The following is a 72089-nucleotide window of genomic DNA, read 5'->3' as shown; positions in this document are numbered from 1 at the left end:
TACCAAACCAAACATTTCCAACTCAAGCCATATCATATAACTAGATCAAACCCCAAAATTTATACCAACATAAGTGACCATATAATTCAATCCATAAACGAGCTTATACATGCCATATTTACATTATTTACATAAGATCCAAAAGTATCGAATATCATCTGGATAGTGTGATAGCAAATCTCCGACCTCGTCTAAAATCGAGCTAACTTTTGAAATCTATAGAACATAAGAAAAGAATGAAGTAAGCATTAATCTTAAAGCCCATATAATGTAAAGTTAAACTTATCAATTTAACATAAAGCATTAAAGCAATTAAAACCAACTCATTTGTCCACAAAGCCTGTTCACATATATGACCTTCGTTCGTACGTCATTATAACCTATATTACCATTTCAGAATAATCCAACCAAATTTTCTTTCTTGCCAAATGCATAAGCATATAAAATCATCCATACCATGTAATTCACATAACATTATAGCAATTCATTTCTATTCGTATAAACTGTAATTCATTCATATAACCAGTAGTTCATCCATATAAATAATAATTCATCCATATAAACACATATCTTATTCATATGATCATTAACAGTAATTATGCCCGTTGAACTTCGTAGAATATTGATAGATACTCGGGTGATACACACTAAGTGTATTTATCGGTAATCCGTCAATCCATTATCCTTTTCGCTCTTTCGAGCCATGAACGATAAACTCCTCCTGAGCTGATAAATAGTAGGCTCTATTGAGCTGAAACGGTAAGCTTTGATGAGCTGAATAGTAAGCACATACGAGCTAAAATGGTAAGCTCTAATGAGCTGAAAACGATAGGCTCTTACGAGCTAAAATATCGGTAAGCTCATATGAGCTGTGGTGAGTCCTCAACAAATGTAGGAGCTCGACCAAATTGGTAACCTAGTGACATGTCACTCGTATCTAACAACTTCCTACAGTCCAAACGGGACTCGGTAACTATTCAAATTCATCATTTAAGCATTCAATGATCAATAATTCAATTTCTCAAATCACATATATATAATCTATTCAATTAAGTACATACATTTAAATACTCAATTCGCATACATTCTCAAATCACATATATATAATCGATTTAAACATTTAAATACTCAATTCGCATACTTTCTCAAATCATATACATATAATCAATTCAATTAAATACATACATTTAATTATTCAATTCACATACTTTCTCAAATCACATACATATAATCGATTTAATTAAATACATACATTTAATTACTCAATTCGCATACTTTCTCAAATCACATACATATAATCAATTCAATTAAATACATACATTTAAATACTATTGCAATTTTTTAATAGTTCGATTCTAGCTATACGGACTTACCTCGTATTTGCTTAGATACTTTCGTCTACCTGTCTAACTTTTGTTTCCCCTGATCAAGTTCCGATATTTGCTTATCCTGATCTATATAATATCAATTCAATATTGTCAGTAATTATTCAATTCAATTTAGCCCAATTCACAAATATTTGGCAAATTACACATTTGTCCCTATACTTTTAACTACTATGCAATTTAGTCCTTTTCACATAAAATGGTACTTTTACACAATTAAACCAAAACCCGTTATAGCAGAATTTCACTTAACCTCATAGCAGCCCATATTTTCATTTTATTCACATTTCAAACCACCATTTTTCTATCTTTTACAAATTAATCCTTTTTTTACATTTTTGTCAAAAATCACTTTATAAAACTTGTATATCTATTAACAACCATCAATATTTTACCATTAAACATCTAAACAACCAAATATTCAACAATGGCTTAACTCAAAATCATCAATAATTTCAGAAATTAAAGCATGGGCTAGCTAGATTGAGCTGCAACGAGCTCAAAAACGTAAAAATCATTAAAAACGGAATAAAAATTGTACCTTAATTGAGGATCTAAGCTTGGTTGAATGTAAAAGCCCTAACTTTGGCTTTCTAAGCTTCAAAATATCGATGGAGTAAAAGATGAACACTCCAAATTTTGTTTTGTTTTTTCTTTAATTCTAATATTAATAACCATTTTACCAAATTAACCTTTATTATAAACCATAAAAATAATTTCCACTAAGCCCATATGTAACACCCCTTATCCGGGACCATCACCGGAATCGAGTACGAGATGTTATCCAACTTAACTTACCAATTCAGAGCATAAAAATTTGCCTTTAAAATTAAATTCATTGTTCACAACAAAACTTCCACCTGCGCGACTGTTACTAATTTAATTATATCTTGAGTTACGAAACTCAAAATTTAAATACGTAAATTTCCCCTGAAACTAGACACATATACCTTCTTATCATAAAATTTTTATAATTTTTGGTTTATCCAATTAGTACAGTTTATTCATTAAAGTATCCCATGTTTCACTACTTGACAGTTCTAACCTCTTGGCACTAAAAATCAATTATCTCATTGTACAGAATTCATATAAGGTTATCATTTATTTCTTTTGAAAATAGACTCACTAAGGAATCTATACATATAAATTATGACCTATAATTCTTTTTGTGAAATTTATAATGATTTTCTAAAGTCAGAACAGGGGACTTCAAAAACCATTCTGACCCTGTCACACTAAAGTTCAAATATCTCAGAATATAAAATTCCTTTGCCTATAACGTTTCTTTCATGTAAAAATAGACTTGATAAGATTTAATTCTATATATCATTCACTCTCTAATTCCATTTCTATTATTTATGGTGATTTTTCACATTCACGTCACTGCTGCTGTCAAAGAAACTGCTTCTTTGTATTAACTACCATTTACTCATATATAACACCAAAACATAATCTTTACTAACCATTTCAATAGCTAATCTTAGCCATATCATATGAACATACTCAAAATGATTAAGACTCTATACATGCCATAGTTTTAAACATTCTGAAAAACACATAATACCGAGATGGTTATGATAGTGTGATACGAGCTCCGACGATCCCAAATTCGAGCAAGCTTAAATCACTATAAAACAAAGGAAAGGAGAAAATGTGTAAGCTACAAATAGCTTTGTAAGTTACATGTAAACAATAATTACTCATTTAATAATTAACACTTTTAACATATAACTAATCAAAACATTTCTTAGCAATTTCAATCACTTACACATGCACAATCTTACCAATTCACTTGCATATACATTTTCACACTTAACATTTATCATATATGCTCAATTCTTTCAATTGTACCTGCATGCACACTTCATTTCATATTCACTTTAACTTATTATTAATCCCGTTGAACACTCGGAATATACACAGATACGTAGAGATTTAGCACATAAGTGCCACACTGATATGTAGCCGAAGCTACCACTGAAATGTAGCTGAAGCTACCACTAATCAATAACACTGGAAATGTCCACGGGCCTGCTCACACAAGCTGTCAGGTGTCTGCAACACATGCTAGATCACCCAGCACCCGGGACTCATTGTAACACTGTAACACTGATCTCTAGTGACATGTCACTTGTATCCACTTCTATTCCTAAGTTCAACCGGGGATTTACACTTAACACTTTATTTCAACACTTTATCACTTGAATAATTCATGAACAATTTTCCTTCCACATTCAATATTAATTCACATATCAAATATAATTCACAATTTATAAAAATATAACTATTATTTACACATAACTTACCTCGGATGCAAAACGACTATTTTTGTAAATTAGTCGATAACCTTCTCTTTTCCTCGATCACTTCCACTATTTCTTCTTTCTTGATAATTGAGCTTAGAAAAATCAAGAACCCTAGCTATGGTGACATGAATTTTTTTGGCAGTAACCGTCTGATTTTGAAGAAGATGGACACTTATTTTCACTTTATTTTGTCTTTTTCTCAATTTGGACAAAAATGCCCTTGGCCCATTACTTAGATATTTTTTCTAGAATTACCCTTTTGTGTCCATATCACTAATTTATGGTCTAATTTCCACATAAACACTTCCAATTTCATGCAATAATTCAATTAAGTCATTTAATCACTAATTAGACACACTTTGTATTTTTCTCAATTTAGTCCTAAAAATTCAATTAGGCACTAAATCATTAAATTTTCCTATCCATATTTTCACACAATATTTCAATCAATCAGAAATTAATAAAACTTTATAAAATTAAACTATTTCACTTCGGATTTGTGGTTACGAAACCACTATTTCGATTAGGCCCTATTTCGGGCTATCACACCATATTTGTCCACCCATGCAACTAATGGTATATTTACCATGCAAGGACTTATATAATTAATTCCATAATCATTTAAACCATTTTACTACTAATAGAACTCATATTTTATGTGTTATACGATTTAGTCCTTTTTACCAAATTAACCATTTAATCGGTAAAATTTCTTTACGAAATTTTTACACGATATTGCTTTCATACTGTAAAACTTATTAAAATAATAAAATAAATATTTTGACTCAATTAAGTGGTCCCGAAACCACTGTTCTGATCAGACTCAGAAACGGGTTGTTACATTAGCAACCTTTACAGCAACAGCCCTAGGATTCTTGAGAGATTCAGATTCATTAAAACCTATTTGACCCATTGAGTTTTCTTCCATCTCAGATACTGTGTGAGTAATTTCCACTTATTCTAATAAAGAAAACTTGTTTGATGAACCCACCAATAAACCTTTCTTTTTCCTATTTCTTGTTGAATCATTTGATTTCTAAGGGGAACAAGCCTTACCTCTCACACTACTAGGCTCAATAACTATAGCATCATTATGCTCCCCATTAGAAGTTAACACATTTACTTCTTTTCCATTCTTAGAAACCCATTTCTTTACAAATAAGATTTATCCTCATGTCCAAAAGTTGAGAATCTAAACCATCTTTGGGGCATCTAAGATACATCATCTAGAATATCACAAGTAGAACCATCCTTTAATTTGGCATCAATAGAAGTAGGAATAAGTCATGATACTATCCATATAAAGAAGCAAACCAAGAGCACTTGCAATATAACTCAGTCCTAGTTTCATATAAAGCTCTAATGGAACATAACAGAGATAAACCCAAATATGTAAACTACACATATCAAAATCAAATCTCTTCATGCTTGGTTCTTTCTTTTTTACAATAAAAAGGTTTATTATAGATGTACCAAGGTCTTTGGTTTAAAACCCAATACCTAGTTGCATCACTAGTAAATTGCACCACATAAAGATTAGGGTCTACAAGCTTGATATCAACTTCACCAGATGATGGTCACTAAACTAACTATAAATACGACTAAGGCAAGTGCACCTATTGAACAATAGTATAGTTATGGTGAGTAGGGAATATCGTATCCACGAGGACTAAAAGTACTAGTAATTACCGTTTTTCTATTATTTAGTCGACAAATTGGAGTGATTGTTTTTAATCTAAAATTACTAAACTAATCTAACTAAGAATGCAACAGAGAATGAAATAGGAAAATAATCGAAGATAACCAATGAGATAGACAATACTCAGGAAAGAATCCACCTAGATTTCACCTATTATTATGAATCTAAATTAAACGATTTATTCACTTGTGTCTTGATCCGTAGAAATCCCTAAATTATGTTAATATCTCTTTTGAGAATAAGAGCAACTGACTCTAGGTTGATTAATTGAAACCTTTTTCTAATTAAAACACATATTGTCGCATTAACTAAATCTATAGATTCCCCTATTAGATTTGACTCTAATTCGGTAGATTTATGTCGTCCTATTTCTAGGATTGCATGCAACTCTATTCAATAATGCTAAATCTACTCTTAAACATGGACTTTTGCTCCACTGAAATAAGCACATTAAACTTGAATTAATATCTTAGAAATATTAAAACAAGAAATAAGCATACATAATTGAGAACAAGAATCAAGTATTTATTGCATAAATCAGAAATCAAATAATAGGATTCATCATAGGTTTCATCTTGTAATGACCCAAAATTCGCGGGCATCGAAAAAGTATAATATCGGGCCTCCGTCTTAGTAATTTGAGTTCAGAAATAATTATTAGAAATATTTACGAGGCTAGTTGTGTGTTTAAGTAGGTTTTGGATAGGTGAATTTAGTTTAATTATGAGTAATTAGTAAAAAGGATTAAATTGAATAAAGAGTGAAAGTCTAATTATAGATTAAAAGAAAGTGAAAAGGGCTAAAATGGCAATTAAGCCATTTATATGAAATGAGGCGGCATAAACGCTTAAAATCTAAGATTTTAATTAAGATATATATAATTATTATATGTATATAATTATTATAATTATTTATTTAAATGGTAATTTATATTAATTATATTATTTTATTATGGAATAAGTTAAAATTAAGACAAATGTTTGGTGATAGGATGGTACAAGTGTAATAAGATATATATATACACTTGTATTATAATTATTATTTACTTAAAATTTAAGTAAAAGATATTAATTAATTAATTAATTAATTAATTAATTATATCATGAGATTTTTATTTGGTAAACAAATTAAATAATGACAATTGTAATAAAACTATTGGCACAAATGTAAAAATATAAGTGTGACCAAATGTAAAATGAATATTGATATTAAATAGATATTAATATAATATAAAGTAAATGAAATAAAAGGAAATAAAAACAAAGCAAAAGAAAAGAAAGAAACAGAATAGAAGTGACGAAACAGAGAAGAAACAGGGGAGAAAGAAAGAAAGAAGAAAATAGGGAAAATAGGGTTTTTGAGGCTTGAAATTTAATTTGGTAAGTCAATTTAGTCATTTTCTCTTAATTCTAATGTTTTAGAAGTTTTAAAACAAAGTTTTGATGGAATTAAATTGATATTTAGAAAGTTAATAGATTTTTGAATAGGGTTTATGTTGAATAAATGATGGAATTGAGGGTTTATTTGATAGAAATTTTGATTGGAATTGATAAGGGGATTAAATTGTAAAAGAAACTATAAATTTTATGTTTTAGGGACTAAAATTGAGGTAAATTCGAAATTAGGAAAATATGCTGAAATTTTGATAGTTAAATTTGAGTTTGGATGGAATTTGAATAGAAATAGAGTGTGAATTGAGTTAGGAAAGTAAGTGAATTTAGTTAGGATTAAATTGAGAATAAGGAAGAAATTGAATAGAAATTCAATTATTTATCATAATTAGTGCTGAAATTAATAGTATAAATTATTATTTTCGTAGCTAACAAAAAACCCGAGGCATCAGCATCAAAGGGAAAGGAGAAGATTATCGAGGAGTAAACTCGAGAAAATCACGGTTTGTATTACTATAATTCAAGTTATTTATTATTAAATGTTAAATTTTAAATTATGTGTTTAGTAAATGAAATGTGAGGTAAGTATTAATATTAGTATTAGTATTATTATTATTATTAGTGGGAATTAAATTGAATAGACGATATGAATAAATATTTGAATTGTTTGTTGATTGAAATTGGGAAATGAATTTGAATCGAATTGTGAATGGTATTAAATTGTATGGAAATGTATTGAGTTGTGAAAATGTATGAAATTGTGGATTAATTATTGATTGAAAGGTGGGAAAATGATTGAATTGAAAATGTGAGAAATTGTGATTGAATTGAGGTTATATGTGATTTAAATACCCTATTAACTAGTGAGGCTGAGTCGGATATAGTTGGCATGCCATAGGATTGGAAGAGTTCAGGGATACTTCGACCTCGAGTCGATGAGACACTGGGTGTCACTATATTTCTTCGGATAGTTTCGACGAGGTACTGGGTACCAACTTACTTCGGCTTGACCGATGAGACACTGGGTGTCAACTATTGCTTCGAACTATCCGATGAGGCACTGGGTGCCATTCTGGTGTGTTTGGTTGGATCCGTGTATCCGCCAAAGTCCGAGTTTTGTTAATAGGGTAAATGATGAAATGATAAACCGAATGAGTTGGTCAAACAAACTATTGAAATGATAGGAAAAAGTTAAATTGTGAATTGAAATGTGAAATGAGATTGAGAAATGAATCTAAGGTTCATGATTTGTTCAAACTCAAATTGTGGATATATGATATTGGTTGATGAATTGCTATTGTTGAGATATTGAATTTAAATTGTATATACGAATTATGCATTACATGTTTATTATTGTTATAATTTGAATTATGGTAATACCACTGAGTATAAAATACTCAGCGTACGGTTGTTTCCGTGTGCAGGTTGGTAGAAGTCAAAAATTCTGGTTCAGCACCCAAATCAATCCCGACTTCAGTACAACTTTGGTGATGTATCTTTCCTTTTGGATAATGTGGCATGTACATAGGATGTGTATAAAGATTATTATGTTTAATATAAATGGTTAAAAATGTTAGTATTATAAGTTTAAGATTTATAATGAATGAAGTTTACCTAATTTGATTTATTTATTGTTTTGTTAAATTTAAATTAATATCATGTAGATTGAGTTTGATTAGAAGTATTTAGAATAGAAAATGAGAATGTGAAATGAATTGGTTGATTGGTTATATTTGAAAATGATATGGTTTTAAATTGCAGGGGGTTTGATGTAAAAATAAGCAGAAATGCTGCCGAAATTTTTCTAAAAATGAATGAAATCAATTAGTAAAATTTATAACAATTTATGAATTATTTTAATAGGTTGGTTATTTATTTAAGAATTATTTTTAAATTGCTTGGTATGTCCGGTAATGCCTCGTAACCCTGTTCCGGCGACGGTTTGGGGTTAGGGGGTGTTACACATCTTCATTAGGTATATTGGGAATTTAGTTCATAATCCTGAATAAAAACATCTCAAAGTCAGAATAACCAAAAAGACATAAAGAAACTTAATAAAATTCGAAAGAAATTAAATGGATATCTTCAATCTTGAGGAAGATCCGCTTCCGAGTTGATTTCGATGGCGTTCTTCGAGTGTTTTCTTCGATATTCTCTGAGTCCCTCCTTAGGTCTTCTTCTAATTGGTATTTATAGACTTTAGAATGTTCAGAAAGCCTAAAAATTGAGTTTTTCTGCCTATTTGGGAAGCAGGGTGCGATATCGACACGGGTTGGCACATGGGCATGTGGCCAGCTCATGTGGCTCACATGAGTGTGTGGCCAGCCCGTGTGGATTCTAGAAATAGCTCTATTTGTCCAATTTTGGCTCGTTTTTCGCTCATTTTGCTCCCAAATGCTCTCCTAAGTATAGAAACATGAATTTAAAGGATTAGGAGCATTAAATTCACTAATTTACATAATTAGTCATCCAAAAACGCATTAAGAATGAGAATAAAATATGTTTACTTTTACAACTTATCACCAGATTTTCTCTGAAGTAGATTCAAAGTCCTTTGAAGATAACTAAAATTTGGTGTTTCATCCAAAAATTGCACCACCAATGAATGCTGCCAACATCATCAAAAACCTCATATGGAGGTTCAACAGTAACCACGCCATTTGAGACTTGTGGAAAGAATTGGAGAGACTGATCAGCGCTAAACAGCTTCTAGTCTATGGAGGGTTGCAATCCCCCCTTTGTCATCAAAACTTCTTTTGTCACTGTCATTGCAAATCCAAAGAATGAAAACAGTAAAAGATTCTAAATCAAATCAATAACAAAATTGAAAACAATCAAGAGTACTGAAAAGAATCCACCAAAAACAAAAGAGAAACACAATAAATCTTTCAAACCCTAATAGACATGCTATTAGGCACCAAGAGAATTTCTAAACGAGCAAAAAAAGTTTGCAATGAGCATGGATAGAACATGCAACATTCAAATCTTCAATCCAACTTTCTTTTTTACAAGAATGACATATCATTTATTAATCAATTTTTCGATGTTAGAACTCTTAATTTGGAGCTCAATACCAAATCCTTTACAACTTAGAAATACATATAATTCTACCAATGAAAATTAAAATGATCAAGAACCGATAAGAGTGAGCTCTAATATAGGCAAGTATTTCCTCGTACTTGATTGCTAAACATATAAACATTGATTGAAGATTAATTAATGATAATTTTATGAGAAGTAAATTTTACGTTGAATACATAATTTTTTGCTTTAAATAACTTATTAATTGCAGGTCCTTTTTTTCTTTTTAATATCACTTTTAAGTAATATGTCTCTAGGAACTGATCAACACTAAACATTAAAGTCTGTCACTATTTCATCAGCAGCAACACACATGCATTGCTAAATACAAAGTAAGAATATATTGATGCTAATTAATAAGATCGACCCACTCGGATCTGCCCTACTCCACCACACAACACCCATTAATGCTGTTGTTAAAGCAAAAGATTGTCTCCACTCTCTACTTTTAAACTATTAATATATCTCTCTTCTTTTTTCTGCTAACATACTAATGCAGATGCCTTATAGTTGTATTTTGGTTTCAGTGGACCAAACTTTGAAGATCAATCTTAACTATTTCTGGTAGGCCCCATGTGATGGAATATGGCGATTCCAAATCTCAATTAAAGAGTGGAAAAGAAAGATTCCCTTCTTCATCTATGTTAACAAGCTTCGACTTTTTAGTGGTTTCTAGGATTTGATTATATGTATATGATTCTGCTTCTGTTATTTTTATGAGAAAGACAATTTAAGTGCTGAAAATCATGCAGCAACTTTATTAACCGTGTTCAATGGCTACCCTTCTTTTCTGGGTGGAGGGTTAGGTAGGAGCAATACAATCAAAGGAACCCTTGCAGATCTATTAATCGTTTGTCTGAAATTTATACATCATGGCATCGACAAGACATCCCCAAGGCAAAAGAGCTTTGGATAACTAGCCATATATTTCAACACTAAATACAAATGCTAGACTTTATCGATTTAGCTGTCCTTGTTGTGGAAAAGATGCCCGTAATGAAATGGAATATATATAAAAAAATTTACTCTTAATATTCTCCTTGTTAAGTGTAGTACTGTAGTGTTGATTATGTTGGGAAGAAACCGAACAACCGAAACAAAGCGAAAGCACAACCGGTGTTCTTTCTCTCCTTATAACTCCTGTAAAAATTATGGCAAGCACAATAGCACAAGATATGTTCTCTAGCAACCTTAATCAACCACAAATCAACTAATGCAACCACAACAAAAATAAATAGAGACACCAATATTTTTACGTGGAAAACCCCTCTAAATTAAGGGTAAAAACCACGGGACTTTAGAGTCCGATAAAGAGCTCCACTATCATCAAATGTTCAACTACAAGATCACAATATCAAGCCTACAACAAGCATTCAACTCCGACAAGGCTAACAACATGTAATCTTTAGCAAAAGAGAGAAAAATGAGAGAACATCACCAAAAACGTAGCTGCTGAAAAATGGGTATTTCCGACGCTACAAGACTCGGATGAAAAATCCGACCGTACAAAGTCAAGAACACCTTATCACCTAGCTGCTGTCCAAAAATCAGCTCAATCGAACCACGGATGGACCTTCGATCGAGAAGTTGATCACTGCTGCACCAAGCTTGAAAAACTGATTTTTTTTCTTTCTCTCTTTCTCTCTGTTTTTCTTTAGCTCTCTCTCTGCCGAAAAATTTCTGCCCATTCCCTGTTAATAAGCCAAAAAAAATTGGCTTTTGACAAAAAAACAAAAGAAAAAAGGAAGGCAAAACATTTGTGCCAGAAAATATGGGTTTCCCACATAGTGGGACCCATACCCAACAAATCTCCCCCTCCAACTATGTGGGGAATGCCTCCATACCGGAGGTCAAACAACATGCTTCAAATTTTCCTCTTGGTAAGGCCTTCGTCAACATATCAGCACCATTATCATTAGTGTGTATCTTCTCAAGCTCTAACAGCTTAGCTTCAAGAACATCTCGTATCCAATGGTACCTCACATCAATATGCTTAGATCTAGCATGAAAAGTTGAGTTCTTACCAAGATAAATAGCACTCTGGCTATCACAGTACAGGACATACTTCTCCTGAGTAAAACCAAGCTCATGCACAAACTTCTTCATCCAAAGCATCTCCTTACACGCTTCGGTTGCTGCAATGAACTCTGATTCGGTGGTGGACAATGCAACACACTTTTGCAGTCTCGATTGCCATGCCACAGCTCCCCCTGCATAAGTGATTAAGTAACCTGAAGTAGATCTCCTCGAGTCAATGTCTCCAGCCATGTCTGAATCTGTATACCCAACAAGAACAGGTTTCTCATTGCCGAAACAAAGTTTCATGTTGGAAGTGCCACGAAGATATCTCATAATCCACTTCACTGCATTCCAATGCTCTCTGCCTGGATTAGAAAGAAACCGACTAACTGTACCAACGGCATAAGCCAAGTCTGGTCTCGTGCAAACCATTGCGTACATCAAACTACCCACGGCTGAAGAGTAAGGAATTTTCTGCATCTCTTCCTTCTCCTTTTCTGTGGAAGGACTATGCTTAACACTCAATCTAAAGTGCATAGCAAAGGGAGTATTCACCGCTTTAGCTTTGTCCATACTAAACCTTTGAAGTACTTTCTCAATGTACCTCTCTTGTGATAACCATAATTTCTTGGCCTTTCTATCACGTGTCAGTCTTATGCCAAGAATTTGCTTTGCTGGCCCCAAATCCTTCATTGCAAAGGATTTACTCAACTCTTGTTTCAACTTCTCAATTCTAGAAGCATTCTGACCAACAATAAGCATATCATCAACATAGAGCAAAAGAATAATAAAATCATCACCAGAGAATCTCTTAACAAACACACAATGATCAGAAGTAGTCTTCTTGTAGCCTTGCTCCCCCATAACAGACTCAAACTTCTTGTACCATTGCCTTGGAGCTTGCTTCAAACCATACAAGCTCTTCTTCAATCTGCACACATAGTCCTCTTTCCCTTGTGCAACAAAACCCTCTGGCTGCTCCATGTAAAGCTCTTCTTCCAAGTCACCATGAAGAAAAGCAGTTTTCACATCCATTTGTTCAACCTCTAGGTCATAACAAGCTGCCAAACTCAGTATAGTTCTGATAGAGGACATCTTCACAACCGGAGAAAATATTTCTTCAAAATCAACCCCCTTTTTCTGAGTATAACCCTTGACGACCAATCTAGCTTTGTATCGTGGAGATGAAGACTTCTCTTCTTGCTTCAACCTGTAAACCCACCGATTCTTCAAAGCTCTTTTGCCCTTAGGCAGTTTCACCAATTCAAAAGTATGGTTCTCATGCAAGGATTGAAGTTCGTCTTTCATCGCTTCAACCCACTGATCTTTGCATTCACTCTCCATAGCCTCTTCATAACATTCAGGTTCTCCCCCGTCAGTCAAAAGAACATATTCATCAGGAGAATACCTGACAGAAGATCGTCGGTCTCTGGAAGACCTTCGAAGTGGAACTGCTGGTGGAGCTATAGGTGCTTGTTGTTGATCATTCACAACATCATCCATGGGAGTATCAAAGTCACCTATAGTCTGATGGTCACCACTAACATCACCATGCACAACATCCTGGATAGGATCTGGTGAAGAGTCTAGGGGAACCGGATTCACATCGATCAAGTCACCACTACCTTGTGAATCCACTTTCTCCGTCTTATCAATGTCATCAATGGTCTGATCCTCAATGAAGACAACATCTCTGCTTCTCACGAGTTTCTTCTGAACTGGATCATAGAGTCTATAACCAAACTCACCATCTAGACCATAACCAATAAAAATGCATTGTCGAGCCTTGGCATCCAACTTGGATCTTTCATCCTTTGGAACATGAACAAATGCTTTACAACCGAACACACGTAGGTGATCATATGACACGTCTTTACCAAACCAAACTCTATCTGGCACATCACCTTTCAAAGGAACACTAGGAGACAGATTTATCACATGTGTCACTGTATTCAAAGCTTCAGCCCAAAACGATCTTGGTAACTTTGCATCTGACAACAAACATCTGACTCTCTCAATCAATGTTCGGTTCATTCTTTCAGCTAACCCATTTAACTGTGGAGTCTTTGGTGGTGTTCTCTGATGTCTGATTCCCTGTCGCAGACAATACTCATGAAACGACCCTGTGTACTCGCCACCATTATCAGTACGAATGCACTTCAACTTCTTCCCAGTTTCCCTTTCAACTGATGCTTGAAACTGTTTAAACACCTCAAAGACTTGATTTTTAGACTTCAAAGTGTAAACCCATAGCTTTCTTGAACAATCATCAATGAAAGTCACAAAGTAAAGTGCACCACCATGTGATCTTACTTTTATCGGACCACAAACATCTGAATGGACCAACTCTAGCAACTCTGATTTCCTATGAGGAGGATGGCTTCTAAATGAAACTCTTTTCTGCTTTCCTGCTAGACAATGAGCACAATTCTTCAGTGTAGCATTCTTTAAACCCGAAAGTTGATTCTTCTTCGCTAAACAGCTAAGCCCCTTCTCACTCATGTGACTGAGTCGTTTATGCCACAACTCAGTTGAGTTGTCATTCAGTGTCACATTCACCGTCTCTCGAGAAGTCAAAGCTTGCATCAAGTACAAATTTGAGCTCTTCTTTCCTCGAGCCACAACCAAGGAGCCTTTAGTCAGCTTCCACTGCCCTTCACTGAAAGTGTTACAGAATCCCTCATCATCAAGTTTTCCTGCAGAAATCAAATTCAAACGGACATCCGGTGCATGTCTGACATCCTTGAGAGTTAACTTTGTTCCATTGTTACTTACTAAGCTAACATCTCCCATACCAATAACCGAAACCAAACCATCATTACCCATCTTCAATACCCCAAAATCACCAGGAGTATAAGATGTGAAGAATTCCTTCCTCGACGTGACATGAAGTGATGCACCAGTATCAATCACCCAACTAGTCTCGTCGCATGCTAGGTTGACCAAATTCTGATCACAAATAACTAACAAATCTTCACGAGTAACAGTAGTAACACGCTCGGATTTTTCATCGTCATTCCGGTCGTGTTTATCACCACCACTTTTGTTCTCTTTCTTCCACTTGAAGCAATATTTCTTGATATGGCCTTTCTTACCACAATGATGACACTCAAGATTCTTGTATCTCGATCTTGACTTGCTTCGGCTTTTATCTCTACCCTTTCCATCTTTGTCTCTGTTTCTCCCCCTGTTCTCGATAACCAACACCTCGGACTGTGATGTAGAACCCTGAGATCTTCTTCTAACCTCTTCATTCAACACACCACTCTTAGCCAAATCCAAAGTAATAATACCCTGTGGGGCAGAATTAATGAGTGAGACTCGAAAGGTCTCCCAAGAGTCTGGTAGAGTAGCAAGCAACCAAAGTCCTAAAATCTCGTCATCAAATTTGACACCCATACCAAGCAACTGATTCATCATACTCTAAAATTCACTAACATGGTCAGCTATAGACATTCCTTCTTTATATTTCAGCGCCATCATTTTCTTCAGCAAAAATAACTTGTTATTGCCCGACCTCGAAGCATACAAGCTTTCAAGCTTCTCCCACAATGTTCGAGCATGTGTCTCCTGATCAATGTGATTGTAAACATTTTCTTCAACAAATTGCCGAATAAAGCCACACACTTGTTGATGCTCAAATTCCCATTCTTCATCACTTTTCGAATCGGGTTTTTGAGTAGTAAAGACCGGAAGATGCAAAGCCTTCACAAACAACAAGTCCTTCATTTTATTCCGCCAAAGTTGATAATTTGTGCCATTCAACATAATCATCTTGCTCGTATTAATTTCCATAATTATCTGACACAATAACCAAGCTCTGATACCAGTTTGTTGGGAAGAAACCGAACAACTGAAACAAAGCGAAAGCACAACCGGTGTTCTTTCTCTCCTTATAACTCCTGTAAAAATTATGGCAAGCACAATAGCACAAGATATGTTCTCTAGCAACCTTAATCAACCACAAATCAACTAATGCAACCACAACAAAAATAAATAGAGACACCAATATTTTTACGTGGAAAACCCCTCTAAATTAAGGGTAAAAACCACGGGACTTTAGAGTCCGATAAAGAGCTCCACTATCATCAAATGTTCAACTACAAGATCACAATATCAAGCCTACAACAAGCATTCAACTCCGACAAGGCTAACAACATGTAATCTTTAGCAAAAGAGAGAAAAATGAGAGAACATCACCAAAAACGTAGCTGCTGAAAAATGGGTATTTCCGACGCTACAAGACTCGGATGAAAAATCCGACCGTACAAAGTCAAGAACACCTTATCACCTAGCTGCTGTCCAAAAATCAGCTCAATCGAACCACGGATGGACCTTCGATCGAGAAGTTGATCACTGCTGCACCAAGCTTGAAAAACTGATTTTTTTTCTTTCTCTCTTTCTCTCTGTTTTTCTTTAGCTCTCTCTCTGCCGAAAAATTTCTGCCCATTCCCTGTTAATAAGCCAAAAAAAATTGGCTTTTGACAAAAAAACAAAAGAAAAAAGGAAGGCAAAACATTTGTGCCAGAAAATATGGGTTTCCCACATAGTGGGACCCATACCCAACAGATTAAGCCTAAACCTTTTCTAGACAGTGTTGTAAGAGAGATTCTGTACTTGATTTATTTATTTGTTTATGTTTCATATATATATGAATTTTCTGTCATCTTTCCTATGAATATGGATCAATGCATCAAACTACATATATATAAAAGAAAATTAAACTGGAATGAGTAACATCGTATTGTGCACATGAGATGCCCAGAATAAACAAAGTCCAGGGTCAACGTATCCCCCTACAATAAAATGCCAGATCAACCTCTTGACAACCAGGGTCCTTAGTTACCCATGTACACCAACACGTACAAACACACTCAATTTCCTTGTTTTTAATCAACTGATAATATGGAAATATGTTACCATACGTTAATTAATCTTTTAATCAACTTCTTTACTTTCTCTTTTTTTTTTTTCAAAAGAAAAAAAAATATTGAATCGACAAATAGAAGTTTTAAAAGTGCATAGAAAACCAAGTCATCATTACACAGCAACGGGAGCAATACTTGAGAATAACAAGGCATCTACAGGGAAAAGTGAATGATCGTAAAAGCTAGCCAGCCTCACACCGAAAGTCATCAAACCAATCCCTTAAAACATAAAGCACAAGATGCTTCCTTCTACCCATCCATCCATCCATTCATAGAAACTTTGGTCGAATTCATAAAATTTATGTTAAAGGTGTCGGGAAAAAAGATGATCAAATTATAAATTTTCGAGAAAAAACCGCTCTTTAAAACCACCTTCTCATTCATTTCGTGGATGCATACTCATTACAATATATACCAATCCCACTCCAACATAAAGCATCTCTAGTTTCCCTCTCCAATTCTCTAATTTTAGCCGAAACAATGAAGCTAAAACATCACTCTTCCATCACTCTCCTCCCCTTGCTCTCTTTGATCTTTCTTCCCTCCTTGGTCTCATCTCAGGCCTGCCAGAGAACCTGTGGCAATCTCCCCATCAAGTTCCCCTTTGGAACCGGCCCTGGCTGCGGTGTCCGCGCTTTCAACAGTATGTAACTTGCGACCAACAAAAACTCACCTTGACAACACACACCGGAAACTATCCCATAACCAACATAGACTACAGCAACCAAGTTATATACATCTCGGATCCTTCGATGTCGACTTGCGGTTGCTCTCAACCGAGCAAAGGCTTCGGCCTTGATTGGGATGCACCCTTTTCTTTCACGGACGACAACGTATTCACTCTCCTTGACTGCTCCACCACTTCGTCACCCATTTTCAGATCCAACAGCTATAATGTTGATAACAGTAGTGCTGTTCCTCTATGTGACAAACAAGGTGCCCCCATTTGTAGTTACTTGTACTCTTGCAGGGCAATTAGCATGCTCAATCTCCCAATATCCACATGTTGCATATACACACCGGTAGATCTCGGCCCCTCGCTCGAATTCAATTTGCCGAAGCTGCAATGCTCTTCGTATTCCGCGTTCTATAGCTTCAGTGGCCAAGAATCAAACCCTGATAACTGGAAGTACGGAATATCGCTTAAATATAAGTTCAACGTGTATAATGACTACCCGAACGCATGTGCGGATTGTGAGAAAAGCAGCGGTGCCTGTGGATACACAGGAAGCTACAATTCATTTATTTGCAACTGTCCTAATGGCATAAACACCACCTCTACTTGTTTCTTTGTATCATCGTTTAATAATGGGCTGAGGCTACTCCCATCGCAGACGGGTATTTATTCCATAATTTACATCTTTATTTTTCTCAGTGTTTAATAACGATCACTAGAACTAAAAGCCGAGCACATGACATCTTTGGTTTTGTGATCTTTAAATGGTTGCAGGAACTTTGTTGGTCTATCCACTGGCATGGATACTGGCTATGGTCCTGCTATAGGCACCAATCAAAGAAGGGCAAGATTCCAACTTCCAAAATGAGTTAAATTTAGTGCTGCAAGTTTTACGTTGCTTTTGTTAACTTTTGCAATGTGAGATACCAAAAACTCAACTTGTCAAAATTGGGAAAAATTGCTTTTATTACATGTTATTATTTGCTTTCAAGACATAAAAAGGAAGAAGGATTTGCTTTTCTTAACCAGTGCCTTAAATATTATTATTTAGTTGCTTTTTTACATTAAAGACATGGTTTTTAGTGAACACAAAAAATGTGCAAAATGACAGTTACCTTTCTTATTGTACACAAAGGGGATTACCTTGGTGATGAAGTAAGTTGCATTTGATATGTAAAAGGTGATTAAAATTACAAGTTGAAGGAAGGTGTAGCTAAAAGACAAGAAAAAATAAAGGGGGTAAATGGAATCAGACCCCTTGTTATCCACTGAAACAGAACCGCTTTCACTGTAAAGGCTGTCTCTTTATTTTTTATAGCCCATACAATGAATTTTAAGCCTAGAAGAGACCTAAGCTGAACAAGGAGGGGAGCCACCACGTATCATTAGGTCATGCAGAAAACAATAGCTATAATGGAATAGAGGTGTAATAGGTAATCCTTTTGTTTGGTTGAATGGAATAATGTTATAATAGCATAAGGAAAAAAACTAAAATAACTAGAATACACTTAGCAGAATTTTTTTTAGGTAGATGATTATTGTTATTGTTATTAAATTTTAATAAGATTATTAATATAAATAATAAATAATTTAATCATATTTTAACATAATTATTATTAAATATAATTTAATAAAATATATGAATTTACTAAAATCATAATATATAGTAATATAAAATATAATTTAAAATAATTATTATTAAATATAATTTAACAAAAATATATAATTTAATAAAATTATTAGTATTAAATATTCTTATATGAATTTACTAAAATCATAATATATAATACTATAAAATATAATTTAAAATAATTATTATTAAATATAATTTAATAAAAATATATAATTCCCCGATACGAAACGAATTAATTGTTTGACTAATCAAGGTACTGATTTTGTTTAGCCATAAAATACATCAATATATATATATATTTATGTAATGAGAGTTTTTCATTTACATCCGAGTAAAGTTAAATCTTATAAAAATAACATGTTTTAATAATAAAATAAAACAAACTTATTTTATTAAATTCCATAAGTTCAACTTAATAAACTGTGCTTCTTTTAAAACAAAAAAGAAAAGCAGGTTATGATATAATTTGGTAAATTAAAATTAGTCAATATCCAAACTTTACAATTTAATCAAAAAGCAAATATTCTCTCCATTGAAAGTGTAGTAGATCACTTCATGCAAGACAACAAATCAAAAAGCAATTATATAAAGTATAAAATAGAAATCTCTAAGCTTCAAATCTGGAACTTTTTCATGCGGTGGGTTGGGATCAAGGATGCACAAAACCAAACCACAAACTTGACAATGCATCTCGTAATTTCTGTTATGACTTTTAAATGATAATAAGTAATGGATCTCGAAATTCCTGCTATGCTTCTTCTATACTCCTGATTAGGCTATCCGCATCCAAAAAACTGCTGATCGGACTTAAATCATATCAAATTGACTACAACATATTTAGTGTTCAAATCTGATTTCTGAACTAAAACAACTTAACGAATAATCATGAGGCTCACTAATTAAAAGGTAAATCATACATGAAGATTTGGCCATTAATCGACATGTGGTAAGTATTTAAAACAGTTTATGTTTTTTCTGTTTTAACTATTAATAATAAAAAATGATTTCATATATCATCCATGATGCCAAATAAAAATTTACAATAAATTCATGCCAATTTCCCCTTCAAGAACTTAACAACAGTAAAACACAATAGCTCTAACAAACAAGTTCCAAGCAGAACACAAAAATTATCTCATCAAATATCCTCTGAATTGGAGATATAATCTCTGATAATATACGAAAGCTGAGCATTTGTATCCATAAACTGTAAATTACACAGATGAGAAGTAATTTTAGGTGACAGACAACCAGAAAAGAGGTAAAAGGGACATGAGTTTCATGATGCACACCAAAAATTGGAAACCACTCTCAGTTAATTTTGGAGCTTCTTTATCTCTGTAGAAACAGACATAAATACATCATGACACCAATCGAGAGATATAGAACCCTCAATATCTATTGCATAAAAGAAATTCTCATTATGGAAGAGCTGAAGCTCGTTGATTTTTCAGCTTGTCCTGAACTTATAAGTTGCAGCAAGAAACACTGCTTAACAAAGCTGAAGTAAGAAGCAACTCAAACATTAAAACTAAACAGTTGAGAAAATTCAAAACTCCCATTTCACATCATGGAGCAAAGAAAGATAGCAAGAAAAAGAAAAGGGTGAAATAAGGACAAAAAATATTCACCGAAAAACATTTTTGTTTGAAGTTGGTTTCATTCTTTTCATATTTGTGCAGGTTGTTTCATTCTTTTCATAGATCATTTGAAAATAAGTAACAACAAGGCAATTTGTAATACCAATAAATTTTCTACTTTATAGACAATCTAAAAATGTGCCTATATGATAAACTAGGAACAAGATGATTAAAAGATGCATGCAGATAATTACATAAATAGAGGCTGCCAAAGCTATATACCTTAGTTGGTTGTTGTGTTCTTCTTTCCTCCTGCAAAAAATATGGTTAATTGTTAAATTTTCTCATCAAAAGCAATGCATACAGATTTATACGAATTACTAAACCAAAATTTTCATGCATTACAAACATTTGAAGCTCAATTCTACGCAACTGTTGGTGGCCAGAGGAGGGAACAAGTAGGCGTACTTATTCACATAGAAGATGAAGTACTTTGAACATAATAGCTAAACATAAAGAATATAGAATAACAATCAGCAAGCAGCAAGCAGCAACTTTTAGCATGAAACATTAAAGCTCAAATTTCCCAATTTAATTTACATAGCTACTCTCTTGGTTTTATTGCTCATCACAGAATCAGTAGATGCCCCATTGCTGCATGCTGGCTGGATTGCGTTGACAAGTCCAACAGATGAGCCCTGCACAAAAACACTCACCAAGAATATTTACTAAGGACTTGATATTCTCAGGGGCAAGCATTATTGAAAGTGTGATTCGTAAGGAAGACAAAACAAGCATGTAACATCCAAGCACATTAAATTGCACTGTTGTTAAGCAAACTATTGTCACATACATAATTTACAAGAAGAAAACTCATTAATTACCAAGATGACTCTGAAAGATCAAATGTTAATCTATTTGTAAACTTGAGGAATCAATAATCTCATCATCAATTATGGCTATTGATCAACTCTGTCAAAAGTGTAATCATAATTTGCAATGAAGACTCTGTAAATAGGACAATAAATTTTCTTTCGGTACATAAATCATCAGAAATATATTCTAGAAAAATGACAATACTATCATCAGAAAAAGACAATTCAGACACCACAAAGAAAGATAAAAATGATGTGAGCTAGAAAAGTTAGTTAAACGATACGTTTTGGACTGAGGGAATAATTGGCAAAACAGGGCGTTGCAGGTTATTAAAACGATGAGTTTTATTAATTGTTTTGCCACGTCAGTTTCTTGTTATTTTCTTTCCTTTTAAGCTAAAAAGTGTGGGGAGTCGGTTATGGAATTTCATGGACTGAAAAAACAGACTTCTTCTTATCCTATTCCCTTCCTCTCTGCTCTCTCTTCTTCTTCTTAAAAATTCTACTTGATTTTTGAGCTTCTAACAAAGGTATCAGAGCTTTTACGATCTTGCTAATGGCTGGTGACAGAGTTTCTACGAGGCTGCAGAAAGAGATTGTTAGCGTTCAACAGGACGTGTCCAAGTTGCAAGCAGAACTGGGTCGTTTAGAGGTTAAGATGGAAACTCAAATGGACACAAAGTTTCAGGAGTTTCGCAATGAAATCCGTACTGATTTACAGGCTCTTTTGGAACAATATCTCGGCCAACTCAAGCTTGGACCGACGGTGTCGGTGAATGAGAAAAAAGGGAAATGAGTGTTGGGGACACCCCTAGGTTTCCTGCTAAAGAGTTGGGTGGTGGATCGAATCTAGCAGATGGGGTTAGTTTTCACCGGGGAACTGCTTCTCACTTACTGGATAAGTCAAAAAGAGTTAGTTGTCATCTCGAGTGTCCCCGTTTTGATGGTTCGGATTTTCGTGGGTGGTTAACTAAGCTGGAACAATACTTCGAGGCTAAAGGAACGTTGGATGCTGACAAAGTTCGCGTCGTAATGTTGCATCTGGAGGGCCGAGCTTTGGAATGGCACCATTTTTACTCGCGACGGAATGGAGGTCTTCATATGCTAGCATGGTCGGATTACTTGGAGAGTTTGCAACACCGTTTTGGTTTCGGCCAATTTGGAGATCCTATGAAGGCCTTGGTCAATCTTAAGCAGCAGGGCACTGTGGAGCAGTTCCAGGATTCCTTTGTGGGATTATTGAATCAGTTACACCTTCTCGAATCCTATGCCCTTAGCATTTTCATCAGCAACTTGAAGACTGAAATTGGGCATTATTTGGATTTATTCGAACCTTCCACATTGGTGGAAGCTTTCCAGCTTGCAAGGAAGATAGAGGTACTGCTTTCGGGCACTACTAAGAAACCTTTTGTTCCTTTACAGAGTTCTCCGCGATCGTTGTTTAATTCTTCTATGGCGTCGGGTTACTCTTCAACTCCAACAAGAGCAAATTCGGTTTATTAATCAGGCAACAACACCCCTGTCAGCAAATCAACAGCTCGTTCCATTTCTCCGACGCTAATGGCGGAACGAAAACAGAAGGGTTTATGTTTTTGGTGTGGAGCCAAGTACCAAGTAGGGCATAAATGTGTTAAATCCCAATTATATCAGCTGCTGATGGAACCTATTTCTGACAGTGAAGCAGAGGAATTCTAGGAGTGTTCAGATCGTTTGGAAGAGGGTAATACAGAGGATGAACCACCTAAGTCACCTGTAATTTCATTACATGCCCTTACAGGTATGCAAGGTCATAACACCATGAGAGTTACTGCTCGGGTAGGTTCTCTTTTAGCCATTATTCTTGTTGACTCAGGGAGCACACATAACTTTATCAATGCTAGATTGGTTAGCCGCCTATCTTTACCTGTAATGCATCAGGAGCAGTTAAAAGTGTCGGTGGCTAATGGTGAATCGCTGTTTACTAAAGAAGTGTGTAAAGGGGTATCATGAAAAGTCTAAAATTACATGTTTGAGACGGATTTTATGATTTTACCATTAAAAGGATGCGATATGGTGCTTGGGGTTCAATGGCTACTTTCTTTAGGTGACATAATTTGGAATTTTAGTTCCTTAACCATGCAGTTTAAGTTCAAGGAGGAAGTTTGCATCATACAGGGAATTGTTCATGGTTCCTTGGCGGTCGAAAGTCTGAACTCCAGCTCAAGGCGTTTTTCGGCTTCTGGGCACTCTTGGGGTCCCTATGCCATGGTGTTGAGCTCTTCGAGTCAAATAATACTTTCAGCTCTTATGGGGAATGACTCGAAAAACGAGCTTCAAGAGCTTTGGGGAGAATTTGCGAATATTTTCCAGTTACCTAACGACCTACCTCCTTCTCGCTTACATGATCATAGGATTCCCTTGAAAGACGAGGGTATGGTAGTAAAGGTATTGCCCTATCGATATCCAGCTATTCAAAAGGGAGAAATTGAGAAGTTGATCTGAGAAATGCTTCAGGCTGGCATCATCAGAGACAGCAACAGCTCCTTTGCTTCTCCTATAGTGATGGTTAAGAAAAAAGATGGTAGCTGGAGACTTTGTGTAGATTATAGACAATTGAATCAGCATACCGTTAAAGATAAGTTTCTCATCCCTATAATTAAGGAGTTGCTGGATGAGTTGGGGGAAGCTCGCGTGTTTTCCAAGTTGGACCTAAGGTCCGGATACCATCAAATACACATGTGGGAACCTGATATTCCCAAGACTGCTTTCAGAACACACGAGGGGCATTATGAGTTCCTCGTTATGCCTTTCGGCCTTACCAATGCCCCATCAAGCTTCCAGGCTCTCATGAACAGTGTTTTTAAACCATTGTTACGGAAATTTGTGCTCGTTTTCTTTGATGATATACTCGTATATTCAAAGTCATGGGCTAAACATTTGGAGCATTTGAGATCGGTTCTCCTAGTTTTAAGGGAACAACAGTTGTTCGCTAAAAAGAGTAAATGCTATTTTAGAACAGCTAAAGTCGAATATTTGGGTCATGTACTATCTGAGGATACAGTTTCTATGGATCATTCGAAGCTTCAATGCATCTCAGCTTGGCCGATTCCACAGTCAGTGAAGGAATTGAGAAGTTTCATTGGTCTCTCTGGATATTATCGGAGGTTCATTCGGGGTTACGGGGTGTTAGCCAGACCACTTACGCAGTTATTGAAGAAAAATGGTTGAGGCTGGTCGGACCAAGCTACAGCAGCTTTTCAAGCATTAAAAGCAGCCCTATGTGCTGCACCTGTGTTGGTTTTACCAAATTTTCAGATGGAATTTGTTGTGGATACTGACGCCAGTGGTATTGGAGTGGGTGCAGTGTTACAACAACAAGGGAGACCGGTGGCTTTCTTTAGCAAAGCCTTGGGAATCAGACATCAGGCCTTGTCAATTTATGAAAAAGAAATGTTAGCAGTCCTGTTAGCAGTCCGAAAGTGGCATACGTATCTAGCGGGGCGATACTTCAAAATACAGACTGACCATCAAAGCTTACGATTCCTGTCTGATCAGGCAGCAATCACTCCATTTCAACAGCGCTGGGTTGCGAAGATGCTCGGGTATGATTTCGAGATTTCATATAAGAAAGGCATTAATAATAAGTTACTGATGCATTATCTCGACAACCCCATCTGGGACAGAGTCAGTTTTTTACGTTATCAGCTAGTTCAACTATATCTGAGTTGTTGCAACAGGTACAACAAGAGTATATGCTCGATGAGAAGTTGAAAAAAATCATTCAAGACTTACAACAGGCCAATGTTCAAAGTGACAAATACTCATGGGATGGCTGTTTCTTGCACCGAAAAGGAAAAATCATGGTTGGTAAAAATATGTGGCTGAGACGTGAATTATTTTCTCATTTTCATGCTAATGCAGTAGGTGGCCATTCGGGGGTACTGGTGACTAAGAAAAGATTGACGAGTCTGTTATTTTGGAAGGGGTTAACTACTGATGTGAAACGGTGGATTCGCGAGTGCTTGGTTTGTCAAAAATGCAAGAGTGAGACAGTGGCTTCTCCAGGGCTGCTCCAACCTTTGCCGACACCTAACCGAGCTTGGTCAGTTATCAGCTTAGACTTTATTGAAGGTTTACCTAAGTCGAGCAAGAAAAATTCCATTTTGGTAGTAGTTGACCATTTAACAAAGTACGGTCACTTCCTGGGTTTGTCGCGTCCTTATACAACTCAAGAGGTGGCACAGGAGTATATGACCCATGTTTACAAACTCCATGGCATGCCAGATTCAATTATTTCAGACAGAGATAAAATCTTTGTAAGCAAATTTTGGCAGGAGTTATTTCATCGGTCGGGAACTAAGTTGTTATTGTCCATAGCTTACCACCCACAAATGGATGGTCAGACTGAGGTGTTAAATTGTTGTCTCGAAAGTTACTTACGGTGCATGACTGGAGAAACTCCCACAAAGTGGTTCCATTGGTTACCACTAGCTGAATAGTGGTATAACTCTTCTTTCTATTCTTCTATCCAACTCACTCCCTATGAAGCTCTTTATGGGCAGCCCCCACCTTCACACATGCCGTACCTCGTTGGGGTTTCCTCGGTGGCTATCGTTGATAGGAGTCTGCAAGCTCGTGAGGCTGCAAGAAAATTACTACATTTCCATTTAAAAAGAGCTCAAGGGCGCATGAAACAATTTGCAGACAGACATAGGAGTGAGAGGAGTTTTCAGGTTGGGGATTGGGTCTACTTGAAGTTGCAGCCGTATAGACAACACACTGTCAGGAAAGTCCTTAATCAAAAGCTGTCCCCTAAGTACTATGGTCCTTTTCCAGTGCTTAAGAAAGTTGGTGAAGTAGCGTACACCTTGCAACCACCCTCAAGGTCTCGTATTCATCCAACCTTCCACGTCTCCCAACTGAAGAAACACATAAGGTCTGCTCCTTCACAATCTCACTTACCTTTGGTGGATATTCATGGTGCTTTGCCGAATGAACCGGTCAGAATCATTGAGAGGCGAATTGTGAAAAAAAGAAATCAAGCCATAACTGAAGTTCTTGTCGAGTGGATTGACTCTTTTCCAGAAGATGCAACTTGGGAGCCCTTGACTGAGCTACATTTTCATCCTTGATGACAAGGATTTTGTTTCCGAGCGGGTGGTATTAATGTGAGCTAGAAAAGTTAGTTAAACGATACGTTTTGGACTGAGGGAATAATTGGTAAAACGGGGCGTTGCAGGTTACTAAAACGATAAGTTTTATTAATTTTTTTGCCACGTCAGTTTCTTGTTATTTTCTTTCCTTTTAAGCTGAAAAGTGTGGGGAGTCGGTTATGGAATTTCATGGACTAAAAAAACAGACTTCTTCTTATCCTATTCCCCTCCTCTCTGTTTTCTTTTCTTCTTCTTAAAAATTCTACTTGATTTTTGAGCTTCTAACACAAAAGAGAGAACCTCAGCAGCCACAGCACCATGACAGTCAGAATCAGCAGCAGATAAGTCATTCGTCCTTAAATATTAATTTACATAGCACTCAGAGAACAAGACTATTTCTTTCATCTAAGAAATACCACAAATTAGAGCTATTCAAGGATTTGCATAAAGAGGTGAAAACTTGTAGCCTAGGTTGCATATAAACCAATACGACTGCCATCGGTAGTAGAAGTGTACCTGGAAAATGAAGAGAATTGAAATGATACGCATGGCCCATTTTACAAAAAAATCTGATCTTTTTTTATCAACCAAGGGGTTAACAAGGAAATCAAACATGCAATACAAACAGTAAAATCAAAGCCCAATGGAAATCATAAGAAAAGAATCAATATCGCAGATTTGAGCAAAAGTAAACGAACGAGAAGAAGAAGAAGCGAACAAAAATCGATTTAACAAACGAACGAGAATAAATGAATCACAGATAAAAAAAAGCAGAAATAGATGGAAGGTAAAGGGAAATTACCTCTAGAAGGGAAACGTGGGAGAATCGGTGGACGTGACTTTGCTGGCAGCTTCTGTTGATGTTGGGAGGGAGAGGGTGGAGGTCGATTTCGGGTAGGGAGGGAGGGTGAAACAGAGACTGTTTTGGGAAGACATCCGTAATAGGCTAATCGTCGTTTTGGGAAGGAAATACAAAAGCAGAGATTTTAGAGAATAGGTCGGTAATGTAATACGCCCGTAATAGGCACTACAGCGAACCAAACACGGGATTAAGTGTGGCGCACGGAATAGATAAGTAACCGCATACCCATTACAGCGAACCAAACACGCTTTTAATCTTTAGAAAACCCTAGTTAATTACAACAACCTGAAAACAAAGAGCTGTAAATTGATGTTTTGTTTCCGATGTCAATGTCCATGATCCTTCCCATAGATCTCGATATAACCCTAACTGAAAGTCCTTCCAAGTTGTGAACTTCTATTGGCTCGAGATAGAGGTCAGCGCTTTGGCTTGAATGTGGTCAAATTCAGTAACTTATTGAAAGCAAACGCCTACATGTCATCCCATGAACTAGTGGGACTGGATTTGGGTTATCTTCCTTCAATTACACGCGTCATCTCAATTACAAAGTTGGTGTGCTTCACATATAAGATTCCTTTATCCTCTTTGGAAGGTTAGACAAAACGGCCAAACTGATTAATTGATTTCTTTTTAAAAGTGGGGTAAGCAATTCTCCCCATATATATACAGATATTTTTACCATGACCGCAAAATTTGTGTCTCTGTTTTCCTTTCTCAAATTTACCCACATTGTAAGTGAAAATTGTCTATTGATTTTCTTCTGTTTAATGGGTCATCTCATGTTGCAGCATTGGGGCTTTCCTTGTTTTTGTAATTTATCCCACATGCATAACATTTGTCTCGGAGATTGGTAATGCGCAGTGTAATAATCCTCGATGCATCCGAACTGGCAAAACTTCAAGCTGTGTTGGTACTCCACTGCTTTTGAACTATTGAATTTTTCCACCCACATTCCCATGCTCACATCTTCCATCTTGAATAGCTGCAACATGTAGCTTAATGGTTTTACTAAACTAAAATTGAATCCGATGTTTGTTCGTTAACGACCATGCACACACATATACAAAGAGCAAGGACTGAGAATTAAAATAAATAGGTGACTTACTCGCAACTTGTGATTCTCAAACTCATCCACAATAAATTGTGCAATATCAGATGAAACTATGTACCCCGGACCATTCGCATAGGGAGGATATTCTTCCTCTGGCCATTCCTGAAAATCACCAAGTAGAAATTATGTTATTAAGTAACAGACTGATATGAACAAATGATGTTGCCCTGCACGTAAGGAAAAAAATGCAGTAATAGTTATTGTCAAGGTGATAATTAAAGAGATAATCACTAGAGTCAGTTGGAACAAGAGATAAGAATCCTAAATTCTGCAGAGCTAAAGAACAGCAGATGTTAAGAATTGATGATTTTAATCATGCAAGGAAACTATATTTGTGGATTGTTCTCCACTCAGAAGAATGTGTAGGTAGTCACAGTGAATTACAGAAAGGTAAGGCACGTTTCGTACTATATACAACTAAACTCAACTTTAAACCAGTTTACATTTTTTTACAAGGCAAACCAGTTTAGATTGATCATAAGAAAACAAACTCAGAGCAAGTTCAAAACTATCAATAATATATTGGCATAATAACTAATTTATCCCTTAATGTTGATCTATTTTGTCACTTCGGCCCTATTTTTTTCATCACTTTGGCCCCTCAACATCCAAATTTTGGTTAAATTGCATTTTTTTTACGGAGAAGCTGACTGAACTATTAAAATTTTAGTGACAATGATGTGGCAGCTCACATAGCAGTCTACCTGTACTTCAATGTTGGCTTGGATATATTTTTTTAAAAATTGTTAAATTTTAAAATAATTTTTAATATTTTTTAAAATTTTCATGAAGTAATGCGGATTGCCACATGAGCTGTCACGTCAGTATTGCTAAAAAAATTTAATAGTTCAATAAGCTTTTCTATCTGAAAAATGCAACTTGACTAAAATTTGAAGGTTGAGGACCAAAGTAATCAAACAGGTAAACGTTAGTTGTGCCTAAAATATTTACTAATTACAATATTCATACTCATGTTCCATGTAGCATCAGTCAAAAATGAGAAATAAATTTCTCATCTAAAAGGGGAATTAATTTATAACAGAAATGAGAATAGGTATGACGAAGCATATCAAAATGCAAATAATGGTTACGATGCAGTGATAAATATAAGAAAGCAAATGTAAAGGAATAAGTTATTCATATCAAATTCCACTGAAATTTAGGTGTTGAACAAGGAAAGTAAAGAAGGTGGGGATGACAAGTAAATAAAGCCTCAAGATTTGTGTTCAAGAGGAAGTACACACCTCATACGTTACTGCCCATTTACCGTTTCGCAGGGGTTTGTGGTAGTAATTCATATTTCCTATATACAGGCTTCTATCTCCAAGCTTCTTTGCTTCCTTAATCACAGGGTCTACCCGGACAAATGTATCATCATCACACTTCATAATGTATTTTGCAGCCACTGTACGGATCTGTGAACAATAAGATACAATATAAAGGGTAGATCTTTTAACAACTAAAGAACAATATTGAATTTTACTTGTACATCTATGACAAAATTTCAGCAAGGGAAAAAGTAGGCAATGTCAGATCATGCGATCATTCACTCACCCCATATTCACAGATGGCAACTGTTTTAAGTACAACCAGGTCATAGTTATCCATGTAAGGAACTATAACAATATCACCAAAATACTCTGCTTCCTTCTTTAGTTCCACATTTATATCCTTTCTTCCATTCTAAAAAGAACCAATGGTAAATATATCAGGCAAATGGATTTTCCAAAGAAAAGAACTTGTGCCTGTTTTGTCTGTCCTTACCAGCGCTACGAAAAAACGAGCAACTACTTTTGAAGACTTTATTAACTTATGTTGCACCCAGGACTTCCTCACAGCCATCCTCTCTGCAAAATGATTGCCAGCAGAAAGGACGCCAATAAAAAGCTCTACGTCCCCTTCAGGAAGTGGTGGCGCCTTCCATTTACTCAACCTCTCAAGATGCTTTTGTGGAGCAAAACTTGGATGTGAAGTGGGCAAAGCAGCAGCAAATACAGAGTGAACATCAAGGTCACCCTTTAGAGATAACCCAGTAGCATCCTCAAGCACAAATCCCTTTAAATGTCATCAGAAATTTGAAGACTTTATGTTATTCATTGAATCGATGAGCCAATAACAAGAGGATTACTTACAGTTCGATACGGAAATGAGGTAACATGGCGCCCATCAACATTGACATGGTAACCCTCCAATCCAGCACTCAATGTGAGAACAAATAACCTTCCCTCTGCAAAGGGGTATGGCCAATCAAGTGCCACCTTATTCTTTCTTCCTATCAATCTTTTCAACCACCATGTAGCCTTTGATTCTTCAGAGCCATTCTCATCATCTCGAATCCATTTCTCACATTTAACTTGTCCATCAACTACCCCCAAAAAAGACGTAACAATCAGCAAATATATAGAATGGGTAATATGAGTAACTTGTAAACTACACCCTCCCTAGCAAGATCATAAAAGCAACACCACAACCAACTTCAAAACAACTAACCACAGACAATTACTAGCAAATTCATAGACTTTTTCCAACCTACATTCTCCATTTACTTGGTCAGCATGCAAACAATTGGACTGAAAAAAATAAATGAAAATCATTAAAAAGAATTTGACCTGTTTCCTCATCAGCTCTTGACTTCCACCCTGCGCACCTCAACGCTGTTCCCCACTGCATTCGGTAGCAAGTATTCTGCTCGATCACGGGCTTCCCGCTCCAATCTCCTTTCAACCTTGGATTGAAATGAAGAATCCGCGGCGGATCCTCGCCTTCAACCGTCTTCAACCCTTGCAGCTCCATCATAAACTGCGTTACCATCACTGACTCATCCCCTTCTTTTAAGATTGCAATTTTTGGGTCATACTCTGCATGCGCCCAATGCGGCATCCCAATCACCGTAATGTGGGACCCTAATGTTAACCCACAGGGGATGACCAAGACCCGACTCCGGTTCACGAACTCCGACCCGGACAAGGAAATTGATTCCGGGCACGATCCGGTTCGATTTTGCTTTTGATTTTGCCGTTCGGGTTCTGAATCGGACTTGTTTTGAGGCGATTGTAGGTCGTCCCAGAGTTTCTTGCCGACAACGAAGGCGTGTCGTGCGGTTTTGTGGAGCACCGAGAACTCGTCTTTAGAATCGTTGCTGTCGAAAGAACTTTCGTTGAAAAGAAGACCCGATACTTCCTTGTACTCCCACATTCTCCGCGGCGGCGTCCTGCTTCCGGCTAGACGGACAAGTTCCGGGTCATCGGTCGGGCGAGCTGGCGCCGATTTGTCGGTGAAGTCCTCTTCGCTCTCTACAAACAAAGGTCTCGGCAATGCGTCCGTGTAAAAGCCCGCCGAAGTGGTTTTGAAAACCAGCGGGATTTCGAAGCTTATGAAGAGAAGGTAAAGAAACAAAACCCCCATCAAGAACTGAACCAGCCTAAGTCGACTCAGCGACACTAACGAGTCAAATTTTGCTAGCTTCATCCTTTACTTGAAAAACTCAAAAGCGGTTGGCTTGGGTTTATGGAAATAGGTAAAGAGCTCAAACCCTCGATTTGATTTGCAGGGAAAGGAGAAAACGGTTTGGCTTGTTTTAGTTAAGCTGAAAGCATCCAGAGAATGCATAAGCAGCTCTTCAAAAACAGAATGAAAGAGAAAGACTGAGAGAGCTTCATAGAATGGAAAAAGGAAAGAGCTTTTAATTCAAGTCATTTTATTTTAAATTCCACTCTTTTTTCGAGACAAAACGTTCAAATTTTACGCCAAAAAATAGGCAAAATTATTATTATATTTTAATGTCCTTTCTCCCTTTTAACTTAACTTCTCGTTAGTTACCAAGTACAAACTAGCTCATTTTTTAAAAAAATTCTTCTATTTTTTTATGAATATGTAATGATGGTAACTATTATCAACGCATTGATCTGTTAGTCCGTTGAGTCTTGACTCGTATTTTGTATGGGTTTACATATACATAGGGCTTGCATATAGATGAGCTCTAGATGAGAACATGTACTGATCCGCTAGTCCGTCAGGTCTTGACTCGCACTCTGTATGAGTTCGTACGAGTATAATGCATATATGAAAGCTTACCTAATATGTCATATCTATAAACAACAATCATATCATATAAATACACAGAATTAACTCATATGAGGGAATACATAAAAAAAACAACTCAATACCATTTAAAATTCTTTCAAATAAATTTATAAAACAATAAGTTAAAGATTGTAAATTATGGTGTGTTGGAATTGAATGGCAGTAAATACATGTTTTTAGATTTTATATGATTTAAAATGATAAAAATAATTTTATTTATTATTTTATAAAAAAAGTTTTTGGTAATTAATTAATTGTAGTGACACAAATTGTATAAAATTATATATCATCATGAATCATGAAAAAAAATGGTAAAAATTAAAAATAATATAGCAAAGGAGTGGTTGATTCCATGCAGTTCTGAAAACAGGGTTGTAGGAGTGGGATAGGTGTTTTCAGCATTCAAAAATAGGATTTAAATACAATAAAATCTGTAATTCTTAGCATATTGGGAATTTGGTTCTTTAAAACATGAGTTGTATAAAAGAGAGAAAACCCATAAAACTGAATGTGAAGTAGTATAGCTAAAAGCCAGAGGAGAGGGAGCTTTTGGCACTTGGGTTTGGTAGGTGGAGTTTATAATCGTTGGAAATGTCTTTTTGTCCTTTTTTTTCTTTTTTGAAATTTAAATTTTCATTCAACAACCACTAATAAAAAGGAGAAAGGGGTGTTGCAAGTGCGTGGTTGGCATCTTAGTGGAACAAAGACAGAAAGGAAAGATTTGTGGCCAACGCCTCATTAATTTCTCATCCTCTCAATTTATTTTTTTAAACAATTAAAATAGTAATGGATTAAATACTCTACTGGTCCTTGTAATATTGTGTTAGAAGTAATTTAATCTTGATACTGTTAAACAGCGGGGAACTATTTGTAAAAGTTATAATATAGTGGAAATTACAACCAAAGATAAATGCAGTTGTTACGAATCCATCCTTGATTGTTTTATTTATTTATTTATTAATTTTTTGAATCTTTTAAAAAATTTAAACAAGTATGCATTTAATTTAAATATAACAATGAGGGATCGATTTAATTGACCGAAAACTTTAAAGTTAATCAAAGTTGTCAAAATTCATTTTATCGATCTAATTCAATTTAAAATTTTTGTAATTTCATTCAATTTAAATTAAAAGAATTTAAACAAAACAAATTAAAACTTTATAGAAAACGTGACTAAATTTCAAGGTGCAATGCATAAATTTTAGAGTATATGTATTTAAAAGCCTCTTTTAAAGAAAAATAAGAAAAAAATAGATATTTAATAATTTTAAATTTTGTGGGTTAATAACTCAAATTACTATTTATATTATTTTTTATAGAGTAATTTTTCTTAAATATTATATTTTTTTTTTTGGAGTGAATTGGCTCACGAACTCCGCCACTAAATATATGTGATTGCTAAATGCGTATGTTTTGTTACTTTTGTAGTTGTAATAATTAAAAATAATAATATTGTTAACATGCAAAGATTACTCAATGCTAAAATTTATAAATTTATGCCAAAATTATTTTTTAGCATAAGTTTAAATTTTATTATCTTCTTTTTCCTCTAATATATATTTATATTTATATTTGTGATTGAGTTAGTGTCATATACATTAATTAAATCTAATTAACATAGTTAAAAAGTTATCATATGAGAAACTTAATTTTTTTAAAGAATTTAAACTTAAATGTATAAAAAAATATGATTTTAATTAAAATGGTAAAATTAAATGATAAAAAATGAAAAGATCAACGGAAGAATTTTAAGTAAAGCTCAAGACGAAATAAATAAATAAATAATATGGTCAGCTATCAAAATAGTGATAAATAAAGTAAAGAAATAACGGCTAAAATAAATCTGAAACTAACAAAGCGAGTTCTACGTTGTAATCCAATAAGAGCAAAACATGCCCGACTCTGCCTCCCAATTTAAGCTCTTTGTTCATCTAAGACTCTTCCCTTTTTTTTTTTTTTTAATTTGATTTTATATCTTATGATCGCTTAATGGTGATTTTGGGTTTCCGCTGGTAACATTTGGGTTCAGATTATACGAAACAAAAATGAGCATAGGTGATGTATCGGAGCTTGAGAGTAACCTCACTCTCAGCGATCGCTTGAAGCAGTTCAAATCATCGCAGTTCAACCCCGAGGCTTATCTCCAATCCAAATGCAACAACATGACCGAGAAGGTCTCTTCCTTTGTTTTCTATTCTCTTTAGCCCTTTACCGCTTCCTATCATTCATCAATGCACATCATATATATGTCAATTGTCAAATCATCTTATACATAGATAACAACGACTATATATGTCAGTCACAATGATTTGTGCGATCAAATGGGGAAAAATGATTTGCTCTGTTATATAACAAGACGGTATAAATTAATTTCATAATATTGGTAATGGTGGAGACATTGAATTTGGTAGATTGTTTTTTTTATCGCAGGAGATAAAGCATGCTTGCTCAAACTTGTTAGAATTACGGAAGGCGTCTGCAGAGGAAATGCGTAAAAGTGTTTACGCTAATTACACTGCCTTTATACGGTAATTCCTTGATCTTTTCCTTTCATTCTATATATTAAGGTTTTTGTTATTCTCTCTCTAAGCATCCTTAAGTATGAGCGTCGGATATCTATATGTGTCTAACATTTAATTTTTTATGTTTAAAGGGGAATAAAATAATCAAAGCAGCTTTTAAAATGTTTATTGTGTTTCGGGTTTCTCAGTTGTCAACATGTTATTGTATATTTTCAGCCCTTCCATTTCATTGTTACCGTCTAAGGTTACTGGGAAGTTGTCTAAGCTTTAATGAATTTTGAATGATTGAAAAAGAAGCAACATAATGATATTTCCCGGTGATCAGTAGTTGGGCGACAGTAGATAGATTAGAGGAGGCCCCTATGTTGGCTGTTTGTAGGAAAATGAATAGCAGAAGCTTAGAACTACTCAGGATGTAACTTGACTTTGCATCTCAAGTCATAGCATTGTTTGCGTTTGAAGTACATCCAAGGAGATTACAATTCTAGAGGGGGAGCTGCTTTCAATGAGGAATCATCTTTCTACTCAGGCAGCTTTAGTTCATGGTTTAGCTGAAGTTACCATCCTTGATTCCTTGACAACTGGTGCTTACGAATTGGAAGAGGAGAAAGTATCTGGTGTTAAAAGTACAAAGCTTAATAAAACTGAGAAGTGGTTTATCAAATTTGAGGAAAACCTTGAAGTTCTATTGGCGGAAAAGAGAGTGGATGAAGCTATGGCTGCATTGGACGAAGGCGAACAAGTAGCACAAGAAGATAAGACTAAACAGAGCTTAAGTCCAGATGCACTCCTAAGATTGAAGAATGCCCTCACTTTGCTGAGACAAAAACTAGTTGATCAGCTTGCAGAGACAACTTGCCAGCCTTTCACACGAGGGGCTGAGCTCCGTTCAGCTGTTTCATCCATTAAAAATCTTGGGGATGGTCCTCGTGCTCATACATTGCTACTCAACTCTCACCAGCAGAGGCTGCAGCGGGGTCTGCAGGTTCTTCGTCCTTCAACCAATTCTTACGGAGGAGCAACTACTTCATCTCTTTCGCAGCTTGTATTTTCAACCATTGCACAAGCAGCTAGTGATTCCTTAGCAGTTTTTGGCGAGGAGCCTGCTTATTCGTCTGAACTTGTAACTTGGGCTGTCAAGCAAACTGAGGCATTTGCACTTCTCTTAAAGAGACATGTTCTTGCTTCATCAGCAGCTGCTGGGGGTCTAAGAGTTGCCACAGAATGTGTTCAGATATGCCTCGGCCATTGTGCTTTGTTAGAATCTCGTGGATTGGCCCTTTCCCCTATCTTAATGAGGCATTTTAGGCCGTGTGTCGAATTAGCATTCAGTGCCACCTTAAAAAGAATTGAACATAGCACTGCTGCATTAGCTGCTGCAGATGATTGGGAGCTTTCTTATGCACCAGCTGATGCACGTTCTATCTCTTCTACTTCATCTCTTAGCAGCGCGAGTATGTCACAGGCAAAGCTTTCAAGCAGTGCTCACAAATTGAATTCAATGGTTAAGGTAATTATTTTACTCCTTCTCAATTGATCCTAACAGTATTTATGGGTTCATTCCATCTTTCTTTTACTTTTATTTTCTTTTCAAATTTATTTGCTTCTTTCTCAAAATCGCCATAGCTTGTGTAAGACCTGTCGGATATGGCAAAATTTTATTTTGGCTTGTCTTAGGACACCTAGTTTTACCAGTCCCATGTTGAAGTGAAGAATGTTAAATTTGATTAATGTCGTGATAAAACACAAGTAAAATACTAAAATGTCCTTTTAATTCTTGTTTTGCAAGTTTCAGAATCTTTAGTGTTCCTAATCCTAATTGTGCATTATCTCTGGTTGTAGGCATTTATGGAGGATGTTGGCCCCCTTGAGGACCTTCAATTGGATGGTCCAGCATTAGAAGGTGTTTTACAAATATTCAATTCCTATGTTAATCTGTTGATAAGTGCTTTGCCTAATTCAATGGAAAATGAAGAACATTTAGATGGTTCTGGGAGTAAAATTCTTAATATGGCGGAGAGTGAATCCCAACAGTTGGCTTTACTCGCCAATGCATCATTGCTAGCTGATGAATTGCTTCCACGGGCTGCATTGAAGCTTTTGCCATTGAGCCAGGCTAACAGAGTGGATGCCACCCCTAAAGGCACTTCAGATAGACAAAGCCGTGTTCCAGAACAAAGGGAATGGAAGAGGAAACTACAACGTTCTGTTGAACGCTTGCGAGATAGCTTTTGTAGACAACATGCCCTTGATCTTATCTTTACAGTCGATGGGGACATCCGTCTCAATGCAGAGATATACTTAAGTATGGATGACCAGAATGGTTTCCATCACCCATTTTCCAGGTAATATATTTGCAAATTTATTGTGAGATTTATATATATCTCTTTTGTTTTCCTTATTCCTGACATAAGCATGCAACCTGAAAAGAAGATATGCCATCTGATACATTCAAGCCTGATGAATGGAGCTCAAACGGTGCTCTGTAGTATATATACATAATTGTGCTGTCCATCACTACACTTTTTTTATATATGCATTTTGTTCTTTGATATACAGCAGTTCTCAGGTATAACAGAATTGTGGATATGACAACATAACCATAAGATATTCTTCTCTTATTGCTACATCTTTGTTGAACCAAGTATGTTAAATTTATAATTCAATGTTAATTTCCTTGCTTTTCATTAAATAGACACATGGAAACCATGTTTACGGACTAATTAAAAGCCACCATTTTATGTATATGTATTAGTCATAAAACCACCTATATTTTGGGTTTGATTGTTAATAGGTTCTGTTCATGTTCTTGTCATAACGTTCAGTATGTGTAGAAAGGCAAACTATAATCTTAAAAGGAGCATAATATAAATCTGTATCATTTTCTGTGTAAAGCAACATAAATGCTAGTCTTTAATCATCACAAAAATGAAATGTTTGATCTTCTCTCTCACTAGTATAGTGGTTTTATGTTGTTCCAGGAACTGTTTGAAAAACTGACAACGATGGCAACAATTGCAACTGATATGTTTGTGGGAAGGGAAAGGTTTGCCACACTTCTATTAATGAGACAAACTGAGACAGTGATCCTTTGGCTGTCTGATGACCAGAGCTTTTGGGAAGAGATCGAGCAGGGTCCGACTCCTTTAGGTCCTCTCGGTCTTCAACAGGTATACTCATAATCACACACAACAGGGAAAAAGCAAATTCATGTACAATGCACTGTGCTTGTAATTAACATAATCATATTATATCTTCCTTTTCATTTCAATGCAGCTTTATCTGGATATGGAATTTGTTATAATTTTCGCTTCTGAAGGCCGGTATCTGTCTCGAAATCTGCAACAAGTTATCAAAAACATAATAGAGAGAGCAATCGATGCAGTGGCCGCAACTGGAATAGATCCATACAGGTACATGACACACGATCCATATCATCATAGGAACATTTTTGTTTTGACCTCAAGTTGATGAAGCCTTTTTCGTGTTTTGGCAGCGTGTTGCCGGAGGATGACTGGTTTGCCGAAGTTGCTCAAATAGCAATCAAGATGTTAACGGGTAAAGGCAACTATAGTAGTATGGAGGGAGATGTACTAAGCCCTACAGCAGCGGCATCTGCAGCTCCAGTCGTATCTCAAGGAAGTAACCAAGGTCTGTAGGCGTTCCTTTCAGTTATGCATGTCACAGTCACAGTCACAAAGCAAACATGCTATCATTGATCATTTATCCCTCATGCATGCACTGGCGTTGAATAAAATACAGGTTTCTAGATCATGGTATTAACTTTCAACAGCATATATACTATGTAGGAATGCAGAGCTTTCCATAGATTGTTTAACAGGCCTAATGAGCTTATTCTCCAACACATTTTCTAGTTTTAGTGTTGGGTCCTTCAAATGTTTACTTAAAATAGATGTGATAAATTTTAAAACTACAAACTATTTGGTTTTACAATAATATAAAATAGTTTCATGTCTATGACTATAAATACATATGTAGGTTGAAATTATATCAAAATAAAAAAAATATTTTGACTGCTTTTACAGATTCAGATATTGAATTGAGTATTTAAATAAAAATTCAAAGCGATATAAATTTGGATATTTATTTTTCCAATCATTTAAATTTTAGTTTGAATAGAAGGTATATTATTCATTAGATGATTGTTTGATGCAGAGATGGCAAAAATAATTATAAACTTGACGAATTTTTTAAGTCGGGTTTAAGGCGAATTAGGAGGATTTAATTCTAAAATGGATTAAGATCAGATAATGTTCCTTATATATAATATTAGATTTAGGTTTTCTATTTTAACTCTTCTTATAAGTAGACTCTTTATTTTTCAAATTAAATTTTTGCTTTGCTGGCTGTTGTGTTGGTTTTTGGGCAGGTTCTTGACTGTGATTTCTTCAACATTTTTTTTTTAAATTTTAATCCACACTATTTTATGGTTTTATTTTTTCCACATTTTCCTTTTCTAAGCTTTGATTTGTCCAATTTATTATTTTTAAAGCTTATGTGATTTTATTTTAAATTTTAATCATGTTCCAGAATATATATGAGATTTGCTAATATAAGAGTGTAGGCAAATCTATTAGAAGCTGTTCTCAAAAAGCTTTGAGATGATGAGAAGGAGAATAGACCAATCGAGACTTAGCCTTTTGTGCATTATTGGTATGGTGAGTTTTTTGACAGTTCTTTTTTTTTGTGTTGATCGATGTTCATCCTGTTAATTTGATGATAATAAGACTAGGATGCAAATTTCAACAATTTAATTAAGTTAATACATTTTTATTTGTTTTTGAATAATTCCAATGTTACAATTATTGATTGTTCTTTAGAGTATCCTATAAACATAATATTTATGTATTAATTTATAATGATTTATTTATACTATATATCATACCTTTAAATATTATTATGAATAAGAATAATAATATTTAAAGGCTCTGTGAACCCATAAATTCCCCCTTTTTTCTTTTTTATCATTTCATTTCCTGAAGTCTTCTATAAGCCATGGGATGTTTTTGAATTATCTAAAGAATCATTTATGCCTAAGTCCCCAAAAAAATCATCTCACTTTGGGGGATGACAGTTGAGAGGAAAATGTCGAATTTCATCATGCATCGACAAAACTAGCTTGCAATTCTTGGGGTTCTTTTCTAAATTATGGAAAATATGACACCATTTATTCTTATCCATCAGTTTTTGGATGTTCTCTTTTTTACAAATTTATAGTAAAGCTTCCTGAGTTCTATAAGTAAAAATGTGTCATGGGTTATATTGTGTTAGATGGAGTGATGAAATTGATATTTAATTTGAGAACGAGTCAAATTGAATGAATATCATATTGAGATTGAAGTGGTGTTTCACTCAATTACGATATTTAATATCTAAATAATTAATATTTTAAATAATTAAAAATAATCAAAAGGAGTGGTCAACATTCAAGAACGAGATGCAAATGTTGTTATGGAAACTAATTTGGCACCAAACAAGCCTAGGTCATGGAAAGATTGTCTCATGGGTACAGGCTTGCAAATCAACGATAAAACAGAAACATCAACTAGAGATGAAGATGACGATAACTTAGATTTACTTGAGGATGATATTGTGAGAATATCCGTAAACGGCATACCGGCAATAGAATTCTCTAATCGGGTTAATCAACTACTCATAAAAGATATGGAACATACGGTAGTAATCAAACTCTTAGGAAGGAACATTGGATATGTAACGCTACAAAACAAGATACATTCCTTATGACAACCGAGTCAACCATTCCGATTAATGGATATCGAAAACAGTTACTACCTAGCTAAGTTCCAAAACTTCAGAGATTTTGAGAGAGTTTTAAGTCAAGGACCTTGGATAGTTTATGGGCAATATCTAACTGTTCAACCCTGGAGCATTGAATTTAACCCTTCGCAGTCATACCCCGAATATGGTCATGGCTTGGATACGACTACCAGGATTGCCTGGACATTTGTACAAAAAGAAAATACTCTGAAACATATGTGAGGGATCCATCTTAAGAATTAAACGAAGAAATCGAGTAAGATTCAGGAGTAGCTGTCGAGTAAAGATAACGGTTTAGATTTTATTTTTCCTTTACACTAGTTTACTTTTTCCACCAAAAAAATAATAATAAAAGTTATTGAAACATCATGTGTAAATAGCATAGTCCAGGAAATCCGAGTATGAGTGTGGAGAAGACAATACTACATTGTCCTTTCGCTCGTCCCAATCTGTGTAGTCTCCTTGCTTTCCTGCTCTGTACTATTCCCTTTTGAGTGAACATTATCACCTTTGAACAACAACATGGAACAATAACAAAATTATAAAAAATATATATCCCCATCCAGTGGGTGATGCATCCCTCTCCTGTCTATATTCTATGCAATTTTGCTACACCCAAAGGAGCATGCATCGTATTCACACTTGTATATCTTATATAAGGGTGTATCTAATTATTTGTAAGCTTAACTTAGAGTCAGCACTAATTCTACTGAAAAAACCAAAAGATCTTTTTTTTAAATAATAATAAATTAATGATGTTTCTCCCCCTTACAAATCTTCACTTATCATTACGTTCAATGTTATAGAATCTACTTAAATATCCCTCTTTATCATTCCCCATTACATTCTATTTCATTTGTATACAATCACTTTCTTTCTCTCCATCAAAAGTCTTTGTACACGCGGACTACTCATCAACTAGTTTATATAAATTTTGATATATTAATCATCAACTCTAAAACATTTTCTTTTTTATGTTAATACATAAGTAGGCAGATGAGAGTTGTATTAAATAAAATTTAATTGTGATTGCATATCAAATATTATTATTGTTATATGATATAATACAAGGCTAAGCCTGTTTGAACTTCGTGTAGTCGAATCTTGTAATTAATAAAATAAAAAAGGTTTGTTCTTGAGCTGGGAACATTATTTTCCAACCCTTCAATATTTAAATCTCATCCAACTGCTTACTTGCTTTACCCATTGGCTTAAGATCCTTCTTGAAATTCCAATCTCGAAAACAACAACTGCAGACGGCAGGCTTTCATGCGAGTGCATCAACAAGTAAAGGACCATGGAAGTTTTTCTTATACTTCATTATTACAATATTTGTAAGCCTGGACCACCCGTTATCTTAACAACATGCCCAAAACCTGCATGTTTCCAATGGAGAATAATGTCACTAGGAGGGAAGGGGAGGTGTCTTGTATTTAAATTACACATCTTTTCAATTTAATTAGTAAAATTATAAGAATGATATTGTGATTATTGTAATTAACCCGAAAGTCAACTTGTGACGATCTGAGTTCAAGGAAGTCCGAGTCCATAATAGATCTAAGTCTGAAAATTTCGAGTTTGAGAAAGTCCGAGTCCGAGATAAATCTAACTCAAAGCCTAAAAAAACCCGACTTTATAACTGAGCAGCCATAATAGACCTTAATAATTAATATAATATTATGATATTAATTAAAATATAAATAAATGATGAATCTTTTTTTTTAAATGTATTCATAAGCATTGCATATTTATATTAATATTTTATTAATAGGAAAAGTAATTAATAACATTTTTATGTTAATTTATAAAGTGAAATATTTTTTAAGATATTTTAAATATTATAATTATATATTATATGCATAATAAATATATAAAATTAATCATTATTAAAATCTATAAAATTTAATTTAATATAACTATTACTTAAAATATTAATACATATATAACTATTATTATAATAAAAGATATAATATTATAATTTTTAATTATCGGTGCATATATGTAAACCATTAATATATTATATACTATATGATATGATATAGCATTATATAATATAGTAGGAGGGTTTGCTTTCAGATGTACAAAAAATATAGGGACTTAGAGTATATTTCAACCATTATAATAACAAACAATAATATATGATAATAATTAATATATTATGTATTACTCTACTATTATAGTATGTAATATAGTATTATATAATGAAATAATATATTTTATAATTATTAATATAATAACTGTTATTATATTATAAATTATAATAAAAAATCTTGCATCAATAATTATGTGTAATTTAGTATATTAAAATACATGTCTATAATTATAACTAACATACATAAAATATTATTAAAAATTTAATATTATGTTTTTATAAGGGAAATTTAAATTTGGGATGTCATCGTATAAAAATAAGATGTATTATTACATTCAAAATTAAAATATTTATAACTTATAAAATTTAAAATTATCTTGATCCATCAAAGCCTGCCCGACTCGATCCAAATCCGAATCTAAAAAAATCCAAATTCAAAAGAGATCAAACCCGAAAAATATCCAAACTTGAAAAACTTTGATTCGAGCCCATTTGCCAGCTCTAATTGTAATCATGGTAATTATATTCATTTCCCATAATTTATTATAAAATTTGGTATCATCATTATATTATCAAAAAATAAAATTGTGTCATAATGTTAATATGCGTTCATTCTTGGCAGCCAATAGAAGCTCGTAAGGAGCAAAGAGGGAAAAAAATGTGAAACCAACGCCAGCCAACCTCCCGAGGGCCTACCACTTAAAAAATAGCTCTTCTTTTTATTTGGTCATAAGAAAAGGGGTATTGGCATCAATTGGGGTGAATACGAGGAAAGAAAGAAAAATGTGAGGGTTACGGAAAAGAATCATTTCAGCATGTGCTGAGGTTTTGCATCAAGAAATTGGTGAACTGGATGTCAGTAGATCTAATCCTGGGCGCGGAATAAGTAGATATTCTAGTTTGCAGCACCCTCAACCACAGTTCAGACTTAACAAATATCTTTTTGATAGGGTTTTTGTAAAAACCAATTGAGAATTATGTTTCTTGTCGTTTTATTAAGAAATCTTTCGCCTAAATTGACTCCCTTTCTAAAAAGGAGATCATGATCTACACTCCTGCTTTTTTAGCATAACCAAACTGTCCGGAAAAGACCAAGGACAAAAGAAAAAGGCAAAATCAATGTCTCTTAATTTGAGGGTTCATCAGCTGAGCCAAATTACTGCCCCCATTCTCTCTTCTTTAACTCGCACCCAATTTCACTTTCCTGCTTTTCCTATTCAATCACACTGATAATAGTGAGAACGTTATCCATATTGTAGCTTAAGAGTAAGAGAATCAGCTGTCCATGACAAAAATGGGTTGTCAAATGTTATGGCTTCCTCTAGCATTGACTCTGATGATGGCGACAGTCTCCACAGGAGGAAGCACTGTTGAAGAATGTGACCCTGGTGACCTCAAAGGTCTCGCCAGTTTTAGGGGCGGAATCCATATGGACACTTCAGGTCGGCTAGCGAAGTGGGTCGGTCGTCGTTGTTGCAGATGGCAAGGTGTTTCCTGCAACAATGAAACTGGTAGGGTCACTGAAGTTCATCTACCTGGATTCATTTCCTCCGTTGATTTCGTCTTTCTGTCTCAGATGGAAGGCTGGTTTTCCCCATCAATCACACTCCTCACCTCGCTTGAAGTTCTCGACCTTGGAGGACTCGCAGGCCTTTCTGGAAGAATTCCCACATCCATTGGTCTTCTTAAGAACCTTAGAAAGCTTTATCTTTATGGAAACAAGCTGAGAGGGTCCGTGCCAGAAAGCATTGGTAAGCTTTTAAAACTTGAGGAACTTCACCTGCATGAGAATAGATTATCTGGGTTTCTTCCTCCTACCCTTGGTTGTCTTAAAAATCTCAATGCTTTGCTTCTTCATTCAAATAGATTCACTGGTAGTATTCCTGCTTCATTCTCCAACTTGACAAATCTCATGCATTTAGACCTTCATGCCAATTCCATCACTGGTCATATACCACAAAATATTGGAGACTTGCAGCTCTTGAAAGAGATTGATCTTTCAGATAATCTTTTGAATGGGGAAATTCCAGCTTCAGTAAACAATCTAACATCCATTTCAGTCATGTATTTAGATGCTAATCATCTAGAAGGAGAGATACCATTTCCATCAAATTATGGTCAGATGCCTCTGCTTGGATTTTTAAGGCTGCAAAACAACCAACTAGGCGGGAAAATACCACCCAATTTGGGATATCTGGTCTCCCTCCAAAGGGTTTCACTTGAAAACAACAAGCTTGAAGGAGCAATTCCTTCTAGTTTAGGTAATCTAGAAGCTTTGACAGAGTTGTATCTCAACGGCAACAAGCTATCTGGAGTTATACCAAAGTCAATTGGTCAACTCTCACATCTCATACTCTTGACCCTTTCTCATAACTCAATTCAAGGACCATTGCCTAATGAAATGTCTGCTCTCCAAAATTTGCAAACACTGGATCTTTCATTCAACAGTTTAACTCTAAACTCCATTCCAAGGTGGGTAGCAAAATTGCCATCTCTTTCCCGAATCTATTTGGCAGGATGTGGAATCAAAGGACAAATACCAGACATGCTGAAATCAACTCCAAGTCCAATACAGGAACTGGACTTATCAGCCAATGATCTCACTGGTGGGATACCAGCATGGATGGGAAGCCTCACTCAACTCTACTCCTTGAATCTTTCAAGGAACCATCTCAGTTCAAGTATTCCAGCTTCAGTTGCAGATTTCCAGGAATTGGGAGTGCTGGACCTTCACTCAAACAACATAACAGCCTCAATGGAACATGTTTTCAAGATAGGAACCAGTTTCCCAGGTGGTTCACTCACATATGTTGACCTATCTGATAACAGCTTCACAAGTGGAATCCAACAAATTAGTGTAGGAACGCTGGAGAGAGTTGTGTATCTTAATTTATCACATAACTTACAAGAGGGTAAATTGCCAACATCAATGGAGAAATTGAAAGCATTGCAGAGTTTGGATTTGAGCTATAACAAATTTGGTTTCGGCTTGGTAGAGGCGTTGGCAAATCTAAGCCATTTGGAGACACTGAAGCTGCAGAGAAACCAATTTACTGGTAGAATACCTGCTGAGTTTTTGAACCTAAAAAACCTCAAGGACTTGGATTTATCAGACAATCTTTTAGTGGGGGAAATCCCTGCTGGCAGACCTCTTAGTGACTTCCCCCAGAGTTGTTTCACTGGCAACACAGGTTTATGTGGGAAACCTCTTTCTCCCTGCAAATCTTGAATTACTTGGAATTCCCCCCCCCCCCAAAAAAAATTGCTGTATTATTTACCAACATTTAGTATCTTGGCATGCTTCTCATCTGTGAATACTGATGCTACAGTCAATGGATTTCATTTCACATTGTGTTTCAGTATGAAGATAAAAAAAAGCAAAGTTATGAACATCAATGCATGAATATGATTACCCACAATAATCATTTCTAAAGCCTTGTTGCCATCTGTCCCCATGCCTTTGGGCCTAAACTAGGAATAAGAGCAGAGGGCTCTGGACTTGATGGTAATTCACACAGTCAATGCTGCTACGTTACTTAAGATCTAAAACCATTTAAAGACACTTTCCCCCATTCTATTTCAATTAAATTTTATTTTACGTTATTAATTAACATCAATGTCGAATCGGGTTTATTATATTAATCTTAAACCAGGTCCTCTGATTGAAGCCCACATTATTGCCCTGATTCCCTGTATTATGTAAATTTCTACTCGGGTTTTTTTTTTTTTTTTGGAAATAGGAACCCGAGCTCAAGAGTTTACCCCAAAATTTTATTGTTCTAAAAATATATACATATCTTGAGTCCAGTCTAAGTTTTTCCTTTATTTTTTAGTTTTGAATGGGCTGCAATGCAGGCCCCCTACAGAGCTGGATGCTGGAATATATATATATATATTTCTTAAATTAAATTTCAATCACAAGCCCTTTTTGTATGAATCAATTCATGAGATTTGGCCTTTCATAGGTGTTCCATCTTATAATTTATTTTATACATTTATTAAATCATAAATTCTTTCCCATTTAAAACAAAAAATCCTTTTTAGATAAAAACATTACTTTCAAAAGTAATATTTTTTATTAAAAACAGAATCAAAAAATTTCAACTTTTGTTCAAAAATACTTTTAAAAAATAATATTAAACCTATAATATCTAAATTGCTGCCATAAAAACAATGTCAATATTTACTAAAAGAATTGGTGTGAATTAAGCTAGCAGTAAGTTCACTTCATTCAACAAGTTTTTGTTTTTTTTCTTAAAAAAAAATAAAAGTCAAAATATATTATCTGAAAAAATATATATATCTAAGGCTGGATCCGAACTAAAGCTCAAGAGATAGAAGCATGAATATTGGCCTTGCGGGACACATGCTCTTTTAGGCCCTTAACCTAAGTTTGTCTGGGTTGGGTTACAACTGTTTATGGTCAAAATTATTCGTCTAAATTTGAAGGCCGTTCAACATTTAAGAAAGTTTAGGTAAAATTATTAAATTCAAAAATAGATTTAGACAAAAAAAATTAGGCCTATTTAAATATAGACTAGGCTTGAACTTTTAAATGTTCAAGTTTGAGTTCGCCTGATCCTTTTTAAGTTCATAATATTTTATATTATGTTATTTTTATATATGATACAATTTATAACACATTAAAAAAAAGTAAAACCTATACTAAATATATAATATTATTTTAATATAAATATTATAATAATGTTAAGATGATTATATAAAAAATTTTAATAAATAGAAAAAATTATTAAATTATTAAATATTAAATTAATATAATATAAATATTTTTAAAAAAATAATATCGACATACCTAAAATGAGCTTGGGTTAGTCTTTTGTAAATATAAACAAGCTTAAATAAAATTTTAGGTCCATATTTGGGGCCAAACTTAGACAAGCATAAAGTATACTAATATAATGCTTAGGCTCGGCCCAACTCATGAACACCTCTAGTTGTGACTTACTTTTATTGTACGTGTATAATATATCTAATACTATTTCGAATTTGAATTAATTTAAATTCATATCAATTCGAGTATGGATACTATTTAGTATTACCCATAATCTTTAAATAGAAGATAAAATGTATTTGAGTGTAGTCAAATTAGCGTCATCTTACATTTACGATAATATTGATGCCAATTAAAATACAAACTTAAATAAATTCACATAATTTTAATAATGACTCTAAATGTAAAAGGATGCAGGGGAATAACGGATGTTTTACTCTATCCTCCCTAAATGCAAGTATAGCAAACCGAACATGCTTGCGGAGGAAAAGAGTGGGCATATTACCAGATGGAGTAATTGAGCACGTGACATTAAGTTTTTTTAATGAAAGAAATAAAGGGAGTGGAAAATGGGCATAGGAGATGTATGTTTCACATGAGGATTATAACGAAAGGTGGGGAAATGCAAATGAGGTGCAACTCTCTCCACATGGCTGAGAATGAAAGCGAGAGCTCCCCCGATATGGGAGCTTGGAGCAAAGCGTACGCCTTTTACCTACACTTCTCCTTGGCTATCTTGGACATTGGGTGGGACATACAAATTTGAGGATAAATGTGAAAGTTGCATCTCACTTCTTTTTATCCAGGAATAAAGGCATAGGTAGAGCGTAATCCTAAACGTGGTGAAATAAAATTGGGCCACAAAATCCATTTTAAGCTAAGGAAGCAACTTATCTTTTCTGTTGATTATGCATGCCTAACTAAGTTATACATGAAGATGGGAAGTTTGGCAGAAGCCCTTATTACACATATGTCACCTTTCCCATTTTCTTTGACAAGTCACTAACACTGCACGTGATTAATATCTTAGCTCCAAAAATTTGAAAATTTTCAATTATTCCATCACGTGCTCTTGTTCATTATATTTGTTGAAAAAGGAAAATTTCTCAACTTGCAAGAAAATCTTAGCGTTGTTTCAATATTGAATATTTATATAATGAAGACAAGGGAAACGCGCTATAATGATAGGCGAAGAGAATTCTTTCAAGGGGCCTCAATTATGGTGTATTACAGCTCATTCTTTTTTTGGCACGTGGATTTACTACTTTTGGGTTTACAGCATTATGTACATCCAAATCAATTGCTTTTAACTTCCTCTTTTTTCTTTTTCTTTTTTTGGCTTCAATGATATTGGAATGATAATATTGGGATTTCTTTTTAAAATAATTACTTATTTAGATATCATTTTATGGAGCTTTATTTAAACTATTGTAATTTTTCATATTTTCAATTTTAAAATAAACAAAATTTACACTTTCAACCCACAAGTAAAATGAAGTTGGTAGCAAACAAGCAGGAAAAAGGACATTGCTAATTTTATTATCAGCAGTTGAGAGTGAGGGGTGAAGTGGATTCATCAACATTATGGACACTATGGTGTCAAGATTCCTCCTCGATCAGACATCTATAGTTTTACCTTATAATTATTTTTAAATTTCCACCTACACAAGACTATGACCTTCCAATAGAAGAATAAAATTTTAATTTAAACAAGTTTTGGTCACCGGTATTTACACTTTTATCATGCATAGTTTATATGCTACTATTTGTGTCACATCCTAAAAATCGGTTTAGAGGATTTGGGTTTGTGGTTGATTGATTGATTGGATTTGAGTCTGAATACACATGATTGTTAGAGTGTGTTAATGCATGTTTTAGTGTAACTAGGCATGATTTGTATGATCTATGTATGATATACAATATGCTAGAATAGAAAATTTGACATAAAAACATGAAATAGTATGTATAGGTGTCAATGTGTCATATATAGGTTGGACATGTTTTGTTATCTTTGCAATTGAGTCCTGATTTTTATGCTATGCAATTGGAGTCTCTAAGTTCTATGAAATGACTTAAAACTTTGCATGATTAAGTCTTATTTGGATAATTCCATAATTTTACTCAATTTTACAAAAAGGTTTTACTAAAATTATGATTTAGTCTTTAAACTTTGCTTTAGATAATTAATTAAAGTATTAAAATAATATAACTAGGTTTTATTTTATTAACTGATATAAAACAAAACTTGATTACGAGGTTTAATTTAAAAATAGTGTATCTAGACCTAATTGGAAAAAGGGAGAAACATGGAGTGACCAAAAGGGAAAATTGCCCAATTTTTGGGAAATTAGTCTTCCACTAGGAATTTCCACCGTCTTCTTTTTCTCTCTCCTAACCTAAACCCACATCTTAAGTTCTGAAAGTAAGTACGTCAATAATTTAATTATGTTTAAGTCATTAATTAGAAATTATGCAAATTAAGTAACTTATTTACTATTTTAATAATGCTATGTATAGTATTATCAGAGCAAAGTAGTGTTGATGATACAAATTTTAGTTTAAGTCATGAAATTATGGTAATTTACAATAACAGTGGAAAAAGATTAAATTGTAAAGTTAATAAAGTATGTCATGACATTGTATAAAGTGGAAAGAGGGCTTAAGTGAAGAAGTGTTAAAGTTATGGTATTATATGTGATAAATGTGTAAAGTAATAAAGAATATGCGAGTAGTAGCCCTTCCTACCATTTTGTTAATAAATAAAATCAAGTAAAAAATAGGTTTCAAGCCTAATGGTTAAAGGATAGCTTCCCTACTTTATGATCCTAGGTTCAAATTCTTCCTTTTCTTTTTATTTTGGAAATTCAGCAAGTCTCAAAAAAGAAAGCAATATGTACGATTAAGTGTCTAAAATAAACAAAGAATAAGACATAAATTTAATGGTTAGGCATTAGTGCCTCTTCTTTAGAAATCAAGGTTCAAGTCTCCTTTTTATTTCATAAGTTCACCAAAAACGCCCCCAAAAACATATCTATATAATTAAGTGTAAAAAATAAATAATAAATGGGTAACAACCCAATGGTTAAATGTTAGTTTCCCTTTATGAACCCGAATTTGAGTCTCTACCTCCTTTCTCCCTTTTATTTTAATTTCAAAGTTCGGCAAAATCTTGGGAAAATTACAAACCCTAGAATTTAACCAATTCTTTCATGATTAGAAATCACAACTTGCTCCTTCTCAAAATTTCAATAGAATTAGAATTCCATAATCTTTTTCTCTTATTTTCCTAATTAAATTTTCATATTACCCCTTTTCAAATCCTAATAGAATTTTCTTCATCTTTCTATTTATTCTCTTTTTATTTTCTTCCCCTTCCTTTACATTATATTTTTCATCTTTTTTGCTGTTGAATAGTTTTCTTTTTCGTATCAAATCAATCCTTGATTAAATCATTTTCTACCGGTTGTTGAATTCATTGTCGATAGCATCCATATTTTCATCAAAGTTCGGTAAGTGTATTCGTTTCGATAAATAGAACTTGTAAACTCCGCAATAGCATTGATCCACGTTAATCTTTCATTTCAATTACTCGACTTTTTCCGGTTCTTAACAAATCTTTTAATAATTTTGATAAATCTTGGAATCAATCGTTAACTCATGTACAAATGTCGTTTGAATGACTTGATTTAGGTGAATCGGATCAAAATCAAGTGTGAGGAACGCTGATCGGTCTCCTAGTGAAATGTGTGTGTTCTTTTACAAGCGAGTTGGGGCAAATTGTACATTGGAGTAGGGTCACATAGGCGTGTTGAAAATATATAATTAACTTATTTATCATAAAATATTATAAATATCATAAATATAAAATATTTAAATAATAATTTAATTATATTGAATTTATTTACATATCATAATTATTAAATTACTGTTTAATTCATAACACAAGAATACACAATTATAAATATATGATACTTAATTGATAATGTACTTATTAAAATTAAGGGTAAACTATCAAAATAATCACTTTTGTTTATCTCATGTTACATTTTAGTCACTTATGTTTGAAATGTTACGTTTTAGCTACTTACGTTACCACGTTGTAACATTTTAGTCACTGAGCCATTAATTGCCATTAATGATGTAACAATAAGTTGATGTGGCACGTTAAATCATTATTTCAAACAAAAATTAGGTTAATTTATACAATTAGTACATATATTTTTTTGTTTTAAGCAATTTAATTTTTTTCTTTTATGTTCTTTTAACTTTCCCTTTTTTTTCTTTATTTTCCATTCTCTTTTGCTTCTCCCTCTGTTTTCCTCCCTTTTCCATTTATTTTAATGTAAATTTTCTATGTTTTCCATTTGTTAAAACTAATTGCTATACTTTTTTTTGAACAATTTAATTTTTTTGAGCAATGCGAACTTGTGGACTAGTTTTAACAAATGGAAAATATAAAAAAACTACGTTAAAAGAAATGAAGGAAGGAGGAAAACAGAGGGAGAAGCAGAAGAGAATGAAAAATAAAGGGAAAAAAAGAAAGTTAAAAGAACATAAAAGAAAAAAATATATAGGGACCAATTATAGAATTTAACCTAAAATTTTCGTTTGAAATGATGATTTAACGTGTCTCGTCAGCTTACCGTTATACCGTTAAAGGCAATTAACGGCTAAGTGACTAAAACATAAATAAAAGTGGGTATTTTAATAGTTTACCCTAAAATTAATTTAAGTGTAAAATAATCGCTATCAACATAAGTGTAAAATTTTAAAAATAAAAATAAAAATAATTGTAATTAATAACATAATATAGCTCATAATATAAACATTCATGTAATTTTACACAAAACTTAAAAATTGAAAAATTGAAAAATTGACAATAATTCTTACCTCTTTTGTATTATAAAATTTTAATCATGCTAACAAATAAATATACTAATTATATATTTATTTGTATTAAAATTTGAAATATAAACAATTTAACATATTTATTTGAATGATTTAAAATCATTTCAAAACACAAGCAGTAATAGTTTTTAACATTTAAAATACAGATTTTATTTCTTCATTAAATGAATCTACTTGTTAAAAAAGAAAGAAAATTGAAAGGGAAATGGCGATAAGTAGGTAAACACGGCAATGAGAAGAAAATAAATAGCTAAAGATTCCCAAAAACTTTCTAACAAATTGACACTTAATCATTGTTTTTCTAATCATTAATCACATCAGCTTAATTTCCCAATTAGGTACTAATCAAGTGATACGGTGGGTTTAAAAGTGGAATCGGATGGTGGAGAAGCGAAGGAGAGAGAGATCCGGGTTGTGGAAGCATAAAAAAGAATCCTCCCAGTAAACCTCACTGGAAGTTACTTAAGTTCGCAACTCTCGAGGTCTCTTTCTAAGCCATCATAGATACACAGTTCGGTAATGAGATCAAACACATTAGAGACAACAAGCAATAAAACCCATCATCTTTCTTCGCTAATAATTTAACCAAACTTTACCTTTTTGCTGGGTGATGGATCCACCAGCTATGATGAGCGATGGGGGGTACAATCTAGCGGAGATCTGGCAGTATCCCGTGAATGAATCTGGGTTAAGGAGGGGTCAGTTTGGGAATGTGCCGCCGCCTCATTACGCCCACCCCAATCCAGAGGTATCGGGTGGTGTGAGAAGAAGGCGTGATGGAGAAGATGAGGCAGCTAAGGTGGTCTCCACCAGTAGTGGCAATGGCGTGGTATTCATTTTCATTTTACTTCTTTCATTAATTGGATTTTGTGATCCTCACTTGTACTATTTCAGATGGGCACCTTTTTATTTTGCTTGACATTTATCTTTCAAGTATTGAAAGGAAATGATTGGAATTAATAGGGCAGTTTTTTTAATAATTTGGGCAGAGTTTTGGTGATGGAAAGAGACTTAAAGCATCAGGATGTAGAGAGGAGAATGACGATTCTAAAGTTGAAGCAGCAGAACCCAGTTCAGGCAAGCCAGTGGAACAAAAAGCTAAACCACCAGAGCCACCTAAACAAGACTACATCCATGTGCGAGCCAGAAGGGGTCAAGCTACTGATAGTCACAGTTTAGCAGAAAGGGTAACTTGCTTTATGATAGTTTGAAATCCTTGCAATGTATAAAAACCGAAATTTGATACCAAGGACATGTCTTTGATTGTGAAACTTATATATCTAACCCTTTTAATATTTTATCATCGCCTACTATTTTTTACCATCATTATGCAGTTTTTGGCGTTTTGGTTGAACAAAATTCATAGAATCTGACGTACATGGAGATTTGAATATGTTTCACTGATCCGAATCATTTGATGGACAGGCGAGGAGAGAAAAGATTAGTGAAAGAATGAAAATTCTTCAGGATCTGGTCCCTGGTTGCAATAAGGTATATAGTGTGAACTGTCTTGCTACCAACTCTATATTTGTTTATTCAATGTTTTGTGTATAAGAAAAACTGGTCCCTGGTTGCAATAAGGTATATAGCAATGGAAATTTTGTAAACTGTGTCTTGCTACCAACTCTATGTTTGTTTATTCAATGTTTTGTGCATAAGAAAAACTAGTCCCTGGTTTGCTGTATCTGTCTCTGCTTATTGGTAAATTGATAACTTATGTGGTGACATGGTCGATGACCGAAACCATATCAAAATTTCTCTTCAGTTTGCCTGAGCATGGCATATTTACGCCGCATACTAAGTTGTTTATTGGACTCAGGTCATTGGCAAGGCTCTTGTTCTTGATGAGATAATCAATTACATTCAGTCACTACAGCGTCAGGTTGAGGTGTGTGTTTCCTTCTGCTTATCTATCATTGTATTTATTTTACATTTTACCCCCAGTAATCTCGAACTTTTATTCTGAAATATTATTACTGCTGTTGCAGTTCTTGTCAATGAAGCTTGAAGCAGTTAATTCAAGAATGAATCCTACCATTGAAGTATTTCCTCTTAAAGATGTTAGTATTTAATCTGTTGTTGACTTTGTTGTTTTATTTAATTACTTCAATTTATATTTTCTAGTTGCTAGCATATACACATGCTTTCTATGTTGAAGTTTCAGTTATCTAAAGTTAGATGCTCGCAAGTCATCTCGAACTTGCTTAGGTAGTCCCTGACTGCTTTGTGTTGAATGAAATAATTCTATTCAACAGCAGCATTGACCATGTTAGGGGGAAAAACTTTGGAATGTTTCATCGAAGAGATTCTTTTCTTTTTCCCCAGACTTACATCTGCTATAACAATTGCTTTGTCATTTCAGTATGGCCAACAAACGTTTGATGCTACTGGAATGGCATTTGGTCCACAAGCAACGAGGGAATACAGTCGCGGTGCATCACCAGAGTGGTTGCATATTCATGGTGGTTTCGAAAGAACAACATAATCTCAACAGTTCATTGTCAATCAGCAATACGAACATTAATTTCCCAATGAATCCTCTCCTTCAGTCATACCCAAAGAAGCATATTGCATCCTGGTAAAACCAGAGAGACACTCTATTTTCATTCTCAACATGAGGCATTGAGCTCTAAAAGAATGCTAAAGTCAGTACCTGAACATCTTGATTGTTGTGTTTGGGAGAATGTGTTCTTTTTCTTCCTATATGAAATGTCAGCCTTGTCTGTACTAATACCTGAACAGAATCTCCTAGAATGATTTATCGTTGGGTGTACAAGAAAGTTGCTTGTTCAGAATTACTGTCTGATGCTGACATGTTGAATCAACTTTGTTTTAGTGTCTTGTTAGTTAAAAAGTTGAAATTGTGATAAATAAATAAAGCCAGTTTACTGTTATCTTTTATTTTCCCTGAGCTAGTAACAGTTATAATCCTAAACAACAAATTACATGATGAGTTTCTGCATTCTTCTCAGTATTTTTTTCCTACTTCATACTATTGATGGGTATTGGTTTAAGGAAAAACTAGTATGATTGTCATATTTATATTTTTCAAGAGGAAAAAGCGGCACATTCAAACGACTGAAACCTTTTACTTCCTGCAACCAAGGATGCAGATTTGGATATCTGATTTCAAATTTATTGATTATAAAACAAGATTTGAATCCAATGATGTTCTAACCATCTATATATATTTACACATTAATAAATAACTTCTAATAACGTAATAAAAATATTTTACCAAATTAATTATAATTAAAATGATAATTTGAACATCACGAATCTACGAATCAAAATCCAAATAGTTTTGTTCCCCAATCTTCAACACTGACTGCTAGATCATCGAATCGTCGCTTGGAGCTCTCTGACTGGGCTTAAAAAAGATTTAATAGCCCAGTGATTTAAATAAAATTTTTCGAATAGTTCAGTAGTTATTTTATAACTTTTTGAAGTTAAGTGACCAAAATATAAATCAACTATAAATGAAGTTTACCATTATTTTTATTGTGTAGAAGATTAGTTGGATCGTAACTCCCCTTATATATAGGAGGAAGTGAGGCACTTAAACGAGACCCACAAAGTTTTAGATTTGTTGTTGATTGTGTTTGGAATTCTAAAAACACTTTTTAACATTAGAAGTAACGAAGAACACCTAACTTCTGAGGTTAAAACTATGGTTGAAAAATAATTTTCTATCCAAACACCTAACTTCTGAGGTTAAAACTATGGTTGAAAAATAATTTTCTATCCAAGCTTAAAAATTGAAATTTAGTTACTTATGATTTTTTGTGTTTTGAAATAAAATTATCAAAATATCCTTATTTATATTAGTTATTTAAAATGTATTTAAAATTTTAGATTAATTTATATTTTATGTATCATTAGATTAAACTATTTAAATATTATTTATCATTATATTTTATGCATCATTAATTTTACAACTAATTTATATTAGTTACTTAAAAATATTTAAAATTTATATTCCATGTATAGGTATATTAAATTATTTAAATATAATTTAAATTAATTATTTTTTACTTTTCCATATCATGTCTAAAATAAACATTTTAACTTTCCATCCCAGTTTTTTACCGCAATACAAAACGCTTTAACAAACTGCATTTTTCCACAACATTTATTGACTCCAATAGCAATTGATAACTGACCCTTAATCCTGAATTTTTTTTTGGCGAGAGAGACTCACTCTCCTTTTAACTTGCTTTCGTGTTTTAGTTTTGATAAAAAATTCTTTTATTATTGGCTTTATTCACAAAGTAATCTCTGATACTTGAACTTTGCACCGTTACTCATTTTGGTATTTAAAAACTAACGACGTTAAAAAAGATGACCAATCAGAACGTGCCATGTCATCGATGACATGGTAGGTTAACTAGTGACATGACACATTGATCAATGATATGGCAAAGTTAATCGGTGATGTGGCAAGTTGACTTGGTGTTGACCAATGTTGACCTGCATTGACCGGGTGTTAACCAATGATTGACTAGTAAAAAAATAAAAAAAATAATTTTTTTTTAAAACTTGTAAAAATTATAAAAATATTAAAATTTTGTAAACATTCTTTAAAAGCTATTAATTTCCATGTTGATAATAATTTCTTCTAAAATTACGTACAACACACTCCGTTTCACTGAACGAAGAAAATGCAGTGAAAGAAGGGATTGGGTTAGATTAGATGTATCACAAACCACAATCTACACTTATAATTTTAATGAAACACAGTGTTTGCAAAAATATTTCATTAAAAGTAATTATTATCACCATGGAAAGAAGGAATATCCGTGGAAACTATTCATTTTTAACCATTTTTGTACAATTTTTTAGATTTTTAAATAATTTATATATATATGTTCATATGTTTTTAAATAAATTTTTACAAGCTATTTTCCTTTTAAATATTTCTTTTATACTTTTTAATGATTTTTTACCCATCAATTGCTTGTCAACCTAAGTTAAAGAGGGTCAATACCAAGTCAACTTGATCAATGTGCCATGTCATCAATGATGTGACACATTTTGATTGGCATTTTTTAAATATATTATTAACTTTTAAGTATTAAAACGAGTATGATGCAAAACTGTATAAAAAATATTTGAGTATCAATGTAGAAAAACAAGTATAGCTTAAGGGTTAAATTGTGAATAAAACCTTTATTATTTCCTTAATCAATCTTTTGTTATGAATAGCTAAGAAATTAATCAGCTTAGGGGGTAAATAAGCTCGGGTATAAGATTATAAGATTCAAGTTTGTGTTTTAGTTTTCATGTTTTGTTATTTATTCATTCTTCGATTTATGAGATAGGAGAAAATCGTCTCTTAAATATTATTTTTTATTTTGATTCAAGAAGGGCTCCTTTTCTAATATTTAAATTAATACATAGTTAATAAAGATAGATTGATTCGTAATTGTCCTTATATTCTAATAACAAGAACACGTTAACATAGTTCGAGTGAAAAAACAATTAGGTTATGTCATGGGGTGAATAATCTAATATAAGTAACCGCTCAATTGAGTCCACTAGTTAAAAGTTAAAAGTTTTTTTAGATCGTAAAGTTGCTAACAGATTAAATATATCGAATAGTTCGAGGAGTTAAAAACAATTAGATTATGTTATAAGATTAAAGTTGCTATTTCAGGGCTTGAATATGCGCATAACTAATTTTATTGTCACCCTCGTCTTTCTGACTCACTAAAATCTATTTCATTATACATCCCAATGGATCCTAAGAATGTATACTGCGTTCAACTTGAGTGAAGTGAAATAACAGAAATAGGCATACACGCCTTGAAATCTCTCATTATTTTACGCTTAACCTCCCGCACCAACTGCAGCACGATTTGATTGGGCGACGTTTTTGTTTCTTACTTTGGAGTTGAAGCTCTTCTTTTATTTCACGGCTGCAGTTGGATTGGTGATCAATTCCATCATTTTATTCAAGAGAGCTGAAAAACTTGGCTAATTTTTCTGATACAGACTGCTGGTTCTCATCCAGTGAATCTTCATCGCCACCATAATCATCATCGTTTTCATAAACTAGAAAAATCCCAGCTTTCTTCAGCTCTACGCCCTGTACGTAGGGCGGGTTTCGCCTGGTCACTTTAATCTTAAAACCGTCCTTCAATATGGAAACCAAGGGACGATATGCGGGATATCGACACAAGTGAACATTGTCTTGGTTGGTTCTAGGTACCCCAATTAAGTTCAATGCAGTGGTCATTATTGCCTGCTCGCCATTGAAGATCTGTGCTTGAATGTCCGGCACGGCAGGCAGTTGGTATCTCAGTTCATCTGGTATATGATGGTTAATGGAAACAACAACTGCGATTATCACCCCAGTGAGATCACGGGTTTTGTGGCTTGAAAAGGTAACCATATCTTGTGTAAACCAATCTGGAATTCTACTTCCAGGCATGCTTAGATTTCTTAGTTTCTTGAGATAAACCTGCAAAATTAGTTGCATCAATATTCAAAAGCTCCATCCCAAACGTGATTTATTTGCTATTTATTGTTTGAATAAACTCAATAAAAAATATTATATATAATATCTATTTATACCATATTTAAGTTCTTCACAAAATTGGAAAAATATTACTTAGTGTGTTTTTATCTTGAAACTTGAATCTAAACATTAAGGTGAGATGATAAAATATACTACATGGAAAGATTATAAAAAGATGTTTTGTCATTATAAATATACCAAGCTTTATAAACTGAAGGTGCATTAAATATAAACTTTCTAAAAGAAAGAAAACTAACCTTGGAGAGTCTTTTCTTTGCTGCTGAAGCGCAGGTACTGCAGTTACTCATATACAATTCTCTCAAGGACGTTAAGGACTCAAGGCCTGGCAAATCTACCAATTTCTCACAGTTTGTAAGGTTTAATTCTTGTAATCCCTTTATATTGGAAAGATCAGATAATGTCGCCAATGATATACAGTTTGCAAGATTCAACTTCTCCAAACTAGAGGGAAGTGGAGGCAGGGACTGAAGATTTTCACATTTGGGCAGCTTGAGATCTCTTAGAAGTGACAGTCCCCTTAGACTTGATGGTAGTTTATAGAAATCATTGCTACCCAAATCCAGAATCTCTATCGCTGCCAGCTTCTCAAAATCATCTGGGATTTCACCACATATTCTCCAGGCCCGAGCATCAAGTTCTTGCAGCGATAAGAGATTCGTGAAAGATGCTGGCAACGCTACAAATGATGAATTTGGTTGCTCTTGCTTGTTGGGATCCTTTCTCATGTTCAGCACCATCAAACCTGTGAGCATGCCAAAGCTTTCTGGTAATTCTGTCACAGCAGTTTCCTTCATATATAAATGATGCAATGACTTCAAATTTCCCATTGAGGAAGGAAGTTTATGAAGCTTTCTACACTCGTTCAATCTTAACGTGATGAGATTTTCCAACATCCCAAAAGACTCTGGCAACTCAGTAATACTGGCCTTGAATATGTTGATAAAAGTGAGAGCAAACAAGCCCCCAGTTGAATCTGGCAGAGATTCAAGTGAAGTGCAATTAAATATCACAAGCTTCTTAAGTAATCTCAAATCACCAATCTGACTTGGGAGACACGTAATTGATGTGCCTTCTATATCAAGTTCCACTGAAGAAACCAGTCCTCGAATTGAGTCAGGCAATTTCCGCATCTGTATGCCTCCAACATACAAGCACTTGAGATATGATAAAGAACCGATAGAATTTGGCAACTCTGTGATTGCTTTACCCTTTATGAACAACTCTTTCAATGAGTTGAGATTGCCAACAGTATCAGGAATTGCAGTCAATGATTCGCAAGATATTAAACTTAATTTCTCCAGGTTCTCCAAAGATCCAACAGAATCAGGCAATTCTTGTAATCCAGATCCATCAAGATGAAGTTCCTTCAGAGAAGCTAGCTTTCCTACACATCTTGGCAACTGTTTGATATGTATGCAATGATTTAGGCTCAGTTTTTCAAGTTTCTCGAGACGGTAAATAGATTCTGGCAGCTTCTCGATGCAAGTTCGATTAACATATAGTTCTTTGAGTGACCTCATGCTGCCTATGTCCTCGGGTAATTCCTTCAAATTGGAGCAATCGGTAAGGACAAGGGTTTGAAGGTTTTTCATCCCTGAGACATCACTTGGAAATTCAACAAGGTTTAAACAGCCTGTCATATCCAAGTGGTGCAAGGAAATTAAAGTACCAACTGACTTGTCAATGTTTATCAGTTTTACACAATACGCGAGAACAATCTTCTGCAGGTTTTTGTGTCCTGATAAATCAGGAAGAGAAGCCAAATGAGGGCAACCACGCAGGTTTATGACCATCAAGTTTTCAGCAACCTGAAACAAACAAATATTGCTTATATATTTCCACAAACTAGCTAGTTACAAGCAGAAGAAAGTAGACAGTGTGTATATATATATAACGATATGTCATTACATTGTTAGAGTAAGAGCTCCATAGCTTTTCGATTTTGCTTTCTGAGAGATCAAGGACAGCAAGCTTTTGAGGACAAAAATCAGAAGGAAGAGTTTTCAATGCACATCCTTGCCATTGAAGCCACTTGAGTTCATGAGGAACAAATTTAAACTTTCCTTCCAGTTTCACATGATTCACCTGAAGCAATCTTAGATTAACCATTGATTTAAATGGTTTTGTATGGACTACCACCTGATTCCCATTCTCGACTTTCTTCATGTCCAGTACAATACCCTCAATGCTTCTTGTTCCCTATTGTCAATAGTATAACGAAGTAATGTATCAACAGTATCAAATATGCAAGACATTTCTTATATATAATATACCTTGTGATTTTGCAGGACAGTCATGATTTGGTTTCGATCCCAGAGCCTGCTGCGCATTCCAGGATCATCGTTTTCATTTTGCACAATCTCTTTTCCCATGTCCCTAAGTTGATCATGCATCCAAAGAGCATCGCCCTCAGTGAACTTAATCAGTGATTTTTCCTCGAGAACTCTTAACCCTATTTGAGCTTTGAAACCACATCCTCTCAATACGTCAATTATGTCCTCTCTCTTGGTATGCAAATCGAGAAAACAGCAGGCTACATCTAGGAATATGCGTTGATTTTCTCTGTCTAGCGCATCGAAGCTTATCTTCAGCACATCTTGAAGCTCGTGTGGACGAACATCTCTCAACTTGTTCAAAGCATCTTCCCATTCTGTTACCTTCCTCTTGTCCAACAAAAATGAACCGAACACTTCCAAAGCCAAAGGTAAATTCCCAGTGAGAGCTACAAGTTGCTTGGACAATTGCTCAAACTCTTTTGTTGGCTTCTCTCTTCTGAGCGCATGATAGCTGAAAAGTTCTAGTGCTTGATCAAAATGCAATTCCCTGACCTCGTAAGTCCGATTTACATAACATTCATTTAAAACTCCTTTATTTCTTGTTGTAATAATGATCCGAATACTGCCATCATTTTGCCATTTGACTCTTGCACCTAGTCCTAGTGCATTCAGTTGGTTTTCTTGGTCGACATCATCCAGGACAATTAGAACCCTTTTTTCATTAATATTTTCATTAATAATCTTTCTGATTCTCGAGGCATTAGCATCGACTTCATCCGCAGGAAGATGAAAATTACCAGTGGAACCGAAGAGATCACCAATGAGTTTTTTCTGGAGAGATACTAAACCATCTCCTTGTTTTGAAAGTTCTCTGACATTTGAGATAAAGCTGCGGTGGTCAAAGTGTACGAGTATCTTGTTAAAGACAGCCTTGGCAAGGGTTGTCTTCCCAATCCCGCCAATCCCATGAAGCCCCACAACTTTAATGCCACTGGACTTCACGTCTAAGAGATTTATTAGCTCTGTCACCCGCGTATCCAGTCCAACTGCGTAGGTTGCTACTTCCACAGGAGTATTATTCACGTGTTGCAGAACTTCTCTCAGCAGAACCCGAATCAATTCCCTTTCATCACTGCCAACCAACGTGAATGCACCGTAAAAGTTAGAAGAACCTACTTGGTAAAGAAGAGTTGCATCAAACTATTGCAGCAATGAAAACTTGGAACATCTCAGATAAATGTGTCGAGCCTGCCTTTCTTTCTTTTTTTTAAATCTGGGGTTCCGATTTCTACTCTAATATAATTTACAGCTTTATAGGTATTCTAATTGCCAACCACTATCTGCATTCAAGATAAAGTAAAGGCATTCTCTTGGATAATGTTATTGGTTTAAAGATCACAATTAAAATATATATATTTTTTGAATGGATACATTTAAAATATTAATTGAGTTTAGCTGATAGACTTTTAACTTGATTGCTATTGAACGAGAATTTGAGTGTGCATAAACATTTAAGAATGAGAAGTTTAGAAAAAATATATTAAATCAATGTTAATGATAAAATGCGTAATTTCTAAATTATTTGTTATATTTTTCTCTATTTATGTTTTTAATTATATTATTTATAAATATATTTTATTTATTATAAATTTAGAGAATAATTAGAGAAAAATGGGTTTAAAGTAAAATTTTGACAAGTTTTTGCGATTTAGACTTTTAATACAATGTAGTTTTAGTATTTTAGTCATAACTTGAGTTATAGACTTCCGTTTTAGATCCATAATAATTCGAAGAGCCTAAAAAATCAGGAAGGTGCAAAAAACGGTCTGAAAGTTTGACGTGAAAATTATCAAAAAATCTATAAAAATTTTGGTTTATGTATTCAATGGCACTTTTGTTTGGGAGATGGAAACAGAACCACCCTTAATTTTATTTTGATTTTGTGTTTTATTGTCTTCATGGGTTGCTAAACTTTTCCCTTTTAGTCGAAGAATTATTTGAAGTTTGATTCTATAAAGTTTGTGAGTTCGAGTTATTCTTAATCTTTTCCTTGTTCTTTGGTATTTGCATGTCTTCTAGTTTAATTACAATTGTTCAAGTTTGTTAAATATTTTACCAGTATTTGATAGTTTAAAATGATTGCCTTATCAATTAAGTATTTAATCAATTAATTGATTTCTAATATTTGTCACGAACTACATCTTTGTTCTTGAAGTGTGAGTGTGCGATCTAACTTAAATGAACCTTGGTTGTATGTTTGTTGGTCAGAATTAGATTTTTTTTTGTTCTCAATGCTATTGATAGATTAAATCCTAAACGATTGTTATAGGATTATTTGTCAAGGAAAGTAATTAATGATGATTGTCTTGGTTATCGAGAAGGTAAAAAGAGATTAACTTGCTAGACAGTCGTCGGCAACAATAACCAATTTATTAAAAAGCATTGAAATCATTTTTGTATCAATTATCAAACCCTTGAATTAAGCGGAGATTGTCTTATATTTTATTTTACGATTTCTTTTTACTTTGTTTTAATTTTAGTTTTTAATTTCAAATATCTTTATTTAATTTTTATTTTACTTGTTTATTAAATAAATAAAATTATTACTGATCTTCGTGGATTCAACCCTACAAAATTTCATTTATTTAAGTAGATTTTATTTTTGTAGTTCTCAACAACCTATCAGCTAACAACTTAAGTTTTGTTACCCTTTTCATATAATATTTATACTCTCATCATCTCAATTAATAAATTTATAAAAAAAAACCCATCAAATTGAAGCTAAAATGTAGATTATAATTATGACATCATAATAAATACACATAACATCGTTATTTATTTTTTAAATAAATAGGTGAAGGACACTTACCCTCTTGAACTTAGTGTAAAGAACACCCACTTATCCCTCTTTAAGTTTAAAATAAAAAAATGATTATATTCTTTTTATAATTTAGTTTTGTTCTATTTTTTTCTGTCTATTTTTAATTATAAAATAATGAAAAATTAATGGCATTAAGATATATTTGATCTTAAAAATTAAAAATTAAAAATTTATATTTAAATCAGTTATATATTAATTTATTAAATTTTCATGTAAAATTAATTTAGTTATCTTTATTTAGAAAATTTTAATGGAAAAGAAATTAACTAAAATATAAAAGTAAAAAAAAAAATTTAATTTCAATGTTAATATATAATTAAATTAAATTGAAGTTTTAAATATTTAACATACATCTGCATAAAATAATTTAAAAAGAAATAGAAAGTAAAAACAAAACAAAAGTAAAATATAATTATCATTGATAATAACTTTTAAAACTATTAAGTAGACCTATTTGAGGGTCAAGCAACCTACCTAAGCTTGAAGGTGCACTCGAAACTTGAAAAGGGTTAGGACAAAAATATTAAACTTAAAAATGAGCTTGAGCAAAAAAATTAAATTAGTTTAAAATATAGGTCGAACTCAAGCTCTAATATTCAAAGCCAGAGTCTGACTAACTTAACCCACCATTTTGAATATGATAATGATATGTTATTTATTTTAGTTTAGTTTGTATTAAATAAATCTCTACTGAAGCGAGTCCAGTTATAAATCATCCACATTTTGTAGGCTTATTAAAGGGATAAACACTGGTCATGAGTATATTAAGTAATTTATATATCATATAAAAATTAAATATATTATACTATAATGTAAATGTTAAAAAATTTTTAATTGTATATGTTTAGATTTAATAAAAGGAAAAAAATATTGATAGTAAAAGATGACAAAAAATATATATAATTACTAAATATTAAATAAAAATAATTATATTTTATTTAATAAAAGATTTATAGATAAGCTTAAATGAATTTATTTAGTCGTTTATAAATATAAATGGTTTTGAACAAAATTTAATGTTCATAGTTCAGGACCAAAACCCAATGTCATAGGTTCAAATCCTATAGAGTGTGATTTCGCTCTTATTAGGTCGAAAATTACACCAAACTGAAAAAAAATTTGAACAACAATTCGAATTTGACCTCCTTGGATTAAATTAAAATTAAAGAATTAAAGGGTCAGTCAAAAAAAGTAAGGTAAGGTAAGTTAATTAATCAAAGGTCTAACTGATCACCACGTTTATATTGTAAATATGCGGTTACGAATAATCCAGCCAAAATGATAGAAATTAGACCTAAGACAATTCCAAATAGAAAAACTTCAATCATTTCAAATTTTTTGAGGTTAGACTTAAGCAATTATACATTATATTAATAGTTAATACCATGCCTGAATCCAACCAAACACGGCTCATAAACACCTTATATTAACTAAATTCATTTTATAATCATGCAATAAATTACTTAATAATAAACACAAATTTCTAATTTTTTTTAAATTATACGCTAAAATTTGTAATTATTTCAATTTGTGTGTATGAAAGGCAGTTAAGCGAATTAATTTGAAATATAGATTGTTAACTAAATAAAAACCTAAAACAATCATTAACACCAAATTTAAATCCATCTTTGTAACTTCTTAAATCTCAATAAAATTATTTAAAAAATTAATTTTATCTTAATTTTTTTAAAATTATAAGTCTTTCCTCACTCGCATGGTAGTGTGATTTTTAATTTCTTAAATTTATATCAAAAGCCCTAATGTAATCTACTTTAATATTTAATTAAAATAATTGCAGAAACACGAGAGATTTGAGGTAATTAGTAGATGGAAGGGGAAACGCTTACTTTTTAACGAAACCAGCAAGGGAGCCAACTTTGGCCATGGCTTCCCTCCATTTCTTGGCCTCTTGTTCTCCGAATCTGTTTTCGTGGCTAAAGAAGGCTTCCTTAAAAGGTCCCCCCTGTTTTCGAACATCAGAGGGGTCAACCCCATAGAACACAGGCAGAACCAGTCTCCGGCTCCGGCTATGCAACTCCCAGATCCTCGCCAATTCTTCAAGGCACCAATGGGAGGAAGCGTAATTTTCAGAGAGAATGACAACGAAAGCAGCCGAGTCTTCGATGGCTTCCACCAAACTCGGTGCGATCTCGTCTCCACGTCTCAAAGCGTCATCATCTCGAAAGACTCGCAAGCCTTCTCCCACAAGCGAGCAATACAGGGTGTTGGTGATACCGTGACGAGTATCTTCGCCTCTGAAACTGAGGAACACGTCCCATCGGAGCCTGAAAGACGTCGGAGTTGTGGTTGAAACTACACCGGCGCTCTCCATTTTATTTCTTCTCTCTCTCCTCTTTAGCTTTTCGATCCCACTTTATACCCGTGTCACTTAATTAACATTAATTACCTACGTCGGTGCGTGCAAAAAGAAGGTGGTCAGATTCATTTGAAGCAGCCATGAGACGAAAAGTATTACATTCGCTCCTTTTAGTGGTGACAGTGACACTCGGAATACGAGGCCAAGTGTGGAACACGTTTCAGCGTCACCTAAAAATATTTTGGGTAAACTATCTAGTTTGGTCCCTCAAATTAAAAGATTTGTATTTTAGTCACTGCCTTAGAAAATTTTTTATTTTAGCGACCAACCGTTAACCCCATAATGGACGTCTGACTTGGCACACCAAATCCACTATAAAATACTTCTTTGACCAAGTCAAACTTTTCCACAAATCAAAATTTCCTTTCGCTTTTTTCATGGTCATATTTCATCATTCTTCCCCAACCAGAGTCGTGGGACGTGGGAAACAACCTCTGAAACACGCTGATTTTGCTTATAGTGCACAGCCTTTACGCCTCAATGGCCAAACCCATACCTTTCATCTCTCCATAAAACCTCGTTTCAGCTCTTCCCACAACCATTCATTTCGATCTCTGTTTCCATTGTATATCTCTTTTAATTTCATCATTATACTTTTAAATTTGTTTATTCGTTGATTTTTCTTGTCAAATCATATAACATTCTCTACTACCCACATCCTGTTATAATTCCCATTAATGCATCTGCCACTGTCAATTTCGTTTAAAACCTGTTGTTTTTAACTTTGGGTGTTAGTTATTTTTTGAGAATAAATTTATAATCTTTCTGGGTTACCAAAATGTCAACCATTAGATTTGAATCCACTTAAAAAATTCAATGCTACAAGCAGTTTTGTAATTGGTTATGCATTTTGTTCAAGCTTACGCGCTGTTATAAACAAAGTTGCAATTACCAAATTCAATTTCCCAGGTTCATTGACTGCATTACATTACTTAACTTTTGCTTAGGGTGGGTTTTGGGCAAGTTTGGATTTTTACGTCATGAACCATGCCATTGTGGAGACTTTCATAGTGTTTAGATCATTGACACCCCTTTTGGTTGCCTTGGCTTATACAACCTTTAGGAGGCAGCCTCGCCTTCAAAGCTAACATTTATGTCTCTTTTGATCATTTTGGGTGGTACTATTGAGTATGTAGCTAGTGATTCCGCTTTTACTTTTATTGCATATTATGGGCTTTTGCGTGTTTCGCTACCATCGCTACTGAAACGGTTTACATTAAGCATATGGTGATGAACTTTGGGTTGAGCACTTGGGGTTTTTATGTTGTACAATAACTTGTTGTTCTTAATGATGGAGGTTGTTTTCCCATGAAAGTTCTTATAACATATTAAATTTATATTATTTTTTGTGATTAAATCGGTTAAGTCTTGAATTGATCTATGCTAAATTAGTAATTTTATATTTTAATCTTGGCAGAAATGCAATTGAATGTCATGAGTCAAAAAAAAGAAGAAAAAAAAGGACTAATTTGCAGCATAGTCAATAAAATGGGACCAAATCAAAAACTTGGAAATAATCAAAGACTCATTAGATTTCTTTTGACTTTTTGAAAGCTAATATAAGAAGAAAATCTGATTTTATTTTTATTTAATTTTAATTATATGTAGTGGGTAGTTAGGTCAAATTTAGGAAATTATATATATATATAAATAGGGCCATTGTGGTAGTTTGAAAAGACATTCATTTGGAATTAAATAAGAATTATTATTTTCCTTCCAAATTTATGAGTTGGTAGCTAGTGTTACTTTCATTTCCATTTACTTGTTTTTGTAAAATTTGTTTAATTGCTTTCCAAGTCCCTTCCTTTCTCAACTTTCACAATTTTCATTCAAATCCACTCCATAGCCAACCAAAGTATGATTAAATCCATGCTTCACTAAATTGTAATTTAGCTTTAGGTTGACATTCTTTCCGGTCGGGAATCATGAGATACGTATCCATACTAAAAATCCTTTCAATCGATATTCATTATTTTCCTAAGTATCGAGATTGACAAATTCATCCTTTAAAGTTAACTCGATTTCAAATAAAAAAGGGCATTGGGTTGGAGTCATGTTTGTGGATAGTTGGGGAAATGAGTCAGCCATGCTGTATTCAAATATTTGAGAACAAATCAAGGGAGAAATGATCGGATTTAACCTACCTGTGAGATTGATGCCGTTAATATGAGTTAAGTTTTTCAGAACGTAAGGCTGCCGGAATCTTGAATCGAAAATGCCTGTATCTCGGTTAGATAATCGGTAATGGTTGGTTTGCAGGTCGTGCCGGGATCAACCACGAGAGAAAGAATTGGCGGTTATGATGTTCTTAACTGTTATAACCAGCTTATTATTTGAAGGAGAAAATTAATTTTTAAGGATCGATTCAAAATCTGAAATCCACCGAGTCTAGGGTTAAAGCTTATTATCTTTGTTTACAAAATCTGAATTTAATTTCCAATTTAATTTTATTTCAAATTTATTTAATTGCTTATTTATGCTATTTCAGTTATTTAATTTCTAAACATTTTATAACTTCCCTGATTTATTTGTTTATTTTCGACACGACAGAAATTCTGATCACAAGTTAAACACAGAAGTTGATTATAATACCAATCCCTGTGGTATTGGTGGTTTTAATTGTAAGAATTATTTTTGGTGGTTTCGACGTCCATCAAGTTCAAAGCAAGAACAAGGACCAAAAATGGAAATGCAGCCTCCACCAGCACAACCTTAAGGAGATAATTCAAGCAATGATGAGATGTATATAACACAATAGAGGGTAGTTCTAGAGCAGGGGAAGATGTCTCTAGTTATCAGGAATTGGTGTGGGGTGATATGGCCGAGTCGGGTGTTGGAAACAGGGGCATAGGAAGGAAACAAAGTTGGGTTAGGGAAGGAGGAGGACAAAGAAATATGACCAAAAAGAAAAAGAAGAATGAAGGAGAATTTTGATTGGTGGAAAAGTTTGTCGAAAAATTTTAATGGGTAGTGATTAAATTATAAGCTTTTTTTAATTTGAGTGATTAAAATAAAAACGTCCAAAGAATTGGATCATCAGCTAGATAATTTATCCAAGTATTTTTTATTTCATTATCAATTAATATATTTTTAAAAAAGGATATCTTCCCAGAAATTTTGCAACTGTCTTCCCATATCTCACTTTTCTCCATCCATGAAAAATGGCATGTTTGGTGCTATAAATTTTATAAAATAAATAAATTAGTATATGATAATATTATAATTTAATCCTAAAATTGATACAATTTTCATTGACTTGCTTCTAACCATTAAAATAAATGTTTTCCAATAAATAAAGAATATTAAAAAAAACTTAAATAACACTAAAATAGATGCAACTTAGCAAATAAATACTTTTGAAATAGTAGTAAAATTAATAATAAAATAGGATTTATACAATATCAAGAAAATAACAACAAAATAGTAATAATATAATATTTTTAAATAATTTTATATAAGCTATTTTTATTTTAAATATTTCTTTTATACTTTTCAATGATTTTTTACCCATCAATTGCTTTTCAACCTAAGTCAAAGAGGGTCAAATATTGGTCAATGCTCGGTCAACATAGACCAACGTGGGTCAATACTGGGTCAATATTGGTCAATACCAAGTCAGCTTGATCAATGTGCCATGTCATCAATGATGTGACATATTTTAATTGGCATTTTTTTATATTATTAACTTTTAAGTATCAAAACAAGTATGATGCAAAACTCAAATATCAAATTGATATAAAAAATATTTAAGTATCAATGTGGGAAAACAAGTATAGCTTAAGGGTTAAATTGTGAATAAAGCCTTTATTATTTCCTTAATCAATCTTTTGTTATGAATAGCTAAGAAATTAATCAGCTTAGGGGGTAAATCAAGCTTGAGTATAAAATTGTAAGATTCAAGTTTGTGTTTTAGTTTTCATGTTTTGTTATTTATTCATTCTTCGATTTATGAGATAGGAGAAAATCGTCTCTTAAGTATTATTTTTTATTTTGATTCAAGAAGGGCCTCTTATCTAATATTTAAATTAATACATAGTTAATAAAGATAGATTGATTCGTAATTGTCCTTTTATTCTAATCACAAGAACAAATTAACATAGTTCGAGTGAAAAAACAATTATGTTATGCTATAGGATTAAAGTGACTTGAATATGCCCATAACCATATGGGTTATTGAATATATCGAATCTAATTTATCGAATCTTCATGGGATTCGACACGATCACCTGATAAATTTCTAAAAATATATATTTACTAATCATTTAACCTTTTTACTACAACTCCCTTAACTATTATCACTATATTTACATCCAAATTACATTTATCTTACCATTAATTTTAATCTCAATCACCAGTCTTACTAATTTTATTGTCACCCTCCTCTTTAAACTCACTAAAATCTATTTCATTATCCATCCAAATCGATCCTAAGAATGTATACTGTGTTCAACTTGAGTGAAGAAATCAGCATACACGCCTTGAAATCTCTGATGATTTTACACGCTTAACCTCCCGCACCAATTACAGCACGAGTTGATTGGGCGGCGTTTTTGTTTCTTACTTGGGAGTTGAAGCTCTTCTTTTATTTCATGGCTGCAGTTGGAATGGTGAAGAACTCCATCATTTTCTTCAAGAGAGCTGAAAAACTTGGCTAATTTTATTATTTGTAACTTTTTGAAGTTAAGTAACTAAAATGTTAACCAACTATAAATAAAGTTTACCATTATTTTTATTGCTTAGAAGATTAGTTGGATCGTAACTCCTCTTATATATAGGAGGAAGTGAGGCACTTAAACGGCACACACAAAGTTTTAGATTTGTTGTTGATTGTGTTTGGAATTCTAAAAGCACTTGTTAACATTTGAAGTAACGAAGAACACCTAACTTTTGAGGTTAAAACTATGATTGAAAAATGATTTTCTATCTAAGCTTAAAAATTGAAATTTAGTTACTTATGATTTTTTGTGTTTTGAAGTAAAATTATCAAAATATCCTTATTTATATTAGTTATTTAAAATGTATTTAAAACTTTAGATTAATTTATATTTTATGTGTCATTAGATTAAACTATTTAAATATTATTTATCATTATATTTAAAATTTTGCAATATTTTATGCATCATTAATTTTACAACTAATT

The 72089-nt window shown here is 33.7% G+C and overlaps 4 protein-coding genes and 2 pseudogenes across 6 annotated transcripts; 4 read left to right on the top strand and 2 right to left on the bottom strand.

The window, feature by feature from the left end:
• The first annotated feature begins 16910 nt into the window (after positions 1–16910).
• Positions 16911–18509, top strand: LOC107909588 (wall-associated receptor kinase-like 10; annotated as a pseudogene).
• Positions 18510–28160: 9651 nt separating this feature from the next.
• LOC107909590 (hydroxyproline O-galactosyltransferase GALT4) lies at positions 28161–32422 on the bottom strand. Its single transcript, XM_016837177.2, has 7 exons — positions 31288–32422; positions 30811–31043; positions 30443–30733; positions 30233–30361; positions 29923–30093; positions 28673–28780; positions 28161–28549 (listed from the first exon to the last, which is right to left on the bottom strand). The coding sequence occupies exons 1-7, from the start codon at positions 32144–32146 to the stop codon at positions 28340–28342; spliced, it is 2001 nt and encodes a 666-aa protein (XP_016692666.1). The 5' UTR covers positions 32147–32422; the 3' UTR covers positions 28161–28339.
• A 2177-nt stretch (positions 32423–34599) lies between these two features.
• Positions 34600–40092, top strand: LOC121203021 (exocyst complex component EXO84A-like; annotated as a pseudogene).
• A 3766-nt stretch (positions 40093–43858) lies between these two features.
• On the top strand, positions 43859–46521 carry LOC121214763 (probable leucine-rich repeat receptor-like protein kinase At1g35710). 2 transcript variants are annotated; one of them, XM_041088971.1, is made up of 2 exons: positions 43863–44685; positions 44751–46521. In XM_041088971.1, exons 1-2 carry the CDS (start codon positions 44677–44679, stop codon positions 46401–46403), a joined length of 1662 nt encoding a protein of 553 aa, XP_040944905.1. In that variant the 5' UTR covers positions 43863–44676; the 3' UTR covers positions 46404–46521. The 2 variants fall into 2 exon arrangements, with proteins under 2 accessions (XP_040944904.1, XP_040944905.1); XM_041088970.1 differs by having other exon boundaries at positions 43859–46521.
• A 6634-nt stretch (positions 46522–53155) lies between these two features.
• LOC107909594 (transcription factor BHLH089) lies at positions 53156–55768 on the top strand. Its single transcript, XM_016837186.2, has 6 exons — positions 53156–53703; positions 53864–54061; positions 54300–54365; positions 54694–54762; positions 54863–54934; positions 55237–55768. The coding sequence occupies exons 1-6, from the start codon at positions 53485–53487 to the stop codon at positions 55357–55359; spliced, it is 747 nt and encodes a 248-aa protein (XP_016692675.2). The 5' UTR covers positions 53156–53484; the 3' UTR covers positions 55360–55768.
• Positions 55769–58540: 2772 nt separating this feature from the next.
• Positions 58541–67007, bottom strand: LOC121214760 (disease resistance protein RPV1). 2 transcript variants are annotated; one of them, XM_041088967.1, is made up of 5 exons: positions 66420–67007; positions 61689–62823; positions 61324–61614; positions 59652–61223; positions 58541–59337 (listed from the first exon to the last, which is right to left on the bottom strand). In XM_041088967.1, the coding sequence occupies exons 1-5, from the start codon at positions 66902–66904 to the stop codon at positions 58825–58827; spliced, it is 3996 nt and encodes a 1331-aa protein (XP_040944901.1). In that variant the 5' UTR covers positions 66905–67007; the 3' UTR covers positions 58541–58824. The 2 variants fall into 2 exon arrangements, with proteins under 2 accessions (XP_040944901.1, XP_040944902.1); XM_041088968.1 differs by having other exon boundaries at positions 61689–62863; positions 66420–66918.
• Positions 67008–72089: the final 5082 nt, after the last annotated feature.

Source organism: Gossypium hirsutum, chromosome D02 (genome assembly GCF_007990345.1).
Source record: "Gossypium hirsutum isolate 1008001.06 chromosome D02, Gossypium_hirsutum_v2.1, whole genome shotgun sequence".
Classification (NCBI taxonomy): Eukaryota; Viridiplantae; Streptophyta; class Magnoliopsida; order Malvales; family Malvaceae; genus Gossypium; species Gossypium hirsutum.
This window is presented reverse-complemented; position numbering and strand designations above follow the sequence as displayed.

Bases quoted from the DNA above. Each gene is read 5' to 3' on its own strand.
- LOC121214763 (XM_041088970.1), top strand. From the start codon at position 44,460: ATGACAAAAATGGGTTGTCAAATGTTATGGCTTCCTCTAGCATTGACT.
- LOC121214760 (XM_041088967.1), bottom strand. From the start codon at position 66,904: ATGGAGAGCGCCGGTGTAGTTTCAACCACAACTCCGACGTCTTTCAGG. The intron at 61,615-61,688 runs GTATATTATATA...TATTGACAATAG, and splicing joins CTGTCCTGCAAAATCACAAG to GGAACAAGAAGCATTGAGGG. The intron at 61,224-61,323 runs GTAATGACATAT...TGTTTGTTTCAG, and splicing joins GGAGCTCTTACTCTAACAAT to GTTGCTGAAAACTTGATGGT.
- LOC107909590 (XM_016837177.2), bottom strand. From the start codon at position 32,146: ATGAAGCTAGCAAAATTTGACTCGTTAGTGTCGCTGAGTCGACTTAGG. The intron at 28,781-29,922 runs GTGTGTACTTCC...GGTGATTTTCAG, and splicing joins AATGGGCAGTAACGTATGAG to GAATGGCCAGAGGAAGAATA. The intron at 28,550-28,672 runs GTAAGTCACCTA...TACATGTTGCAG, and splicing joins TTGAGAATCACAAGTTGCGA to CTATTCAAGATGGAAGATGT.
- LOC107909594 (XM_016837186.2), top strand. From the start codon at position 53,485: ATGGATCCACCAGCTATGATGAGCGATGGGGGGTACAATCTAGCGGAG. The intron at 54,062-54,299 runs GTAACTTGCTTT...TTTGATGGACAG, and splicing joins GTCACAGTTTAGCAGAAAGG to GCGAGGAGAGAAAAGATTAG. The intron at 54,366-54,693 runs GTATATAGTGTG...TATTGGACTCAG, and splicing joins TGGTCCCTGGTTGCAATAAG to GTCATTGGCAAGGCTCTTGT.